Genomic DNA, 72089 nt, shown 5'->3' on the forward strand with positions numbered 1-72089 from the left:
TGATTGGTACCCCTTCCACCACCTTAGACATTCACTCCCTTCACCACTGACGCATACTGGCAGCAGTGTGTACCATCAACAAGGTGCACTGCAGAAACTCACCAATGCTCCTTTGACTGCAGCTTATAAACCTGTAATCTCCACCACCTAGAAGGACAAGGGCAGTACATGCATGGGAACACCAACCCCTGCAGGTTCCCTTCCAAGCCACACACCATCCTGACTTGGAACTATATTGCATTCCCTTCACTGTCACTGGGTCAAAGACCTGGAATTCCTTTCCTAACAGCACTGTGGATGTACCTGCACCATATTGACTGGGGATGGGCAATAAGTGCTGGCCCAGCCAGTGAAGCCCACATCCCATGAATGAGTAAAAAAAAAGTCAGCCTCACCACAGCTTCTCAAGGGCAATTAAGGATGGGCAACAAATGTTAGCCAAGCCAGCGACACTCACATCTTATGAGAGAATAAAAATGAAATGCATTGATCTGATTCACCAGAGAAGTAATAACTTAGACTGAGGGCTAGATTCCCAACCTGTCACCCAGGTTTAAAACTGATAGTGTGAATCAATCACCCTTTGGAAAACATCTGATTTCCATCTCTGTTGAAACCAATATAGAAAAGTCAAACTTTGTGTATAATGGACAACTGACCCGCAACTGAGAATTAACTGAAAATGAAACTCACCCCCTTTAATTTTCTTTGAAATATTATGGACTATTACTACATAATTGCCTCGATATATGTGGGTCTCTTTTATTTAGTGTAAGTCTAGTATCGCATCTCTATGACTCCCAGTGCTCTTTCTCAGGTTGCAATCCCTCATACAGTTCAACAAAAAAAATTGTTCAACTTTTGTCTTATATTTTCTACTTTTTCCGACGTGTCTTGACCGATGAGTAAGGTCATTCTCAGCTTTCCTAATGCTAATCTGAGATGCGATACTAGTGGATGCACAGTAAATGCCAGTGGCAACTTGCCTTCTGGTTTTCTTTACTTCCATGCAGTTAGGTACCTTTCCCTCACTCACCATCTGCTCTGACAATATAACAGATCAAGAAGGAAGGATTTCCCTGTTGGGAAACTGAGATCAACATCTTCATTCTATAGCTCTAATTCTGCGAGTTGTAGTGCCAAAGTACAGAAAATCACGATTGAAGCTAAAACGAATAGCTGCTGTAGGCCAGCCAGATTAAAGAAGACACCCTCTGAAATTTAGCAATCCACAGATGTTGCCTGACATTGCCTAACTCCTTTCAATTTCATTTAGAAATACATCACAGTTGTGCTATAAATACAAATTAATGTTCCATAAATTCCATCATTAAGGAGATTAAAGTGGGGCACTTAGAAAATCTCAGTGCAATCAAGCAGAGTCAGCATGGTTTTCTGAAAGGGAAATCGTGGTCTACTTATTTATTAGTGTTCTTTGAGGAAGGAAAAAGCAACTTGGATAACGGGAATCTGTGGATGTGCCTACATATCCAGAGGGCATTTGACAAGGTGCCACGTCAAAAGTGCAAAATAAGAGCTCATGATATAGGGGTTAAATTACCCTGGATAGAGGATTGATTAGCTAACAGGAAGCAGAGGGTAAGGATAAATAGGTTTTTTCTCATGTTGGCAAAATGTGATGAATGGAATGCCACAGGGATTAGTGCTGGGGCCTCGATTCATTTCAATTTATATCAATGCCTTGGATGAAGGGGCTGAATGTATGGTCGCTAAATTTCTTGATGACACAAATATAGGTAGGAAAGTAAGTTGTGAAGAGAACGTAAGGAGTCTGCAAAGGGACATAGATAGGTTAAGTGAGTGGGAAAAAATTTGCAGATAGAGTATAATGTGGGAAAATGTGAACTTGCCCACTTTAGCAGGAAGAATAGAAAAGCAGCATAGCATTTAAATGGAGAGAGATTGCAGAACTCAGAGGTACTGAGTGATTTGGGTGTCCTGGTATGTGAATCAGGAAAAGTTAATGGGCAGTTACTGTAAGTGATTAGGAAGGCAAATGGAATGTTGTCATTTATTGCAAAATGAATGGCATATAAAAGTAGGGATGTTTTGCTACAGTTGTACAGGACCTTGCTGAGACCACACATAGAGTTCTCTGTACAGTTTTAGTCTCCTTATTTAAGAAAAGGTATAAATGTATTAGAAGCAGATCAGGGAAGGTTCACTCAACTGAGACCTGAGGTGAGAAGGTTAGCATATGAGGAAAGGATGGACAGGGTTACCCTGTATCCATTGGAGCTTAGAAGAATGAGAGGTGGTCTTATTGAAACATATAAGGTCCTGAGGGGACTTGACAGGGTGAATGCTGAGAGGATATTTCCCTTGTGGGAAAGACTAGAACTAGGGGACACAGATAAAATAAGAGGCCTCTCATTTGAGGTGGAGACAAGGAGAAACTTTTTCTCTCAGAGGGCTGTGAATCTTTGGAGATCTCTTCCCCAGAGAATGGTAGAGGCAGGGTCATTGAATATTTTTAAGGCAGAGGTGGATAGATTCTTGAAGAGCAAGGTAGTCAAAGGTTACCGGGGGTGGGCAGAATGTGGGGTTGAGGCCACAATCAGATCAGCCACGATCTCATTAAATGGCAGAGCAGGCTCAAGGGGCCAAATGACCTATTCCTGCTCCTAACTCGTATAGTCATATGTCTGTATACATGTTTTGCTGAAAAGATCTGCTAATGCCTTTAATGAAAGCAATCTGTTTGTATTGTATTAAATGGCCATTGATTGGTTTGAATTGAAGGTGGACTCAAGAGATATTTCCTTTCTTTTCCTGGTTGTTGTACAGCATGGACAAATAGATATCCTGTATCATGCATAATAGTTCACAATGGAGTATAAACATATGCTTTAACTAAGAATGAGGACACCAGGTGTTCTTATGCTTGGATTTAACAGCAAAGGCATGTCTGAATTAATTTGTTTTGTGATATATATTTGTGTTTAAGCATCTATATAATAGATGTAACCACAGCAACTTTGTGCATCTTTGCTAAAAATAATTGTGAGAACCTGAAAAGGCCTGTGGTTTCCCTTGTGGTATTCTTGCACATCACATATCGTGCTAGTTACATACAATCTTGGCATTTGTTATCCAGTTGTGTGACATTCTTCAAAGACACAGATCCAGTGATTGTAGAAAACATTTGAAACAAACATTGGAATTGTAAGCTGTTTAATTATATTCTTTCTTTCTAAACTTTCTAAGCTGTTGCCCCCCCACAACTTGCTCAGCTCTTCATGAGGAGGATCAGAAGGGACATTAAAATGTCATAATGTTTTTCCACTTTCATATTTTCAAGATATTTTGCCTGATTAATGGCAAAGATATGATGCTGGTACCATTTTAGAGCAAGGTGAAGGGGTGGTGTATAATGATCATTCCCAATCAAATTTATCCATAACCAAAAAATCCACATATTTGGACACATATTTATTGAACTTTACCAATTATCCTGCACTTTGTGTTGTTAAGCTTATAATATTAGAAATAAACTTAGAAAGAAAGAACAGCAGAGCGACTACCTTGAAAAATATGCTATCCACGAAACTCCCAGCTTTTTGGCGATGCCACCTGCTCTTCAGGCTCCAAAACTCAGAGTACATGCTGCTCCACCTAACAATACTCCTTGCACATGTGCTTGTCCAGGACGCCTAGAAGGGAGCCAGCATAGATTCAACAGGCTGAATGGCTGCCTTCAGCGCCAGAAATGACTCTGGTCTTTTGTCTCTACTATGTTATATATCATGCTTTATTAACTATAGAATAGTAGGAGAATAAATGCATAGCTGGAGGAACAGTGGAGAGCAAAGACTTTAGATTCCTGGGATATTGGAGCCAATTCTTGGGGAGATGGGACCTGGACAGATCATCACTTTTGAAAGATTAATGAGAAGTCAAATGGCTTGCTGAACAGCTTTGAAGTTCATAGCCACACATTTTGCTTGTATAATGCCTATTTTTTTGGTGCTACAGGTGCCAATTTGCCTTCAAAATGGCATCCATGGGGCGTGCACATATAGCTGCTGGTGGCGCACTGCTTACCTTTTGGTGGGGGCGTTGGTAGTTCTACAGTGAGCTTCTTCTAGAAGTATACAGAAATGCTAGGCCAGCATTTATTGCCCATCCCTAGTTACCCTTCAGAAGGTGGTGCTAAGCTGCCTTCTGAAACTGCTGCAGTCTATCTGGGCCAGGATCTTTAGGTGGGCGAGCAGGGGGTGGGGCCCGCTTGCTGACATGTAAAATGATGCGGGATGACATTGGGTAGAAGTCCCGATGTCACCCTGCGTCATTTCAATTTTCAGGTCGGCGGGGGTGCAGCCGATTCAGCTGTGTACCCGCCGACCTGTCAACGGCCTATTGAGGTCATTTAAAAAGTAAATGACATAATTAATGGACCTGCCCATTCATCGTTGGGATGAGGGTTCATGAGGGTTTTTAAAAATTTAATAAATGTTTGATTTGAAGTGATGGACATGTCCCAACTCATGTGGCAGTGTCACATGAGGGGACATGTCAGGGAAGTTTTGTTTGTGCATCTTTATGATTTTTAAACTTGGCAGTGATCTCCCTGAGGCAGCACTTAGCCTCAGGGAGATGAGTGTGCACTTTCCTGAAAAAGCAGACTCTCGGCTGAGGGGTTCCCCCCATCCCCTGCCCACACAGGGAGCGCATCGTGCTTTCTGGCAGACATCACGCTAGGTGGGCCTTAATTGGCCCGCCCACATAAAATGGCGGCACATCCCCAATTGGGGGCACTGATTAGAGGTGCGCCTGCCCGTGCCCGCTCATACACTTCTCCCCCAATGGGGGAAAATTCTTCCCCTGGTGTAGGTATACCTACAGTGCTGTTAGGGACAGGGTTTCAGAATCTTGACTCAGTGACAGTGAAAGAAGGCAACATAATTTCAAATCAGGATAATGTGTGGCTTGAAGGGGAACTTAAGACCATAAGACCATAAGACATAGGAGCAGAAATTAGGCCATTCGGCCCATTGAGTCTGCTCTGCCATTCAATCATGGCTGATAAGTTTCTCAACCCCATTCTCCCGCATTCTCCCCTAACCTTTGATCCCCATACCAATCAAGAACCTATGTATCTTGGTCTTAAATATTCTCAATGACCTGGCCTCCACAGCCTTCTGTGGCAATGAATTCCATAGATTCACCACTCTCTGGCTAAAGAAGTTTCTCCTCATCTCTGTTCTAAAAGGTCTTCCCTTTACTCTGAGGCTGTGCCCTCGGGTCCCAGTCTCTCCTACTAATGGAAACATCTTCCCCGCGTCCACTCTCTCCAGGCCTTTCAGTATTCTATAAGTTTCAATCAGATCCCCCCTCATCCTTCTAAACTCCATCGAGTATAGACCCAGAGTCCTCAAACGTTTCTCATATGTTAAGCCTTTCATTCCTGGGATCATTCTTGTGAACCTCCTCTGGACCCTCTCCAGGGCCAGCACATCCTTCCTGAGATACGGGGCCCAAAATTGCTCACAATATTCTAAATGTGGTCTAACCAGAGCTTTATAAAGCCACAGCAGCACATCCCTGCTTTTATATTCTAGTCCTCTCAAAATAAATGCCAACATTGCATTTGCCTTCCTAACTACCGACTCAACCTACAAGTTAACCTTAAGAAAATCGTGGGTTAGGACTCCCAAATCCCTTTGCACTCCTGATTTCTGAATTCTCTCCCCATTTAGAAAATAGTCTATGCCTCTATTCTTCCTACCAAACTGCATGACCTCACACTTCCCCACGTTGTATTCCATCTGCCACTTCTTTGCCCATTCTCCTAACCTGCCTAAATCCATCTGCAGCCTCCCCACCTCCTCAATACTACCTGTCCCTCCACCTATCTTTGTATCATCTGCAAACTTAGCCAGAATGCCCTCAGTTCCTTCATCTAGATCATTAATATATAAAGTGAGAAGTTGTTGTCCCAACACTGACTCCTGTGGAACTCCACTAGTCACCGGCCGCCATCCTCAGAAGGACCCCCTTATCCTCACTCTCCGCCTCCTGCCAGACAGCCAATCTTCTATCCATGCTAGTACCTTGCCTCTAACACCATGGGCTCTTATCTTACTGAGCAGCCTCCTGTGTGGCACCTTGTCAAAGGCCTTCTGGAAGTCCAAGTAGATAACATCCATTGGCTCTCCTTTGTCTAACCTACTCATTACCTCCTCAAAGAATTCTAACAGATTTGTCAGGCATGACCTCCCCTTGATGAAACCATACTGACTTTGCCCGATTTTACCATGCACTTCCAAGTATTCTGAAATCTCATCCTTAATAATGGAGTCTAAAATCTTACCAACGACCGGGGTCAGGCTAATCGGCCTGTAATCTCCCGTCTTTTGCCTAACTCCCTTTTTAAACAGGGGGGTTACATTAGCGATTTTCCAGTCCTCTGGGACCCTCCCTGACTCCAGTGATTCCTGAAAGATCACCACTAATGAGTCCACTATCTCTTCAGCAGTCTCCTTCAGAACTCTGGGGTGTAATCCATCTAGTCCAGATGATTTATCCACCTTCAGACCTTTCAGTTTTCCTAGCACCTTCTCCTTGGTAATGGCCACCATACTCACCTCTGCCCCCTGACTCTCTTGAACTTTGGGGATGTCACTCGTGTCTTCCACTGTGAAGACTGTACCTATTCAGTTCCTCCGCCATTTCTTTGTTCCGCACTACTACTTCTCCAGTGTCATTTTCCAGCAGCCCAATGTCCACTTTTTCCTCTCTCTTACCCTTTATATATCTAAAAAAACTCTTGCAATCTTCTTTTATATTACTGGCTAGTTTACCCTCATATTTAATCTTCTCCCTTCTATTTCTTTTTTAGTTGTCCTCTGTTGGTCTTTGTAGGCTTCCCAATCCCCTGGTTTCCCACTGCTCTTCGCCGCATTGTATGCTTTCTCTTTAGCTTTTATGCTGTCCCTGACTTCCCTTGTCAGCCATGGTTGCCTCATCCTCCCTTTGGTACGCTTCTTCTTCCTAGGTATGAATTTTTGCTGTGTCTCCCAAATTACGTTCCCATGCATCACTTCTCTTGTCCTCCTAGGTGGTAGAGGCTGCAGGTTTGGAAGGAGCCTTAGCGAGTTGCTGTAATGCATCTTGTAGATGCTACACACTGCTTCCACTGGGTGTCAGTGGTGGAGAGAGTGGATGTCTAAGGTGGTGAAAGTGGTGCCAATCAACTGGGCTGCTTTGTTCTGGATGGTGTCAAGCTTCTTGAGTGTTGTTGAAGCTGCACTCATCCAGGCAAGTGGAGACTATTCCATCATTCTCCTTACTTGTGCCTTGTGGATGGTCAACAAGCTTTGGGGAGTCAGGAGATAAGTTACAGAATTCCTAGCCTCTTACTTGCTCTTACAGCCACAGTATTTATTTGGTTGGTCTAGCTCAGTTTCTGGTCAATGGTACAATGGTAACCCCCAGGATTATGATGGTGGGGGATTCAGTGATGGTAATGCAATGAGCTAGGGATTTTTAACTTACTATTATATTGCCATATAAGATGTCCACAGGGGGGTTTGGGGTGGGTGGCGGGGGTGGAATGGATACCTTTGAATTAATCTTGTATTGACAAACTGAGGGGGTCAAATTAAGAAGGGGAGCCAACCCATTCCTCCTCACCCATGAGCAAAACAAAATTGGGTTTCCATTCAGGAAGTTAACAAATTGGGTGACCTAGCCTGGGGACAGGTCATAACAATATTACTAAATTTGTAAACTGGATAAACTTATATGCGTGTAAGTTTTTAATATCTTTAGATATTTCTGTTAATGTTAATCATTCCAATAAATAAGGGCATGGCAGGATGCCTCAGTCCCATTCTGTTACACGTGGGAACACCAGGACACATTTTGTGTCCTGGACAATCACATGTGCAGGGAGTATTGTTAGGTGGAGCAGCTTGCAATCTGAGTTTTGTAGCTTGAAGAGCAGCTAGCATCGCCAAAAAGCTGGGAGTTTCGTGGATATCACATTTCCCTGCAACACAAAGTTGTGCAAGCAGAGAGGGAATGAATGACCACCGAGAAGTCAATGGGGACCAGGCAGGTAGTGCAGGAGTGCCCTAAGTGCATCTCACTCCCCAACTAAATACTGGTAAGGGTTATGGTTCATCTGTAGAGTGTTGCCAGGATTAATTCCATGGCGCCATGGGTGGCTTGGCTGCATGGTGCTGGGGGATGGGGGGAATAGGAGGAATATTGGGAAAGCAATAGTAGGCGATGTAGATTCTATAGTTAGGCGAACAAATAGGTATTTCTGTGGTAGCACATATGAATCCAGGATGATATGTTGCCTCCCTCGTGCCATGGTCAAGGATGACACTGAGTGGTGACAAAGCACTCTAAGGGGGGGAGGGTAAACAGCCAGAGTTCATGATCGATATCAGTACCAACAAGATAGGTAGAATGAGAGATGAAGTCTTACTGATGGATTTTAGGGAGCTAGGAAGAAGACTGGCAAGCAGAACTTCAAAGATAGTAATCTATGGAAGGGCCCTTGAAGGAAATAAACTTGCAGAACTACAGGAATCTAGCAGGGGAGTGGGACTGACTGGCTTGCTCCACAGGGAGCCAGCATAGATTCAACAGGCTGAATGGCCCCCTTCAGTGTCAGAGATGACTCTGCTCTTTTGCCTCTACTATGCTATATATCAGGTTTTAGTGAAAGTAGAAATAAGGGAATAAATCCATAGCTGGAGGAACAGTGGAGAGCAAAGACTTTAGATTCCTGGGGTATTGGGACCAATTCTTGGGACCTGAACAGATCACTCAGGTTGCTTTCAAAGAGCTGGGACCATTGTCCTAACATGCCAATTTGCTAGTGCTGATGGAGACAGCTTGATTTGGCAGGGGAATTGGATGGAGGATGTAGCATTAGCAAGGAAAAACAAGGTGCTCAAAGGATTGGGAGAGACAGAGAGTTAGAAATAGTAAAGTATTAGGTGTGGTCAAATTAAGAAGAATATAGTAAGAACTAATTCATGTTTACAGTGCATGTATGAAAATTCATGGAACATAGTTAATAATGTTGGTGAGCTACAGGTGCAAATATGAGGTTGTGGTGATTGTGGTCTAAGGGTGTTTGGGCAGAGCAAATGGTAATATGGGACTGGGAAAACCATACTGCCCACATCGTGATGTAGAGAGTAACATGATAGACTGTGTGGGAGAGTTTGGCAGAAGCCAGCATGGAGACAGCACCCATACAGGGTTGTACCTTGGAGATGTATATAGTTATTGGTTACCAATAAATGCTTTATGTTCAAACTTAAAAAGTGAAACACAAGCAACCTTACAACATGGTGAAGGGTGACACTGAAATCTCAAAAGCATGAAAAACTAAAGAAATTGAAACCTGACCTATGTAAAGTCCACATACATTGAAAACACAGTTGGAGATCACCTTAAAAGGTTCCATTGCCAGACCTGATCAATTGCAGAGGCAGAGTTAAGAGACCTAGCCAGATCACAAAAGGCTGAGCAAAATACAAAAAAAAGGGAAAATAAGGCAGAAAGGCAGCAGAGGAATCCACTGTGGAGATGAAAAGCCAAACCTCAATGAACATGGAGGCAGAATCTTAGGACGTAGACGGGTCACAAAAGGCTGAGCAAAATTCAAAAAAGGTAAAAAACTGAAACGCAGAAGAATCCACTGTGCAGGTAAAAAGAAGAACCTGAGTGAACGGAGAGTCATGAGTCCTGACCAAATCACAGGAAAGGTGAGAAAAATACAGTAAAAGGCAGAAATGACCTTTTAAAACTGGCAGCAATCAGAATCAGCATAAGCATATCAGAGAACAGCTGCAGCAATGGATCCACAGCCAGCATCATAACGCATGCCATCTGAGCTCCATTGAGAGAAAAACAAAATTCTTAAAACAGCAGCCAGAGCTAAAAAAATTGCCTTCGATTACATTCTCTAGGCTTAAAAGACCAAGAATCTGGCCCAAACAGATTGTTCGAGGCTTTCCTGGTTAATTAATTGCTTTGTAGAGTCAGGTCCACTAGCAATGCAGGAGCCCACCAAGGTTTGTTAGGCACGGGAAGAACAAAGAGAGAAGGAAACAAAATTATCTGCTGTGGAGCCATCTTAAAGAAAAAAAATTAAAGAGATGCTTACCTGTTGAAACCACTGGACCAATCTGAGCTCATACAAGGGCCAAATGAGATGCAAATTGGGCATCTTGGAGAATAAAATTTTTAGATTACAGGAGCACATCAGCATTAAGCAATAAATCAGAAGTCCAAGTTAATATGTTTGTATACTTTTTTGTTGCATGTTTAGATGAAGTAATCCTAAAACAAGGTATAGAATAACCCTCAACCACATTTGGTAAGCAATTAAAAGTCTTTGATCAGGATTTTAAATTCCATGCCGTAGAAAGCACAGACCTTCAAAGTAGGTCTAGAACACCAGCAAAGGACCAAAGAGGCAAGGATACCTCATGGTGAAGGAAATCAGAGATCCCAGACCAAGGGAGATAGGAGACTCCAGGCCAAGGGAGACAGGAGACCCCAGGCTGAGGGAGACAATACTTAAGCCAATTACAATAAGGACCATGTCAGTGCAATGGAGTGCACAAGCCAAAAAGTTTAGTGCAGGAGAAAAAAGAGTCTGAGAAGCAGCCAAAAGGCTTAAAAATAGAGCCTTTTGAAAAAGCTGACACAGTGCCCAAACTGCAACAGCAGGTGGTGGTGCAGAGTAAGCAGATGGTTATGAATGAAGGAAAGCTATCTGTTGTAATGTTGCAATCCAAAAGAAACAAAATATGAAAAAGAAAATGAAGCTATTCCATAGGAAAATGTTTGTATCAAAGTTGAGTTGGAAGAGCTCAGCTGGATGTACAGTCAGGCACTACAGCCAGCTGCTAAGGTACTGAAAGAAGTTGCTGTCCTGAAAGACTCTTTGATAAGTCAATACCTGGCCCTGGGATAAAATGAGGAGTTAAAAAAGATGTTGAATACTAGTTCAGCACAAATAAAGTTGGAACTATCCATAGCCACAAAGCAATGCACTGAAGTCCGGCATGAGTTGGCAAGAGATCAACAAGAAAATAAACAGTTTAAAGAATAGCTAATTGTCCTTCAAGATCAAATGAAAAAAGAATACATAAAACTTCAGCAGCATGAAGAAATGAAGACTGTCTTGAACAGCAGAATGGAAGAACAGCAGAACAAAGTCAAAGAGACGCTATTGAATTACAAGAAAACTCAAGACAAGGCAATTAAGATTCATGAAGAAAATCAAAACCCGTTGAAGGACCTTCACATGCTACCAGGATCCCTGAGGTCAAAGTTTGTTCTTCTGGAAGATTATGAAGAGAATAAAAATGAATTTAAAGTCAATGTGAATAAACTGAAGGATCAGTTGGCAGAGAAGACTCAGCAATGTTCAATATTCCAGAAAGAAACCATGAGCACAAGATCGGGACTAAAGAGCTGAAGAGCCAGCTGAATGGAAAAGGGGAGGCATTGAAAGGAAAAGCTGTAGAACTTTCAAAGCTGCGAGCAGATAATGAAGACGTGAATGGCACAGTTATAAAACTGAAAGAAGTTAAAACTTCACCAGAGACAGACCTGGTCAACAGTGAAAACAAAATGACGAACAAGGACAAAGTTCTGCTGCAGACAGTGAAAGTAAAAACAGAAATAAGATCAAAAAATGCAAACCCAATGCTGAAGCTCAAGGAACTTGAAGGAAATGCATTGCATGCCTCAAAATTACTGAGAACCATTCAGCAATTGCAAAATGAAATGGTTGAAATTAAAATCAAGAATGTAAAGAAAAAGTTGAACAGTTGCAAGAACAACTCACAGAAGTAAAATTAAAGAATATGAGCTTGAAGGATAGCACACAGGAATTATGCTCTGCTAAGGAAAAACTGTTTAGTGTAGAGAACCAACTTTCACATACAAAAGACGAGTTTGCTAACGAAAAATTAGAACTGGAGGAACTTCAAGCGTCAGAAGTATTTATTAAGTATCGTGAAAAAAGGCCTGAAGCAGGAAAAGGAATTGCTGATGAATCAGAACAGTCTGTTGAATGCAGAATTAACAGCCAAACCAGATGAAATTTTGGAAATTCATGATGAAAAGCACAATGAAATTCTTGAACTCTGATCCAATCCAAAGAGCATGAAAGATGTGATGTACAGTATGGAAGAGCAAATCCAGGCATTAAAAGCAGATAACTCTGAAACAAAGACAATTGAACTCACCAGGATAGTTGTTGAGTTGAATGAACAGATTCCTGAGCTTGAAAAAGGATTAGATAATAAGTAAGTGAACAAATATTTGGCTGAAATTGTGAAACAAGTGGAAATGAGGGTTCTATTTTTGTAACCTCAATGTCCAGCGGGATCATAGCTGACCCCACAGAAAAAGAAAACCCACATCGGCTCTCAAAATGAATGGAGTGAACATTCCCTTCAGAAAGAACAGGACAAATCAACAGTGTCCAAAACAAAGCAGATGGGTTACCAATAAAGAGGAACGCAAAGCAATAGAGTGCAAAAAGCAAATCAAATGGAGAAAACAAAGTGCCAGAAACACTGAACAGTATAATTTCACTGCCAAACCAATTTATCAGCTGAAAGCAACTGAGGCTACCATTCCTCCAAATATGAAAGGATGGGATCTGGATGAATTTCAAGCCACCAGACTGCCTGAATTTATAAAGTTCGGAGACTTGAGGGGGTGAAGGGGCAGCAAGTAAAGAAAATTGTATTGTAAATATGTTTGGGTAAGAACTTGGGAGTGTAGTATAAGGGTGGTTGGGCAAAGCAAGGCTTAATGTGGGACTGGGAAAACAGTACCACCCACATAGTAATGCAGACAGTCACATGATAGGCTGTGTGAAGAAGAGGCTGGCAGAAGCCAGCCTGGAGGCAGCACCCATGCAGAGATGTACCTTGGAGATGTATATAGTTATGGGTGACCAATAAAAGGTTTATGTTCACCCATACAAGCCTCCAGACCTCTTAGTGAGACACCAAACAACCTTACAACAGTAATAACAGAGACCTGAATCAAAAAGGGGAGGAATAAGTACTAAATATTCCTGGATACAAGGTGCTCATTAAAGATAGGGAAAGAAAGAAAGGAGGAAGGGTGGAAGTATTGATTAAGGAGAATATTACAACATTGGAGACAAAAGATGTCTTAGAGTGTTCAAGGACAGAATCTATTTGGTAAGAGTTGAGAAATAACAGGGATTCTATTACACTACTGGGTGTATTCTATAGACCACCAATACGTGGAAAAGATATTGAGGAGCAAATTTGCAGGGAAATTACAGAGAGGTGCAAAAACTATACTGTTGTGATAATGGGGGCCTTATTTATAGAGGGAGAAGAGTTTCTGAAGTGTCTTCAGGAGAATGTTCTTAATTAGTAGACCATTGAGGAAGGAGGCACTGCTGGATCTTGTTTTGGGGAACAAGGTGGGCCAAATAGGTTTAGTGTCAGTAAGAGAACATTTAGGGAGCAGCACTCAGAGTATAATGAGGCTTTAGGTTAGCTATGGAAAAAAGATAAAGAGCAATCCAGAGTAAAAATTCTTAATTTCAGTGGGTTGAGAATGGAGTTGTCCTGGGTAAATTAGAATGAAAGATTGTCAGGAAAAACTGTAACAGAATAAGAGGTGATGGTTTGTGTGCATTCAAGGTATATGCCCACGATAGGGAAAGAAGGAGCACCCAAAGCTAGAGCTGCCTGGATGACAAAAGAGGGAGTAGAATGAAGCAGAAAAAGCAGGTGACAGGTATCAGGTTGACAATACAAGTGAGAACCAGGATGACTATAGAAAATTTGGAGGGATAGTGAAAGAGAAAAAAGGAAAGACTATGAGAAAGACTATCAGCTAATGTAAAGGGGTATTCAAAAGTTTTCTATAGGGAAAATGAATAATAAAAGGCATAGGATTACCCAACAAACTAAAGGTAAAATGAAGAGGAGAATCTTTCACTCAGAAAGGAGAAAGGGCTCATTGGGATGAATGTAGGATCACTCAAAATAAGCTATAAGCAGAGAGACAAAGAGGAGAAGAAGAAAAAATTGAGGGAAAATATAACTTTAAAAAACCAGTGCTGCAATGGTGAGAGAATTGTGAGAGAAGTGGTAGGAATGTTAAATGATGAAATTGGCTTAAAACAGAGAACGACTAATACTTCGAATAATTATTACCTCCAGTATTCATAAGTCATGCATATCCTATCCTCCCACAAAAAAGTATGAAAATAAAATTTAGCACTCTGATAGAAATTAGATGGAAGTCTTAGACAAACTGAGAGGGCTTAAAACAAATCCCCTGAGATAGATAACATTTCCCCCAGAATGTTGAGAAATGCTGGTGTGATTTGTAAGGCACTCATAATTAGTGAGCACTGATGTCATATCCATATTCAAAAAGGTTGTCTTGCAGTCTCCAATTCTGTAAAAATAGTGAAATTGCTTATCGTCACATTAACCTGAGGCTTATCTCTACAACAATTTAGCAAACAGCAGTTAGGCCTTTAGGCAGGGGCTCTCTGACTAATCTTTGATTTCTTTGAAGATGTGATCACCCAAGTCATATATGGCAAAGAGTATTAAAATGCGCCCTTAGTCTTCCAAAATGCATTTGATAAAGTTCTGCATGAAAGATTGCTAATTATCTTCAGAACTGTGGGGATTCAGGACAAAACTTGGGATGGATGAGAAATTGGCTGACAGGTAGAAAAGACCAGGTTAAAATAGTAAGGTTGGGGTGGAACTGAGTGGAGAAGCCAAGGGCTCAGTTTTAGTTCTAATGAAGAGGCATACGGACTCGAAACGTTAACTCTGTCTTCCTCTCCACAGATGCTGTCAGGCCTACTGAGTTTGTCCAGCAATTTTTGTTTTTGTTTCAGATTTCCAGCATCCACAGTATTTTATTTTTAGCTCAGTTTTATTCCCACGATACTGTTTTAGTTTTACCTTGAGTCAGAAACTCAATGCAAATTGATCAAATTTGGTGTTGCAACTAAATCTGGAGGCAACCTATAAGTTATGGAACGAGTTAAACAGGTTAAGTGCAGGACATAAAATAAACTTAATGCAGGCAATTTAAAGTATTTCACATAGCCAAGAAAGGATGAGCTGCACAAATACTCCACGAGTAGTGGCGATATTGTTCGGGGTGAGGTTGAGAGACAAATGAATCCTAGTAAACTTTAATATTAAAAAAATTCAACAAAGGTAGCGCAGCAATCAGCAAAGTCGGTGCCGTTAGAGAGCTGTGTGAATTTGGATGCCCCATTATTGAAAATACATCACTGCCATAACGAGCACACAACAAAGATTCACCAGGATGATATCAGGGAAGGGAGACAATTTATAAGGAGAGACTTGAGATTTTGGGACTGTTTCCAATGAAAAGAAAAGTCTAAGTAGGGATTTAAGTAAGGTTTTTAAAAATATGATGATTTTTGACAGCGAGTAGGAGAAGATTATTTCCTCTCATTGGAGAGAAAATGACAGAGAGTCGTTAATTTAAAATTGTCATCAAGAGAGCAAGGATAAAATTGAAGATTTCTTTACAAAGAAGGTTGTTTTACTATGGAATGAATTCCCACAGGGTGAGGTTGAAAGAAAGGTGATTGTCTTTTTTAAGGGAAAAATTGAACAATGTCTGAAATAGGTAACAATCCAGAAATATGGGGAACACAAGGCATTGCAATTAGTTTAGAATTGCTCTAGCTAAATGCTGGCATAGATACAAATGGGCAAATACACTTCCACACTGTAAATTTATAAGGTTCAATTACTACAGAAGTGAGCATTTTGATTCTGTGTCTGGAAGTTGCATTTTCTAAATCTGTCACTCATTTAGCAAAAACAGTGAAGTCAGTTCAGAGAATTTAAATTTAAACCAGGTGTCTGCTGTAGACACTAGTTTCAACACATCTGTTACTTTAACAGGGAACAAAAAGATAATACAGACAATTTTAACTCAGGCAGAGAATGGGGGCATGTGGTGGATGGGGAATCCTAGGGCGGAATTTTCCCAGAACTGCACTAAGTGCGGAAGTAGGCGGGTAAAATGGAATCCTACCCACCGATGAAAATGGTGGGTTTTCACGCCATATCTTCCCAAGCCCACCTCATTATATATTCACTCCTGTGAAACACACCATCTCCATTGCGGGTGGGCTCTCATTCACCATTCACCCACTCATCATCACACCGCTGTTGAATCATGCCGGTTGCCATCTTTAAAAGGCAGCAGCCAGCAAAGCGCTCATCACCACCAGCTCACCACCGCTGCCCGGGAGACATGGCCTGCAAAGGTAAAAAGATTGCAGCCCGCACCCCCCCCCCCCCCGACCCCCGGCTTCAACAACGGGTCCCTCGAGCGATTGCTGGATGCCGTGGATGTGCTCTAACCCCCACTCTGGCCGCAGGATAGGTAGCAATGTCACCAACCCGGCTTGGGAGGTGGTGGCAGCGGTGGTCAGCACCAACGCCCTTCAGAAGAGACAGCCACCCAGTGCCGCAAAAAGGATGAATGATCTCCCCCATTCCACCAGGGTAAATCATTCTTTTCATCACTCCCAACTCACACACTCACAAACCCATCACACGCCCACAGGGCCCTCACTCACTGTCAGTGCAAGGGACATCGCCATTCACTCCTTCCCATACACCATCATTGTCCTCATGCCGTCCAAGACACCACTCACCACCCACACAGGCCAGACATACTTATCATCTGGCCTGGCAGGCGTCCTATACACTCTCCCCATCTCTATTCCAACAGGACAAACTGGCTCACAACAGGAGGGAAAGGTCACAGACAGGTGGAAGGAGGCCGGAATTCAAAGTTCTCACAGAATTCGAAAACAGAGCCATCCAGCTGGCCGGCGATGACCAGGACTGGTCCTGTGCTGACGGTGAGGTCGGCGCTGCTCTACCAAGTGAGGATCCAGCAGTGCAACATCCATCAGACAACCATGCTCTGAGTAATGTGTCCTCTTTCACAGGCCACTGCCATGCACCAATTTTCTCCCCTTGCTCTCACAGGCACATCCGGGAAGCAGCACATGGAGTCCGTGACCCAGGACCACCAATCAAGCTCCAAACAAACCTCTGAAGAAGAATCTGATGGCACCCTCCATGAAGTCTCGTCACAGCGCTCACCCACACCCTCCACCAGTGCAGACACACACCTCAGTGGAACCTAGCTTTAGAGTGGCCTCAGGACCATAATCTGGTGAGCACATCGCACTTTCTGATCCACAGCAGGCGGAGGCAGGGACTTCCCAGGTCTCCGGCACTCGGAGGACTGCTGGGTGCCAGAAAGGTGCTGAGTCCGAGTCAGATGACGAGCCTCTGGACTCGGTCATGTCACAGTTGCTGGTGCTGCAAAGGCAAGCTTGGGAACATCAGGAAGGGATGTCCACTGCACTCCTCAGATGGCAAGGCATGATGGAGGAGTCTGTCCGTCATTAGGCTGAGATGATAGCACCAGCATTGCAACATACTGAGGTCAACACTGGTAGGAGACCTTGGTCCAGGCCGCCACTCCTGCACTGCTGCGTGGGCTTAACTCCATCACTGATGCCATAATTGGCCTCCAACAGTGTGTAAGCGAGAGGGGTGCTGGGCAGCTTGATTTCACTCCAGCTACCGCTTCCGCTCACGAGGTCAAACAGGAGCCCTCAGGCACCCATAGGGAGGAGGATCAGCAGGTGCACACTCCAGGGCCATCCACCCAGGTGACTCTGGGAGTGTCTGGCCCATCTGACTCCCCTTTTCCTGTGCCCTCCACAGATCCAGCTTCACAGCAGGAATGATGCCACTGCCAGGCCGGGGACCTCCAAGTCTCGGCCCCCCAGAGAACGCCTGCCAAAGTCATCACAGACAGGTCGTCACAGTTAGCAGGCTGCCTCCACCTCCATTGTGGATGTACTGGGAGCACCAAGATGTAATGGCAGGGTTAGGATAGTTAAGGGGAATTAGTTGCACAGCCTGGGCACGAGTGTTAATCACTTGTACATAATGTTCACTATTGTCAATAAACCCCCAAGAATGCCTGCCTGCCTATGGTCCCTTGTTCTGATGAGTAGTGTTCTTGTTACTCAGATGTGAAACCTTTCCGTACAAGGTAACAGGCAGGTGTCTCAGTCCAGAGCCTCTTCCCTGTGCTCTGTGCAGCCTTCAGACCACAGTGATGGCCCAACCTCACACTCCCTGGAAACATTACTGATGGCTGCACCTCGGCAGTGCTGGTCATTGCTGCCAGAATGTAGTGGGCAGGCACCACAGGGTTCTCTCATACTCTCTGTGTGCTCTCAGCATCTTTAAAGCTGGGCTAGCCCCCATCACACCAGCACCTGTGACCAGTGATGCTGTGCACCAGCTCCTGAAAGGCTGAGGTGCTGGAGGCAGGAACAGCATCAGATGCATCTAAAGTTTCATGGCTGCGTCTCTTAAATTACTCTGATCATGGAGGACAAGTCTTCTGTCTTCGGCTAGACAGGTGTCAGACATTCTCAGAGGCTATGTGAAGATCTATGGAATGTCCTCACTGCATGTTGTCATCATCCTCCTGCGATCGAGTGACTATTAGGGCCTCCACTGCATCTCCATGACAGGAGCATTCTCACAGAAGGTATTGGCACTGAGATAAGCCAGACTGGAGTCAAACATTCACAACTGTGATGTGAGGATCTACAAGGACATCTCACTGCATGTTGTCATGTCCTCCACATATCTGGTAGCTATGAGGTCCTCCAGAGTGCGCCTGCCTTGTTTAGCCAGTGTGAGAACCTCATCCCCATTGCTGCCACCACTGAGGACCCCCTCACCCTCATCCTCGTCAGCCTCTTCGTCATCGGAGCAGACATGCAGCCCCTCTGCAGACTGTATTACAAGGCTCCAACCGACCGGCCCAGGCACTGGAACTGCATCTTCAGCATCCCAATGGCCTACTCTGCCAAGTTGTGAGCTGCTGCATAAGCCTCATTATAGTGTTGCTCTGCTGCAGTCTGAGGCCACCGCACAGGTGTCATCAGCCACAGCCTCTGCGGGTAGCCCTTGTCCCCAAGGGGCTATCCCTGCAGCCTCTGTGGACCTTTGAAGACTGCAGTGACTCAGGATGTAGGCATCATGCACAATCCCTGGAAACCGTGCGCACACCTGCAGGATGCGTTTCTGGTGGTTGCATACCAGCTGCACGTTCAGTGAATGGACGCCCTTGCGGAGGATGAAGTCCACCAAATGCAGCAATGGAGACCTGAGCGCCACATGAGTGCAGTCAATCATACCCTGTCCCTGTGGGAATCCCGAGAACAGGGCGAATCCAATGGCCCTTGCATCCTGGCTGTCCCTGTCCTGGGTGAAATGCACAAAGTTGTGTGCCATGGAGAAGATGGCATCCGTGACCTCATGGATGCGTTTGTGGGTGGCGGATTGTGAAATCCCACAGAGGTCACCTGTGGAGCCCTGAAAGGAGCCACTGGCACAGAAATTGAGCAGCGTGGTCACTTTCACAGCCACTGGAAGTGGATGCTCTCCATGTCCCCTTGGTGCCAAGTCCTGGAATAAGTGGCAGATGTAAGCCACCAGGTCTCTAGACATATGCAGTCGTCGGCGACACTGGTTTTCAGTCATCTGCAGGAATGGCAGGTGGCGTCAATAGACCCTGGGCGTCACTAGGTGCCGATCAGCCATGGCTCACTGTTGCTCCTGGGCAGCGTGTGTGGGAGCCCCTGTTACTCCTTCTTCATGAGGTTGCTGCTCCTGCCTTTGCACTGACAGGTGCCTCAGTCACTCTCTCCTCCATCTTCTATGGTCTCTTTAGGCCATCAGGCATACAGCCAGGTCACCAGATACATGATCCTGATGTGGTCCTCCTGCAGCATGAAAGCGAGAGAGACGTGGTTATCATGGCTGTACTTAGCACCTTTCCTGGCCCTCTGTACCGCCCCTTAATGCTTCCCGGATAGTGTTGGTCACCCCTCAGATGGCCAGAGATGACTGCGCTGCATGGCTGCCCTGTCAACCTGAAACATGGGGGACACTGGTCCAAACCAGGATGCTGAGATTGCAAGAGGCTGGGAGCGCCTCCAGCAGTGACTGCTACATGGCCAGCGTTGGTGAGGAGATTGTGCAATGTGTGCAGTCAAACTGCTCTGCGGCCCAATAAAGCAGTGCTGGACTTGAAGTCTGTGCCAGGGGAGCAGAGGGGGCAGGAAGTAGGTATGGAGCACTTGGTGGCTCTTTGGTACCTCCACGATGCTTGCATGGGCGGCCAGGCTAGAAGCCCGACCCCAATCATATCCACTGTGGCTGCGCCTGATCTGTCTTAGTTGCAGAGGCATGGTCAGTTTATACAGCTGTCCCGAATGCATGGCCATTTCCCTCACTTACCCTGATCCCCACCTCGATTGCCTGTGTGTGGGATGCAGTGCCAGGGCAGCATTTGACCTCAGCACCCCGTCCCTCAGCAGTCACCTCCAAGGCTGGCCAGCACTTGTCCCCAGACCCTTCAGCAGTCGTATGTGGGGCCAGGCATCAGTTGCTCCCAGTGCCCCTGAGGCCTGTAAACAACCAGTGAGCTGTGGAAAATGCTATTGCTCACCCAGCTCAGTTCCCCCAAAGTGAAGGCCGCCAAGTGCACATCGTCTGTGTGCTATTGTGAAACACGTCGGCGTGCTTTCCCGCTGATGTGGACGGATGATACAGCGGGGTTCCAAGAGCCTGGTGGGATGGCCTTTTAACTATATGCTAATGTATTACAATTAGCTCCCTGCCGACCGATGGCGGGAAACGTGGCCCGCTGTCAGTGGGCTGAGCCGAAGATCATGACCTGCCTGCATGCCGTCATGAAGTGGGTCTGCCATATTTTCCACGCATGGACCTATCATGACCGCTGCCAGCGGGTTCAGGGAATTCCACCCCAAGCCTATTCTGGTTGGCGTGAAGTCAACTTAAATGTACAATCATATATAAGGATTGGTGAAATAATAATGTGGGTTCTTTATTTGAGGATAAGATTGTGTACAGATAGAGTTAACTAGGAGGTTAGGTATGGTATATCTGACTTCTACTACTGCTGCTTGCAGACTGACTACAAGTCATGGGGTGAACATATCAGATGCTGTCGAGGTAGGTAATTATTGATAGTAGTTTAAGCCACCCTTAAAGGTGCATGCACGTCATATCACAAAACGACTCTTTTTTTCCAAACCAAAGGTTTACCTGTAAAGAATCAAACTGTTTACATGAAAGAAAAACAAAATTGCATTGGGAAAAATATCACCACCCGCTCCCCCCACCCCCCACCACCCCCAACCCCATCAAGGGAGTTGTGCGGAGGCGGGTTTGAACCCATCAGCACCCCCGACTGGGGCCGCGCCACCATTTTATGTGGGCGGGCCAATTAAGGCTGAGCGTTCCCTCTGTGGGGTGGGGGACATGCGCACAAAGGAGCGCAGAAATCTCCCTGAGGCACAGAGGTGCCTAAGGGAGATCAGTTTGATATTTAAAAACTGAAAAAAAGTAATTAAAAACTTTTAAAACATGTCCCCTCATGTGACACTATCACATGAGCTGGGACATGTCAAAGAATTCCTTAAAAAATTTTTATTGAATTTTAAAACACTTCACATCCCGCCCATGGATGAGGTTTCATGAAAAATGCGAAGGCCGCCTGGGCTCTTCGCCTGCCTGCCAACCTTATGGTTGGACGGCCAGTTCATTTAATTGCTTAAATTAGTTTTTAACAGGGCTTAATAGGCCTTTGACAGTTCAACAGGTGTGTAGCTGACTCAGCTGCACGCCCGCCGAACTGGAAATCTAAATGACGAGTGGTGACATCACGATACCCGCCCAACGTCACTGCGCACCCCCACTCGCCAACTGGAGAACTCAGCCCATTGTGTCTGAATGTGCTTTAAAGAGGAGCACTAAATTTACAGGTCTTTGAAACATATCAGTGGTTTGCTTCTCTCTCCAGCTTTAGCTATGGTGAACTTTGCTGGTGGCTACTTTACATTTTCAGAATGCTGGTTAGAGTTGCTTTGGTTGTGCTGCATATTAGCTTGTGTTCTGTTTGCAATCAGACTGCTTGGTTTTTCTGGCTGTGATATTGTTCCAATTTGAAATCTGTTTCATCACACTCTCATGCGATTTGGTGTTCGTACTTGATACAATTTTGATTCTGGGCATATGCTGATGATTTCTGCTGGATTCCATATGTCATCAGTTGGGTGTTAGACTCAAATTTTTGTCCAAACTTCAGGTTGAACAATTCATTACCTGCATGCCTGTCATGGGCACATTTCAATTATCCTTGTTTTTCAAGTAATGAATCTCGTACCCTGGAAGTATGGAGAGTGATGACTGCGGAGGTTTATCTGCACTGGTCTGCCTAACAGTATTCTATATTTGTTCCATATTATAATGAAGTATGCATGTCCCAAACGTGTGTACATATTCGGTTCCAATCGTACCATGTGCCCTGTTGACTGATGATCTGCATTGCAGAATTAGGTGATTTTCTCCCCGCATTAGCGTGGGGTTTCCAATGGTGCACCTCATGGTCTGTGGTCCTCATCATTGTTTTGATGATACTATGGATGTTGATCAAGGACAGTCCTTACACACCAGTAGGCCTGCAACCACTGGACCTGTGATGTCCACAATATAAAATATCTGGGGTGCCAGTGTGAGTTGTTGCAGCAACACTTGAATGTAATGGACTCCAGGGATGAGATCTCCAAGCTATTGTACATGGTGAGTTTGGCAGTTGTTGGTTGTATCATAACTTGCTACATCTGTGGGTACGTACATTTCAGTGTGCAAAGTGAAAGGAGGTTTGAACCTGCACTAGTGTCCAATTTTGCATATAAATTATGCTGACCCTGTATCTGTGGGCATATAATCTGGATGATGGCAGTACTGTGCCAGCACATTATTTGATGTTCACCATGCTGTATATTGGATCGCTTTATGTATCAATGGTCTGTTCATCATCATCTGAATGTGTAGTTTGGCTAGATTTCACAGATCTTGTTTTGATGCTGTTTGGCTTATGTTCTTGGTTGATTGAAATGCTGCACCTGCTTGGCCTGTGTTTGTGGTTTCTCTTGATGTTGAACCACTTGTTCCAGCCTTTGCTTTCTGCATTGGTGTTTCTAGGGCACTCTGGAGCCATATGCCTTGCATAGAGCATTAAAACCTGGACATTTTCTGGGTGCAAGTATGAGACTGCATTGTCTGCATTGCTTACTAGGCTTGCCTGCATTTGCTATCGTGCCAATAGTCGATGAATTACAAATATGCTGTAGGCTCTGTCTACCCATTAGAGTGGCTTTGTGCTTGCATCTGCTTTGTAGGAGCATTTCCGTGGTGTAACCTTTGGGTTGGTCCAAGAGATCTTGTTGGAACACTTCCCTTGGGGTTGATGCTGTTATGCGCTTGATTATTCTGTCAGCGAGCTCTGCTGCCATGAAGTCGTAATGATGCCCCTTGTCTGCCATCTACTTATGAATTGGTTAAAGATGTCTGACGGTTGTTGTCCAAAGGACATGAATTCCAGATGCACTATTCTGAAATTGAGCTAGACTTGTAATTGATCTTCAAGTATTGACCATATTTTATCTGGGTTTTTCAGAAAGTCGTTGGGCAGACCTGATGCGTTCAGTCTGTGGAGGCCTTTAATGCCTACATCAATTTTAAATTTAATAGCTGGTTTATCTAGTTCAGAAATATTAAGGTCCAGAAAACACAGATTGATGCATTGTCGGAACAAAAAAAAATTCAGATAGCAGATCAGTTGCCTTCCAATTGAGTTTTGGAAATTTTGTGGTCTTCTTTTAGCTTTTAGCAGAATTTTTGATATTATCTGGATCTTCTGACAGCTATGCAAGTTTCTTCCAGATCTTTTAGAGTTAATTTAGTTCTGAGTTGCTGTACCTTTGGCGGCCACTGCCTTAGGTGTTCATATGTTAAGATCACTCTATCTGAATGCACACAGCATTTGTAACAAGGTAGATGATGTGGAGGCACAAATAGAGGTGGATTTGTTTTTAATTGATTTAATTGCTGTTATGTGGTTTTGGGTGACTGAGGCTGGGAACTGGATATTCAAGGAAATTCATCATTTAGGAAAGATAGGAAACAAAGAAAAGAAGGTGGAGTAGTGCTGTTAATAAGGAAGAGGTTAATGCGTTCTTGAGAGAGGATCTTAGATCAAAGGATCAATATATAGAATCAGTTTGGGTGCGGCTAAGAAACAGAAAGAGGCAGCAAACATTGGTGGGAGTTGTTTATAGGCCACCAACTTGTAGTGGTAATTTTGAGCATTTTATAAAACAGGAAATTAGAGTTGCATGTAACAACAGTAACACAGTAATAATGGGTGATCTAAATTAACATATAAACTGGTTAGACCTATTTAGCACTAATACTGTGAACAATGAATTCCTGGAGCATGTATGAGATGGGCTTCTGGAGCAGTACATTGAAGAGCCAACTGAGGATCAGGTTATTTTGGATTTAGTATTAAGTAATAAGTAAGGGCTAATTAAAAAAACTTGCTTTTAAAGGAGCTTTTAGAAAATAGTGACCATAAATGATAGAATTTTGCATTAAGTTTGAAAGGATATAGTTCATTCTGAAACCAGGGTCTTAAATCTGAACAAAAGAAACTATGAAGGTATAAAGAGCGAATTGGCTATGGTGGATTGGAAAAATACGCTAAAACAATTGATGGTAGACAGGCAATGGCTAATACTTAAAGAAATATTACATGGTCTACAACAAATATACATTCCTCTCAGACACAAAATCCCAACAGGAAAGCTGAATCAACCATGGCTAACACAAGAAGTTAAAGATTCCATTAAGTTAAAGGAATTGGCTTATAAGGTTGCCAGAAAAAAGTGGTAAACCCAAAGATTGAAAGCAATTTAGAGTCTGAAAAAGAGGACTATGAAGCCATTAAAGAAAGGGAAAAGAGAATATGATGCAAGTTAGCAAGAAACATACAGGCGAACTGTAAAAGTTTTTTTAGGTACTTGAAAAGGAAAATATTAGCAAGGGCCAATGTCCATTACAGGTGGAAGCAGGAGAATTTAAAATGGAGAATAGAGAAATGGCAGAGAAACTAAACAATTACTTTGTGTCTGTGTTCATGGAAGAAGATACAGTAAATCTCCCAGAAATACTAGGGAACCAACAGGCTTGTGAAAATGAGGAACTGAAAGGGCAGCCCTGAGTTGAGGTGTCCTGGGCGGGGTGGGAAATGACAGGGGGTCGCTAGGGCTGCCCTGTGGTTGAATGTAGCGCATAGGCAATCAGTGCAGGAGTAGGATCGGTGAGGAAAGTGACCATGCATTAAGGAAACATGATATAAAGTGACCATTCCTTTGCAACTGAGACAGTTCAGGCACAGCTATTGATGTGATTGGAACCGGGCTTCTAGCGTATCTGCCCACTCAAGCAAGTCAGAGGCATCAAAATGCCACCAAATGCTCCAGAGCTTTTTATACCTCCCAGCACAGACAGCAAAGTCATGAGCATTTTAGTGGACTGCAGAACAGTTGAACAATTAGGCACATTGTACAATCTCCTCACTAAAGCTGACCTTGGAGCCATCAATGGCAGAGGTGTTCGCAGCTCCTTGTAATGTCATCACCCCAGTTTGGTCCAGTCTCCCCCATGGTTCAAGGTAACAGTGCAGCCTTGCAGCGCGGGTTAGGAGAATGCCTGTGCCTGGGCTGAGAGCACAGCATGCAGTGTTATGGGCAAAGCTGCCACCAATCAATCAGATGAAGTGGAACTTAGGTGGGTGGGGTTTCGGGCAGACATGTAGCATGCAAATCTCTGGCCATCCACATGATGGCTTGCACCCTACAGGATGAGTTAAGAGGCCTTCACATTTAACCAGGACAAGTTCTTAGTACATCCATGCTAACCCATGTGACTCTCTCTTTCCTCTTGCAGGAGGAGTACATCAGGATCAAGGAGACTGGTGAACTAGCTTAATGCCTTGTGGAAGACGACACAGGAGATTGACTGAGGCACCTTGCCGTGCAGAAGGAGGAGCAGCACCCTCAGGAATAAGGGGCAGCTGGGGGTCCTGCACATGGCGCTGAAGAGTCACAGCGAGCCATCACTGATCAGCACTTAGCAACATCCAGGGTCTATAGACATTGCCTTTCATTCCTGCAGATGACTGAGAACCAGTGCTGCTGAAGACTGCGCATGTCTAGGGAATGAATCTCTCACATCTGCCATTTACTGCAGGATTTGGCGCCACGGGGACATGGAGGGCATCCAATGATAGTGGCCATGAAAGTAACAGCAGTGCTCAATTTCTATGCCAGTGGCTCCTTGCAGGGGCTCCACAGGTAACCTCTGTGGGATATCGCAAGCCTCTACCCATAAATGCACCCATGAGGTCATGGATGCCACCTTTGTGAGGGCACACAACTTTGTGCATTTCGCCTGGGGCGAGGATAACCAGGATGCAAAAATGATTGGATTTGCCCAGATCTTGGGTTCCCCTCAGCTGTAGGGTGCCATCAACTGCACTCAGGTGGTGCTCAGGTCTCCGTCACAGCACATCAACCAAAAGGGCTTCCATGCGCTGAATGTGCAACCACCAGAAATGCACCCTGCACGGTGTGCACGGTTTCCAGGGGGCATGCACAACTCTTACAATTGTCAGTCAGTCACAGATCCCTGATGTATTCCAGGGTCCACAGAAACTGCAGGGATTGCTCCTTGGGGACAAGGGCTACCTGCAGAGGATGTGGCTGATGACACTTGTTTGGTGTAATGAGGCTCATGGTGCAACTTGCAACTTGGTGAAGCAAACCATCGGGATGTGGAAAATGAGGTTCCGGTAGTTAGACTAGGCTGGTGGAGCCCTGCAATATAGTCCACAGAGGATTCACGTATTGTCATCGCCTATTGCGCCCTTTACAACCTGGCGCTGCAGTGGGTAGAGGAGCTGGCTGAGGAGGAGATGCAGGAGCTGAAGGTCTCCCTGGATAAGGAGGACACTGATGGGGATGAGGGTGACGAGGTTCTCACAGGCAGCAATAAAGATGATGAGGCCCTTGCACATGCCAGACAAGGCAGGCACACTCAGAAGGACCTCTTGGCTGCTAGATTTGTGGAGGATGATAACAACCTGGAGTGTGGAGATCCCCATGGATCCAAACATTACAGCTGTGAATGTTTGACTCCAGTCTGGCTTATGGTAGCGTGAGTACCGTTTGTGATAATATTCCTGTCATGAAGATGCAGTGGAGGCCCTAATAGTCACTTGATTCCAGGAGGAGGATGACGACATGCAGTGTGAACACTCCATAGATCTTCACATAGCTTTTGAGAATGTCTGACTCCTGTCTGGCCAAGGGCAGCTCGCTTGTGCTCTGTGATCAGGGTCATATCATGGAGACACAGCCATAAAACTTTAAAAGCATCTAATCCTTTGTCCGCCTTCAGCACCTGACCCCTTCAGGAACACAGCAGCACCGGTCACGGATGCTGAAGAGATGGGGGCCAGACCTACCTTAAAGGTAAAAGCAAAGTACTGCGGTTGCTGGAAATCTGAAATAAAAACAGAAAATGCTGGAAAAACTCAGCAGGCCTGACAGCATCTGTGGAGAGAGAAACTGGATTAACGCTTTGAGTCTGTGACCCCTCTTCAGAGGGTCATACAGATTTGAAACGTTAACACTGTTTCTCTCTTCACAGATGCTGTCAGACCTGCTGAGTTTTCCCACCTTAAAGGTGCTGAGAACACACAGAGAGAATGACAGGACTATTTGGCATCTGCCCATGACATTCTGGCAGCAATGACGAGCATCATTGAGGTGCAGGCATCAGTAATGTGTCCAGGAAGGGTGAAACCAGACCATCAGTTTGGCTGAAGGTTGCACAAAGCAGGGAGAAGAGGCCCTGAACTGAGACACCAGCCTTTAACTTGTGTAGGAAGATTTCACATCTGAGTGATATGAACACTGCTCATCAGAACAAGGAACCACAGGCAGGGAGACATTCTTGGGAGTTTATTGACAATAGTGAACAATATGTACAAGTGATAACATCCGTGCCCAGGATGTGCAATTACATCTTCTTAACCTTCCTAACCTTGCCATCACATCTTGATGCTCCCTGGTCATTCACAGCAGAGGTGGAGGCAGCCTGCTGACTGCTATGCCCTGTCTGTGATGACCTTGATGGGCATCCTCTGGAGGACTGAGACCTGGAGGGCCCTGGCCTGCTTCTGGGGTCCTGCTGTGTGGCAGTGGGTGCCTCCTCGGCCTGTGGAGCTGAAGCTGCTGAGGTCACAGGAAGAGAGGGTTCAAATGGGCCAGACACTCCCAGAGCTACCTGGGTGGATGGCCCCGGGGGGAAACCTGCTGACCCTCCTCCCTCTGGGTGCCCAAGGGTCCCAGGCTGCCTCCTTGAAGAGAAGGAGTAGCTGGAGTGGGATCGAACTGCCCAGTACCCTTGGTGATGTCCCTTGAACTGGCAGTGAGTGAGATCCCTGTGAATGTGTGATGGGCTTGTGAGCGTGTGAGTTGAGAGTGATGAGAAGAATGACTTAACCTGGTGGAACAGAGGAGATCATTCATCCTCTTGCTGCACTGGGTGGCTGTCCTCTTTTGAAGGGGGTTGGCGCTGACCACATTTGCCACTGCCTTCCAAGCCTGGTTGGTCACGCCGCTGTCTATCCTGCGGCCAGAGCGAGGGTACAGGACATCACAGCAAGTTTCCATGGCATGCAAAAGGCATTGCAGTGACATGTTGCTAAACCTGGGGCTGCAGTCTTTTTACCTTTCGCTGCAGCAGTTGTGGGCTGGAAGCAATGAGAAGTGTGTGCACGGCTGGACTTTAAATATGGCGCCTGGCGTGCTGAAGCAGTGAGGTGATGGCAGGGTGGGCAAATGAGAGCCCATCAGCCATGGAAACTTCCTGTTTCCCGGGAATGCATAAGTAATGCGATGAGTTTGGAATGATAAGGCGTGAAAACCTGCCATTGCGGCCGGCGAATAAAACAACGTTTTACCCGCCCGCTACCTCACAAAGTGCAAATCTGGAACGATTCCACCCTGAGGCTCTGGGCTGAAAGCGAATCATTATCTCACACTGGCATCCTCAAAGCATAATTAATCGAGGGCTAAACCAAGCATACAGCCAACATTTAGTACGTATCTGAAATGCTTTCAATGCCAAGAGGCTATATAGATGGAGCTCTACAAACTTCCATGAACAGACCTAAATGATGGAAGGAAAGGACAGAGAATCATGGTTCAAGATCCTAATGGAAACTGTAGTTATTTATATTTGATATGAAGCATATTGTTTGACACATCACTTTTCTAATTATGTCATTACATCTTGCCCAAGTGAAAATTATGAAGAAATGTATTCACATGTAGGGTGGTCGGAACGTAGAGCTTGCTACCACATGGTGTGGTTGAGGCAAGGAGCATGGATGCACTTAGAGGAAATTCAATAAGTACAGGAGGGAGTAAGGAATTGTAGGATTTGTGATCTAGTTAGATGAAAGTAAGGTTGGAGGAGGCTCATGTTATGCATATTTAATGATCTGTTTCTATGCTGTCGTTTTTTTCCACCAATATCAGTTGATCCTGGCAGATGCTGCCTAAGTTACCTGGAGTACATCAGGAGTGTAAAACTGGAAAACTTGAAGCTGCTACACCACTGGTTCTCATTATAAGATATATTAATGAGCTCAGTTGAGACCTTGTGGGCAGATTGTCAGAGCTCATGGAACCATTTTTGTGGCACAAACTGGGCAGAAACAGTTTGTTATTGATTTTCCAGCCAGGAACAAATTCTGAGCAGATTTATACACTGCTAACATGCCAAAAATGGTGAAGAAATTCATCCACAGTAGCTCGAAGCCTGTACTTTGAATCTTTATTATCTGCAAATGCAGCATCCACACCAAGCTGAATTCCAAAGTAGCAAGGTTAAGAGAAGTGCAGAAAAAAAAAGCTAACTTCACTCCACTCTGGGATTGTGCCTCCACTGTGACAATGTAAATGATTATATTGTGGTATGCTCACAGCCTGAAGTAATACTTGTTGTGACTGATAACCCTCTCATTCTCTAGATCTTCATCTCCTCCTCATCTTCAACAATGATATGGTTGGCAAAGCTCATTACATAATGCTGGTCACCACTACTTTAAGTTATTTGCATTCATAATCCTTACTGAGATGAGGTCTGAATTACTATAAAATATTCACTTTTCAATCTACTTCCAGTAACTGTAGATGCTGCACTAATTGCCCATTTATGATCTTCAACAAGGCCCTAATGAATTCAATTGAAGTATTTTTCAACATTTTGCAAGTGTTTCTAACATCTGTTTTAGAGGGTAAGAATATTGAGAACTTGGATGATTAATCTATTGCTACTTTCTTCCATCATTCCACTATTGCTTTATATTTCCAGACAGTTTTCACTGTTTCTGTGAAATGTTTTTACAGCTACTGCTTCCCAATTATTCCCATTTTGCCATAATCAGCCTGCAGATGATATTTGGAATTCTCATATTAAGTACTTTGAAGTGTCCCAAAATGCCAGATTTGTCAGATGCACATTAAAAGCCTGTGTGATAGCTATTTATTTTTCTGGAATTAAAAATAAATAAATGAATAATGACCAGTTACTGTTTAAGCACAAATTTGAATTTATGTTCATAATCTTTTGTTACTGTAACTCTAGGAGCATGGGTAATATCAGCAGCAGTGCAAATACCATTCATATACATAGCATGTGTAAATGAATGGCTAAATGGAGACAGAATGATGTGAAATAATTCACCTTTGAAATTACCTGCATCAATGCTGCCTGGAGCAGCTCTCATCTGTTCACACTTCAAAGCAAAGTCAAAGTTGTTGTAATAGCTGACATCAGTGCCTTCAGGCACTCCATGTAATCTCAGCAATACATCAAACTCCTATGCATGCCTATGTCAAGTTATAATGGCCCCAACTTTCCTGGGGCTGGAGATGGCTGAAAGTCTGATGGAATCAGAATGGAACTCAATGGAATCAGGATTTAATTTTATTATTTGTTGGGTGTCGCTGGCTAGGCCAGCATTTATTGCCCATCCCTAATTACCCTTGTTCAAAGGGCATTTAAGGTCAATCACATTGCTGTGGGTCTGAAGTCACATGTAGAGCCAACCAGGTAAGGACGGCAGATTTCCTTCCCTAAAGGCCATTAGTGAACCAACTGGGTTTTTATGACAGTTGGCAATGGTTTCATAGTCGTCATCAGACTTTTAATTCCAGATTTTTATTGAATTCAAATTTCACCATCTACTGTGGTGGGATTCGAACCCAGGTCCCCAGGCATTACCCTAGGTTTCTGAAATACTAGTCCAATGACAATACCACTACCGCCTCCCCTTAAGATGGTATATCAAAATTTGGTGCCATTTCCTGAGAAAGTTCTGGTGGTTGAGAGGAGTGCAGGGTCAAAGGATGGGGCTGCAGGAGCTCCTGGTCTATGTGGATTTTGGCAGCTGTTTCTGGACAAAGAATCCACATTGCTGACCATATTTATAATGCCATTTGATCATTATTGTTTCAATAGATTACCATTTGGAATTGCGTCCACTCCTGAAATTTTCTAGAGAGTGATGCCTAAAACCTCAGGGGCATGGAAGGAGTAATATAACATATGGAAGACAAACGTGTACATGGCTTCATGAAAGAAGAGCATGATCACAGGATTAGAGCAGTCCTAAGTGTCTTACAGGGTGCAAGCCAAGCATTGAATGAAAAAAGTGAGTTCGCCAAACTTATGATCAAGTTTCTAGGTCACATAGTACAAGCCACTGGAATCAAAGTTGATCCATAAAAAATGAAAGTAACCAGAGAATTTCCACAACCCAGGAACATAACTGAGCTTCAAACAGGATGGTCAAACAGGTAGGCAAGTTCTTATCAAATTCAACAGAGGTCAAGGAGTCTTTGAGGCAGCTGTTGAAACATAGTCAACAGTGGTGATGGAACGTTGGCCAGCAAAATGCTTTTTAAAATATTAAACAACTTTTAATCTCCTCTGAAATTTTGGCACATTACGTCCCAGAACTACTGACTATAGTAGTAGCAGATATATCGTCAACAGAAACAAAATTACCTGGAAAAACTCAGCAGGTCTGGCAGCATCTGCGGAGAGGAACACAGTTAATGTTTCGAGTCTGTATGACTCTTCAAAAGAACTAAGTAAAAATAGAAAATAATTGAAATATAAACTGGTTTAAGGGGGATTGGGGACAGGTAGAGCTGGATAGAGGGCCAGTGAAAGGTGGAGATAGCCAAAAGATATCATAGACAAAAGGGCAAAGAGGTGTTGAAGGTGATGATATTATCTAAGGAATGTGCTAATTAAGGGTAGAAAGCAGGACAAGCAAGGTACAGATAGCCCTAGTTGGGGTGGGGTGGGGTGAAGGGAAGGGATCGAAATAGGCTAAAAGGTAGAGATAAAACAATGGATGGAAATACATTTAAAAATAATGTAAATAGGTGGGAAAAGCAAAATCTATATAAATTATTGGGGAAAAAAAGGGGGGATCAGAAAGGCGGTGGGGATGGAGGAGAGAGTTCATGATCTAAAATTGTTGAACTCAATATTCAGTCCAGAAAGCTGTAAAGTGCCTAGTTGGAAGATGAGATGCTGTTCCTCCAGTTTGCATTGAGCTTCACTGGAACAATGCAGCAGGCCAAGGACAGACATGTGGGCACGAGAGCAGGGTGGAGTGTTGAAATAGCATGCAACAGGGAGATCTGGGTCATGCTCGCGGACAGACTGAATATGTTCTGCAAAGCGGTCACCCAGTCTGTGTTTGGTCTCTCCAATGTAGAGGAAACCGCATTGGGAGCAACGAATGCAGTAGACTAAATTGAGGAAAGTGTAAGTGAAATGCTGCTTCACTTGAAAGGAGTGTTTGCGCCTTTGGACGGTGAGGAGAGGGGAAGTAAAGGGACAGGTGTTGCACCTTCTGCAGTTTCATGGGAAGGTGCCGTGGGAGGGGGTTGAGGTGTATGGGGTGATGGAGAAGTGGACCAGGCTGTCCCGGAGGGAAAGATCCCTGCGGAATGCCGCCGGGAGGGTGAAGGGAAGATGTGTTTGGTAGTGGCATCATGCTGGAGTTGGCGGAAATGGCGGAGGATGATCCTTTGAATGCGAAGGCTGGTGGAGTGATAAGTGAGGACGAGGGGGACCCTATCATGGTTCTGGGAGGGAGAGGAAGGTGTGAGGGTGGATGTGTGGGATATGGGCCGGACACAATTGAGGGCCCTGTCAACCACTGTGGGTGGAAAACCTCGGTTAAGGAAGAAGGAAGACATGTCAGAGGAACTGTTTTTGAAAGTGGCATCCAGTATCACTTGCCATTTCAACACCCCACCCTGCTCTCTTGCCCACATGTCCATCCTTGGTCTGCTGCATTATTCCAGTGAAGCTCAACGCAAACTGGAGGAAGAGCACCTCATCTTCTGACAAGGCACTTTACTGCTTTCTGGACTGAATATTGAGTTCAACAATTTTAGATCATGAACTCGCTCCTCCATTCCCACCCTCTTTCTGATCCCCTCCTTTTTTCCCCAATAATTTATATAGATTTTTCTTTTCCCACCTATTTCCATTATTTTTAAATGTATTTCCATCCATTGTTTTATCTCTACCTTTTAGCCTATTTCGATCCCTTCCCTGCCCCACACCCCACCCCCACCCCTACTAGGGCTATCTGTACCTTGCTTGTCCTGCTTTCTACCCTTAATTAGCACATTCCTTAGATAATATCACCACCTTCAACACCTCTTTGTCCTTTTGTCTATGACATCTTTTGGCTATCTCACCTATCATTGGACCTCTATCCAGCTCTACCTATCCCACCCCACCCCCCTGCCCTTAAACCAGCTTATATTTCACCTCTTTTCTGTTTTTACTTAGTTCTGTTGAAGAGTCATATGGACTTGAAACGTTAACTGTGCTCCTCTCCGCAGATGCTGCCAGACCTGCTGAGTTTTTCCAGGTATTTTTATTTTTGTTTTGGATTTCCAGCATTCGCAGTTTTTTGCTTATATCGTCCTCAGGCCTGGGGGCAGTATTATTTCAGGCACAGTGAGATAACTAATGCAGGCCAGTTTACCATGCCTCAAAGTCATTATCAGAAACAGAACAAAGATTCACCATGATTGAAAAAGGAGTGTTTGTATAAATGTGAGTATACAGAAAATTCTCAGACTACATCATGGGATCGCGGTTCAAAATTCAAGCAGACCATAAGCCACTAGCCGCTGTTCTGAACATAAAATAAATTGTGATGATACAACCCGAATCCAGTGGTTTATATTAAGATTAATGAGATATAACTCCATAGCAGAGTATGTTCAAGGGAAGTGTCAAATAACAGCAGACACATTGTCGAGGATAACATCAGAAGGAACCCAATAAGATGACTTACACTTCATCAAGGAGGTTGAAGCATATGCATCCTTAATTACTCAACACTTAGCAGATACTGCAAAAAAGTTGTAGGAAATCAAACAAGAACAGCTGCAAGGTGACAGATGTCTCCAGATAAAAGAATGTTGTCTGAAATGATGGCCAGACTATATCCCCAGTAATCCAAAACTACCTCAATACTTTGAACAGTGCAAGCAGCTCACAGTCATTGACTTATTCATCTGATGTACTAGTCTTCAATGAGAGAATAGTTATACCAAGAGCACTTCAACTTGATATTCTTCAACGACTTTACTTAGGTCACTTAGGGATTGCAAAATGGCATACGAGAGCCCAGTAATCAGCCTGGTGGCCAGGCATTACTCATTCTATAGAAGAAATGATTTCTAATTGTCTTACATGAGCAGTAAACAGCCAACAGCATAAAGAACCACTATCACCTTCTATTTTCCCATCTAAGCCATGGGAGCATCTGGGAATGGACTTATTGATTTTAAGGGGAGAACATTTCTTATTGTCATTGATTACTACTCAAGGTGGATTGAAGTAAACAGATTACGCAGCATCTTAGCAGAAGCAGTCATTCAATCACTGCAGGAAATTTATGCAACACGTGGCATTCTGGACATTGTAGTGTCAGACAATGGGCCACAATTTGCAAATGAGTTAATTTTGCAAAGGAAGACAGATTTGTTCACATCATCAGTTCACCTCATTATCCTCTGTCTGTTGGAGGGGCTGAGAGGGGTTTACAAAGCATCAAAGGTTTTCTGAAGAAGAATGAATCTAGCCCTTCTGAATTACTGAACCTCACCACGACAAAATGGTTTCCCACCATCTGAGTTATTGATGAGAAGGAGATTGAGAACACAACTTCCATCTCTGATACAGAAATTGAAACCCAATATCACCATAAATGACCACGAGAGGATAAAACAATGTGAGGAAGAACAGAGAAACAAATAAGCTCATATCTTTAACCACAGGTACAGAGCACATAAGTTACCAGTGCTGAAGCTCGGGGAGAGACTACAGGTCCGAGAACAACAGAGAAAATCCTTGAAATAACTCTACAACTGTGATTGTACAGGATTGAGGCAGACCAGGCTGCCATGAAGAAAAATCATAGCACATTAATATCCTTGGAAAGAAAGCCAATAGAAACGTGGGCTTACTGCTCAGATCCTGAAGAGAAAGAAGAAGAAATAAGATAAAGCTCTACAGCCACCCAGGAGAAGAACAATCACACTGACAGGAAGGAGAGCACAGAATATCTTTGACCTCAGAAAGAGATCAGAACAAGACCAGGGAGATTGATCAAGACACCTGAGAGACTAATTCTGTGAAGTCTGAGACTTTGGGGGGTGATGTAGCAAGATATGAGGATAAGACTGGTGGGAAAATGTAGAGTAAAAGGTTAACATCAGAAGCAACATGATGCTGTTGTAATAATGATGTAATATCACATGATTGTGCAACAGAAATGTGGAGGGAGAAGTTCCAACCTCGTGCACAATTCCCAATATGTACAATGTAGTTGTAAATAAAGAGTAATGGTTTTAACTAACTACAGTCTCAAGCAGCTTATTTCAGGAGAATAGACAAGCCCCAAGGAACCCTGTCTAGGCCCCAAACACACTGCCATGTCACCAGTATCCTCACTGTTGCTATTCAAAAATGCCAGCCCAGTCTGCTGTCACTCATGTCAAGGTGATGCGGTTTGAAGCCAGGCCTTTTAGACCCAGAACTGAGCAGGGTCATCCTACAATTCCATCTGCAGTCCCTCCACTGTTAGTCAGCAGCCTTCGTGCAGCCATAGGGGCACTAGGACAAGCGAAGACACGTGGAAGAATTGGGGATGTTTGCTGATAATTGATCAGTGTTCAGAATCATTTACAACTCCTCAGATACTGATGCAATCCATGCTACATTCAGCAAGTCCTGGGCAACATTCAGACTTGGGTTGATAATTACTTAAGTACCATGGGCAAGTAACATTCTTGCCACACAAGTGCCAGGCAATGATTATCTCCAACAAGCGAGAACATGGCGAATCTCCCTTTAACATTCAATGGCATTGCCATCACTGAATCCGCTACCATCAACGTCTTTGGAGAGGGCGGGAGTGTGGGGTATCATTAACCAGAATTTTAACTGGACTAGCTATATAAATACTGTCTATAAGACATAAGGCTACAAGAGCAGGTGAGAGGCTGGGAATTCTGCAGTGAGTAACTCAGCTCCTGACCCCTCAATGACTGTCCACCATCTATGGGGCACAAGTCAGGAGTGTAATGGAATAACTGCCCCTGCCTTTGATGAGTGCAGCTCCAAGAACACTCAAAAAGCTCAACACTATCCAGCACAAAGCAGTACACTAGATCAATACCCCATCCATCACCTTAACATTATCTCTCCATAACCAGCACCCAGTTGCAGAAGTGTGTGTCATTTACAAGACACACTGTAGCAAATCACCAAGGGTCCTAGGACAGCATCTTCCATCCCTGCAACTTTACCACCTAGAAGAAAGGGAAGCAGTTGCATGAGAACACTACCATCTGCAAGTTCCATTCCAAGTCACTCGCCTTTCTGACTTGGAACTAATTCACCATTCCTTCACTGTCACTAGATCGAAATCCTGGAACTCCCTCCTTAGCAACACTGTGGGTGTACTTACACTGCATAGGAAGCAATCAAGAAAGCAAATCACCACTACCTTCTAAGGGGCAATTAGGAATTGGCAATAAATGCTGGCTTTGCTGGTGCTACTCACATCCCATCAATGAACTTTTAAAAAGCCTTGCTGGTAAATCAGAAGAAATTGTGGGATGAGGATGAAGTGGGAAGTGACAAGGAAGATTAAGTATGAACATACCATCATCTTCAATGGTTTCAGCCCTGTTGCTGGCCATGGTCCTAGTTATAGCTGCTGCATTAATGGTGAACACTGTCTCCTCCATGGGAGCAAAAACATGCAGCCATGTCTGTTCCCACAAGTTAGGTTCTACTGCTTCCAGTTATTTGCCATTTCATCTTGCAGGGAGAGAGAAGTGTATCAGGGAGTGGGGTGCAGTATGTTTGGGTGTTGTGACTGTCATGGTTGAACAGCTAGCAACGTGGGCAAGCTGATAGATATCAATGTGCAACTTGCAGCAGTGCTAAATGTCTGAGGGTGACATAAAGCTATAAATTCCATGCTAAGATCAGTGTCAATTTTTTAAAATTAATGTTCCTGTGAAGTTCCTAAGGATGTTTTCAAGCTTAAAGACGATATATAAAACCAAATTGTTGTTGTTGATTATACATTGCTGTTCATCAAATAGACAATAGTACTTGAGTCTTCTGCACCGGGGATTTTAATGCAGGAAGTTCTGCAGTTGTTACTTGCTCCATGGGTTTCTCAAACTCTTTCATGTGCCATGGTATTGTCAAGATTCCCAAAGGATGCAAGAAAAGTTTCTGCTGATTAAGCAGTGCAGCTCAGAATACCAACCTTTGCTTTTCCTTATTGCTGCAGCTGATTTTTCTTTTATTTATTCACAGGATGTGGACTTCGCTGGCTAGGCCAGCATTTATTGCCTATCCCTAATTGCCCTTGAGAAGGTGGTGGTGAGCTGTCTTCTTGCACTGCTGCAGTCCATGTGGTATAGGTACACCCACATCACTGTTAGAGAGGGCGTTCCAGGATTTTGACCCAGCAACAGTGAATGAATGGTGATATATTTCCAAGTCAGGATGATGAGTGGCTTGGAGGGGAGCTTCCAGATGGTGGTGTTCCCATGTGCGTGCTACCCTTATCTTTCTAGACGGTAGCGGTCGTGGGTTTGGAAGGTGCTGTTGAAGGAGCCTTGGTGAGTTCCTGCAATGCATCTTGTAGGTAGTACGTACTGCTGCTATTGTGCTTCGGTGGTGGAGGGAGTGAATGTTTGATGGTGGGGTGTCAATCAAGCAGGTTGTTTTGTCCTGGATGGTGTCAAGCACCTTGAGTGTTGTTGGAGCTGCACTCATCCAGGCAAGTGGATTTTTCATCTTCCATCACACTCCTGACTTGTGCCTTGTAGATGGTGGACAGGCTTTGGAGAGTCAAGAATGGTGCTAAGCACTGCAATCATCAGCAAACATCCTCACTTTTGACCTTATGATGGAAGGAAGGTCATTGATGAAGCAGCTTAAGATGGTTGGGCCAAGGACACTGCTCTGAGGAACTTCTGCAGTGGTGTTCTAGAACTGAGATGACTGACCTCAAAACCACAACCATCTTCCTTTGTGCCAGGTATGTTTTCAACCAACAGAGAGTTTTCCCCCTGATTCCCACTGACTCCAGTTTTCCTAGGGCTCCTTGATACCACACTTGGTCAAATGCTGCCTTGATATCAAGGGCAGTCACTGTCACCTCACCTCGGGAGTTCAGTTATTTTATCCATGTGTGAACCAAGGCAGTAACGAGGTCAGGAGCTGAGTGACTCTGGCGGAACCAAAACTGAGCTTCAGTTAGCAAGTTATTGCTAAGCAAGTGCTGCTTGATAGCACTGTTAATGGCCCCTTCTATCACTTTACTGATGAATGAGAGTAGACTGACGGGGTAGTAATTGGCCAAGTTGGGTTTGTCCTGCTTTCTGTGTATAGGACATAACTGGACAATTTTCAACATTGCTGGGTAGATGCCAGTGTTGTAGTTGTATGGGAACAGCTTGGCTAGGGGCATGCAAATTCTGGAGAACATGTCTTCAGTAGTATTGCCGGAATATTGTCAGGGCCCATAGCTCTTTTTTCTCTTTTTGGCCAGCACAGACATGATGGCCTCCTTCTGCAACATACCTTTTCTATGGTTTCTTGCTATCACATTGAGTGAATCAAATTGGCTGAAGACTGGCATGTGTGATGCTGGGGACCTCCAGAAGAGTCCAAGATGGGTCATCCACTTGGCAGTTCTGGCTGAAGATTGTTGCAAATGCTTCAGCCTTATCTTTTGCACTGATGTGCTGTGCTCCCACATCAGTGAGGAAGGGAAAACAAAAACAGAATTACCTGGAAAAACTCAGCAGGTCTGGTAGCATCTGCGGAGAAGAAAAGAGTTAACGTCTTGAGTCCTCATGACCCTTCGACAGAACTGTTGAAGGATCATGAGGACTCGAAACGTCAACTCTTTTCTTCTCCGCCGATGCTGCCAGACCTGCTGAGTTTTTCCAGGTAATTCTGTTTTTGTTTTGGATTTCCAGCATCCGCAGTTTTTTTGTTTTTATCTCAGTGAGGAAGGGACTATTTGTGGAGTCTTCTCTTCCGTTCATGACTGGATATGGGTGGATTGCAGAGCTTAGATCTATTTGTTGGTTGTGGATTCACTTAACTCTGTCTACGGCTTGCTGCTTCTGCTGTTTGGCGTGCAAGTAGTCCTGTGTTGTATCTTCACCAGGTTGACAGCCCATTTTTAGATATGCCTGATGCTGCTCCTGGCATACTCTCCTGCACTCTTCATTGAACCAGGGTTGACTCCCTGGCTTGGTGGTAATGTTAAAGTGGGAGATATGCCAGTCCATGAGGTTACAGATTGTGGTTGAGTACAATTCTGCTGCTGCTGATGGCCCACAGCAACTCATGGGTGCCAAGTCTTGAGTTGCTAGATCTGTTTGAAATCTATTCCATTTAGCGCAGTGGTAGTTCCAGGCAACACAATGGATGGGCTCCTCAATGTGAAGGAAGGACTTAGTCTCCACAAGGACTGTGCGATGGCCAATCCTACCAATACTGTAATGGACAGATGCATCTGTGGCAGGCAGGTTGGTGAGGATGAAGTAACGTACACTTTTCCCTCTTGTTGATTCCCTCACCACATGTTGCTAACCCGGTCTAGCAGCTATGTCATTTAGGACTTGGCCAGCTTGGTCTGTGATGCTACCAAGCCACTCTAGATGATGGGCATTTAAGCCTGCCCCACCTAGAGTACATTCTAAGCCCTTGCCACCTTTGATGGTTCCTCTGAGTGGTTTTCAACATGGAGGAGTACTGATCAGCAGGAGGTTCCCTTGCCCATGTTTGATGTGATGCCATGAGACTTCAGGTGGTCCAGAGTTGATGTTGAGGACTCTCTGGGCAATTCCCTCCCAACTGTATATCACTGTGCCGCCACCTCTACTGGGTCTGTCCTGATATGATTCCATGAGTATGACTATGTCAGGCTGTTGCTTGACTAGTCTGCAAGATAGCTGTAATTTTGGTACAAGCCCCCAGATGTTAGTAAGGAAGGCTGGTCCAGGGTTGATTTTGCCATTGTTATTTCCAGTGCCTAGGTTGATTCTGGGTGGTCCAACAGGTTTCATTCCTTTTAGGCTTCGTAGCAGTTTGATACAATTGAATGGGTTGTTTGGCCATTGCAGAGGGCATTTAACAGGTCTAGAACCAGAGGACAGGGGTTTCCTTCCCTAAAGGGGTAGGGGCATTAGTGAACTAGATGCGTTTTACAACAATCGGTTCATGGCCAACATTAATTTCAGATTTTTAATGAATTCAATTTCACCATTTGCTCTGGGGTTTGAACCCAGGTCCTCAGAGAATTACCCTGGGTCTTTAGATAGCTAGTCTGGTGACAGGACCACTGCGCCACCACCTCCCCTGTGCTCCCTTATTGGATGCTCCATGCTCCACTACCCATATGGAGATCTGTCTCCCTCAAAGGAATGTTCCATGGATGGTGTTTTGAGAGCCTAGAGTGCTTAAAGGATGTTGTTGTCAAGGGGCTGCTTCCTACTTCTCCTTATTGTGCTGACATTTTTATTTTGGTTGAGCCATCGCAAATCAAATGAAACATCTTAGAATAACTGATATTACTAATAACTGTGAGCACAGTAGCAAGGTGTAAGTGGTTGTTTTTAACTGTGGGGCCAATATTCCACTCTCTTAGCTACTAAATGAGTGCAAAATGCTTGCAAGGAGGTTGATGTGAGGCTGTACCTCTATGGATTCCTCCAATCTTTTCCTTTATCAATTGGTGGTCACTACGCAAAATTGTATACTATCACTGTAACTGCAGAAACCCTTTAAGAATGAGATTTAAAGTTTTTCATTCTCCATGTGCTCTGTGCTTCCTGTGCACATTGGAAAAAGAAACATGCAAATTAGGTAAATTTTTTAAATTAGCTCGCCCCCACATAATCTGGTCTGGTTGACTGATCACACAAATAGCATTTTTGACCTGATCCCTGAATCTAGCCCATTGTGTGAAACTTTGCGCACTGTTCCTTCAATGTCAGAGACAGATTTCATATTTTTCAACTGCTCTATTTTAATTGGTCTTTCAAAAAGCTACATTAATTTATAAGAATGCCAAGATGGAAAGATTCACTGAATTGCCAGATCTACTTCATCTATTATGTATGTCATGCATTGTGTTATCCTGGCGCCCTGCCACATTGCCTAAAGTGTTCAAGTCAAAGTTTAATTGGCATTTTTTTACACTGACTCCCATTGTTGGGGTTTTGGGTGCTGCATGTGATGAGCAGAATTAAATCACAGATTTCCGTTATTCTTATGTGTACTAAAACCAATATGACTCATTCTTATAGGAGATGTATTGGATTAGCAGCCATATTACTGCTCAAATACAAAAACTAACATCATGGGCAGAATTTTCTGCCTGCCGGGCGGATGGGCCTGACCCAACCTCCAGCGGGTGGGGAGCTGATCCCCGCCGGAGAATCGGGCCCTGCTGCCATTTCACGTGGGCGGGCCAATTAAGGCCCACGCAGCATGACGACCTCCGGGAAGCGCTTTGCGCTTCCTGTGTGGGCAGGGGGATTCCCCAAAAGCGAGAGTGCTAGGTGCTGCCTCAGAGAGATCGCTGACACTTTTAAGAATGTTAGAAATGGAAAAAAAAAACCTTAACTTGTCTCCCCCCTGTGACAATGTCACATGAGGTGGGACATGTTCATTAATTACACTAAAACTTTATTAAACTATTTAAATCCCAACATGAAACCTCATCCCGCCAGTGGATGAGGTTTCATGATTTTTCTATTCCCAGCCGGGGATCCTGGCCTGCCTGCCAGCCTTAAGGTTGGACGGGCAGGCCCTTTAATTGTTTCAATGATCCTGTCAATGGCCTCAATTGGCCATTGACAGGTTGGCAGGCCTGCAGCTGATTTGGCTGCGCCCCCACCTTCCTGAAAATTTAAATGGGGCAGGCTGACGTCAGGGGTTCCGCCCGACATCATCCCGCATCATTTTACACGTCGGCAAGCGGGCCCCGCCCCCTGCTCGCCGATGGCAAAATTCAGCCCCATGTGTCTAAGAAGAGCGCTATTTCTAGATAGATGTCTGTGTGCCCTGCTTGTTCAGAGAAACCTATGGTAGAGGGGAAACTATTCTAGGTTTCATGTCTTCATGTCTTATAGTTGTATGTTATTAGCACAGTGGTGTACTGTCTCCATAGGTCACAGCTGTGCATGTAATGTATGTGCATGGTACCCTTTGCAGGAATGCACAAAATACACTTGTATGTTAATAATTATGCAAAATAATTGATTTAATTGTATTGTACAACAGAGCTATCCGAAAATAAATTCAATAAAACTAGTCTTTCATTTGTATATCCTTTAATCAACAGACATTTCAGTATAGGCAATCATTGTTCCTGAATCCTTTATTAATAGTGAAGTACTCTGTACATAAAGTGATTATTAATATTTTTTCAATAGTTCATGGATATCATCCTAAAGAAAGTTGGTTGTATGAGAATTATGAATGACAACATATTGATGGCAATGAGGTTTATGCACAATTAATATAGACAACACAAATTGAGGCTTAATTGAGCTATTTGAGGTGAGCTCAGTCAGGAAATAAAGTAAATGTTGATGAGGCAGTATTCCTGAATTGCTCTACATGGCCACCATTTAATTCAATAATACTGTTATTTGCTCTATATATTTTCCTACATTATTACAGTGAAGACTCTTCAAAAGAACTTAATTGGCTGTAAAGTGGTTTTGAATGTTCTAATGTTTGTGAAGAACATTATACTCATGCAAATCTTTCTTTCTTTTATATAGCTTGCATCACAGATAAATACCATCCTGTTGAGATGCTGCTACTCAGCGAACACTAATTTATACAAGTGCTCAGAAGAATGTTTTGTATTTTTTTACAGCAATGCAATACATTTCTGAAATTTTAGTGGATTAGCAGATACAGTTTTTTTCTGTTATTAAAATAATTGTTCTAATTTTAGGGTAACAATAAGAACTATCTTGACATTGGGGAGAATTTTCTATTCGGCGTGCGGGGATGGGCCCCGCACACCAATGGGTAAAATGATACGCGGTGACATCAGTCCTGACGTCACCATGCATCATTCCAATCTTCTGTTCGGCAGGCACGCACCGGAGTCGGCTGCGTGCTCGCCGAACTGTCAATGACCTGTTAAGGCCATTAATAAACCAATTAAAGATATTGACAGGGCTGCCCATCCACCCTTAAGGTTGGCGGGCAGGCAAAGAGCCCAAGATCCTTAGCATTTGTCATGAAACCTCATCCACGGGTGGGATGAGGTTTCATGAAGGGTTTACTACATTAATAAATATTTTTCGAACATTTCAAAAACATATTACAGCTCATGTGACACTGTCACATCTGGGGACATGTGTAAATGATATCTTAGCTCCTTTGTTTAAAATTCACATTGTGAAATTAATCTCCCTGAGACAGCTCTGTGCCTCAGGGAGATTTCTGCGCTCTTGCGGCTCTGCGCCCACCCGCGCCAACTCCCAACCAGCCCGCCAACAGGGAGAAAATTCTCCCCATTCCGTAAGACAAGTTGTTTCCTAATGCCAGGAATTAGATGCAGAAGAGATTTTCCTTTACAGGTGCCCAAGGTGTGATGTAACAAATTGCTACTGTCGCTTTGCCCCCACTGGGCCATTCATGTGGTCAAAGGAAACTCCAGGCATATACACTTGAAAAGCCGAAAGGACAGTTGGATATAACTACAAGCTATTCAAAGAGCAGAAGCCAAAAGATGCCAGATACTTTAAAACGTCTTAGGGGTAAGCTGTCAAAATAAAAATCTCATGCCTGTGTGCAGTGTTTGCAGTCTGCTCCCAAGGCCACTGACCAATGATCAGTAACTTGCACCAGCTTTTTTACAGATGCCCCTTTATGGGGCACCCAACAAATGTGATTCTAGTAAATGAAGCAGAGACCTAATTATCATAGTAACACTAGGCCTTTGCCTACTACTACAGATGCAGATCCATTGATGGGTGCTGGGAAAATCCCAGCAAATCTAAGGATAATGCAGGTGGGACAGAAACTTAACAGGCCTCCATCAATTTCTCTCTGCACTATGCCCAAAGAATGCTGGTTTTCCAGGTATAAGGAAGAGAAAAATGTCTCCTTATACTCATTATATTAATTTCTTTAGTGCTTTGGGAGATAATAATGGTTCCTACACTAAGGAATTGCAATGGATATGACAACAAGGAAATTATCTCAGATCTACAACAGATATGTTATTATCATGTATCTATGTTGGTGCAAGGTTTGCTTGATAATTCACTATGTCTAGCCTTGTACCAAGTAGAGAAGGCATGAAGGTTTCTTGTCTTCTTACACGATTCACTTTGTGCAATGAATAACAGTCAGATTATTGCTAACTTATCATTCTAATACAGGTACAGACTTTTGATGGCCTTCGTCCTCCAAGACGTGGGTTCTTTCCAATTTAAGTTTGAGATGGAGAGTTCTTTGAATGGCCAGGCTATGCAGTATACCAAGAAGACTGTTCATCTTGCTTATTCTGCAAAAAACTGGGTACTAAAATGAAGATGCTGAACAATGCCTCGTATTTCTGGTTGTATATGTATTATGTTGGAGTTTGTAGATTTTACAGTGGTTCATGAGCTGCATTTTTAGCCTACTGTCCAACACGCCCTTGCAGTTGAAATGCCACAGGAAAAGTTAAAGATTAGGATGAAGGAGTAATTTGTTGAATCTCTCAGCATAACTTTGGCACAATCAGTAGAAACCTCAAGAGAAAATGCGTAAATGGAAGGACCTTGGGAGAACTTCTATCTCATCGTATTTTTTGAGCTTTGGTGGTGTTCTTAATATTAAGGAAAAGAAGCACATGCCGTTGTTGTTCAATTGATTGTTAGTAGCTTTCGCCCCAAAAGTAATCAATCACATCCATGACCCTAAGGAACTGCTGCTGTTGTTTCAACTGTTTATTTGTGCATGATTGAAGATGGAAAAGAACACCTTGGGAATAATGCATCAGTCACTTCTTCAATAACATGGCTTTTTGGTCTGAGAAATTCATCCACCTCTATCCCCAGTGGTTGAAATGGCCAAGAAGTTAAATACAAACACTTGTCATCTTCATAGCCATTTCACAAACATTTGGAAATGTTTTCTTGCAGCACTGGCAGGTTTTCATGCACCACCCCTGTGTTTGATCCATGTAGGTCATTCTGCACCTGTTAATTCTCTTTCCAAGATATGGTCATCTATGAATAATTCACCATTTAAATGTCCAAAACCTCTTGTTTGACTTTTCCCCCTCCAAAATGCTATATTGCTCTACTGTATTGTATTCATTTCAGGACTATTGCCTTATGAATCCTGCTGAGGGTTATTTTGAGTGTGACTTACATCATCATGTGGATATGCCATGCAATTAGGGGAACTGAAGCATCCATCCACTCAACAGTAGCTTTAATTACCTTTTTCAACTCACTCATTGAAAAAATCTTACTGTCATTGTAAAGGAATGTTGACAGAAATGATCAAGCATCAACTGCATCTAAATGGGATTTTTATACCAAGAATTTCAATTTTCTATTAGCAGTAGGTTACTGTTAAAATTAATAATAGGTAAGAATGGCCATGTATTCAGCAAAAGAAGTGGAATGAATATTCTGTTTGTTATAATCAATAAAATGCATGAAGCGTTTCTCATCAAAGTAATCGCAAATTGAAATATAAATTTCTTCCCATCATAGATTATTGCAAGATATTACCTTAGTAACTATTTATACAGCAGTGTAATTCACACTTCAAAACTCCATAGTGGTGCAGCTAATCAATAAAGACATTTCTTTGTAGGGTTTAATTGGTTCTTTAAAATCAATTAAATCTGAGCAGACTGTTACACTTTCTCAAAATGAAAAGCAATTATTTAGAGTTTGCTGAAAATCAATGATTCTAGGACTGAACTAATACTAATTGAACAGACTGTTTGTTTTCAAATCATACTGTTTATTAAACATGAAAACCAAGATCACTTTTGTTATATGCTAGACTTCAGTCATCCATTCACAGCTATAATAAGAACCAATAGTAATCTACCAAAACTGTTTGATTAATTATGGTCAGGATAGAGCAATTTTTGGCCATTTACCTTTTTTTCCTGCTTTTCCTGCTACTTGTTATCAGCTTCTTTATGTTAACATCTTAATGTTTCATTTTCCTCAGAAGGAGTGTGGTTCTGATGCAGTGTCTTGCTTGATGCAATCTTTCAATGTGCTTGTCAAATATAGCTGACGCATTCATTTTCTTGTGCATCTTTCTGCCACTTACTAAATCCTTAATTGGTTCATGTGGAAGATCCATTTGTGAGGATTTTGTCTCCATTCAAACTGAAAGACAAATAAAAAATGTGTGGAACTCTGTGATCTAATAGATTTCATTATTTGCTTTGTTACAAGTTAGATTAAAAGATGACTGTCTATTGCTTGTGTGTAAATTCTTAATTTATTATCCATGAATGCTTTACACAAACCAATTAAGACAGGCAAGGCTCAGAGAATTGGTCAGAAAATGGCTGTAATTTTTAAAAAATCATGAAATGGAATTTTATTGATTCAAAGTGCATTTACTTTCATATAATTTTAAGTACGGTAATCTAAAACTATTACCAACTTAAACAGATTAAGTTTGATATTTGGAAAACAATTTAAAATTTATTGTACAATTACATTCTAATGTTACTTCAAACAGTTGGCTATTTGCACTTAAATGACAGGAATTCATCTTTTGAGTGACAGTTCATTCATTGTAGCAGGTGAACATGGTGCCCATTATGTTGCATATAGGGAAATACTTTTTTTATCTTGTCTCCACATCATATCCAACTGTTAACTGAAAGGTAACAGTTGATCTTAGTTGTATCACATATTAGTGTTTTCCTTTGTGCCGTTTTTATTCCCTAAACGACTACTGGCTTATGTCCCAAATTCAGAACTCACGCCTCGACTCAAGACACTTGTGTACTTTTATAGCCCTATTTAAAACTGGCAAATTATATAAAACATGCAAAAAAGTTGAGACATGTAGGCATAGTTCATGAATAGTTCAAAACACATTGGACTGTTGCCACTCTATGTGTCATAATCCTAAATCTGGCAAATTTCACACCAAGAATCAAAAAGTAATATAAAGATCCTATAGGTACACCCTAGATCTGGCAGGAACTACAACTATAATGGTTAAGTGGCACCTGGTCTGCCCTACATGTGACTCCAGATTCCAACATATGATCTTAAATGAAAGAGTTGGAACAACATTAAACAACTTACAAGTGAGCTTGGATCCATAATTTCCCAAAATAGATGATGTTACTTGGAGAAGTCAGTAAAATGGCTGGCATGGGAAACATATAAATTATTAATTCTGATGTTGTAGATATACTTTGCCATGATTGGTACTACACTAAGATGAATGGCTGGAGAAGTACTTTACTGGACAAATGGATGAGCTATACCTGACCTCAGAGCATGACAGTAACATTAAGAACTTTACATGTACTTGAGTCAAACTTATTTTTATTTATTCTCTCATGGGATGTGGGTATCTCTGGTAAGGCCAGCATTTGTAGCCCATCTCTAAATGCTCTTTAATTGAGTGGCTTGCTGGGCCTTTTCAGAAGTAAGTTAAGAGTCAACCACATTGCTGTGAATCTGGTGTCACATGTAGGCCAGACCAAGTAAGGATGGTAGGTTTCTTTCCCTAAAGGATATTAAAGATTGGTTATTCTCCAGGGAAAATGAATTAAGTACAAAGCTGTCGAGGTGGGGGAAAAGCAGAACTGTCAATCAACTTACCCTCTGTTAACTATTGAGCTATTGAGAATAACAACATTGAGCAGCAGAGCTGCAGCATTGCAAAAGCAGTAAGACAGATGTGCTGATAAACGATTGATCGAAGACATCTAAGCAGCCAGCAATGGTAGGCCGAATCATCCAGTGTTCTGGGTGGCCATTTAACATACACTGAGGAAACAGAGGCTCAGCAACTGAAGCAAAACTGCCATTAAACTGAAGGGACTCAAAAGCAGAGCAAGCCCCAGAAATGGAACCCATGCTCCTTATGAGGATACTGTTACCCTCCTAGCAACAATTATAGGTGCAATACCATCTGAGTGCTCCAATCTTACTCTTCTTTTATGTATGATTTTGAATAAGATAAATAATATCTAATTCATGCATAGATTTAAGCTAAGTAAACTTGCACTGACAGTTTATCTGGTCATCTTTGACACTTAGGTCATTAGTAGCAAATATATATAACTGTTTTATAGACCTCTGGCAATATTTTAGCAATAAATCACCTTTGTGAATGCAATGATTTCTTATTAATAATGCCAAAATATTTACTTACATGTCTATGGTGCACATTTTATGGTGCCTGATAGCTTTAGGTTCACTAAATAAGTGTGGCTTTCATCAGTCTTTATTTCTCTATACAGTTTAGGGAATATTCTTCTCTCAGATCCTTTGGTCCTTCCTTGTCTTGGGCCATCAGTCAACTGAGAAATAGTTTGTTAGTAATAACATAAGAACATAAGAAATAGAAACAGGAGTAGACCATTTGGCCCCTGGAGCCTGTTCCGCCATTCAATAAGATCATGGCTGATCTAAGTCTTGGTAAATGTTTTTCTGAATGATTTCCCGGATGGTATAGAAGAGTAAAGCGGATTGACTTGAGGTTTTTGGTCCTTATTCTGGAAAAATACCTTGCCAATGCTGACAGCCTGTTCACAGAGTCCAAATGGAACCAAGACTTGCCCTGTAGGAAACAGTGTATTTTCTATGAGGCTGCTTCTTAAAAGTTCAATGAATAATAAACAGTCAAAGCTGACAAAGTTGGGAAGAATTTCCATGTAATTTTTGAGGCTTTTGCTGTGCAGGTTTAATTTTGGCAGAACTATTGGGTAGAAGGCATTTCTACCATGAAAGTATGAATGCCACCAAATTGGGGGCTATGGCTAACACGAAGACTTCTGCCAAATACTAGAAGACATTAAAAGCTTTCAGAATGAACAAGTAATTGGCAAATGGAATTTCAAGAGTTAAGTGTGAGATGATGCAATTTGGTAAGAAGAATAATGAGGTCACCTACTCCTTGGAAGTATCTGAATGGAAAAAGATTTAGGTATACAAATACACAAATCACCAGAGGTAGTGGCGGATTAATAAGGTCATACAAATAAACCAAGCCCTGGGATTGATTTCTAGAGGGATAGGGATGGTTGAGGTGTCCACCAGAAACATGTGAGGAAGAAAGGAATAGAGAGTTATGCTATAATGCTTAGATGAACAGGGGTGGGTGGAGGCTCATATAGACATTAAATGTTAGCATGGATCAGCTGGATCAAATGGACTGTTTCATTGCAGCACATTCCCTGTAAATCTACGCAAATCCCTTTCTCATGTTTCCTTGCACTTACTGAACTGAGTGATTTAGTCCTCTTTTTTAAAATTCATTCATGGGATGTGGGCTTCGCTGGTTGGACCAGCATTTATTGCTCATCCCTAGTTGCCCTTTCACGTTAAAATGAAACCCAGTGATGTGGCCGCTCTGAGTTTCCTGGATTTATGCCGCTAATGTACCCTGGATGACTTAAACTCAGATTTATGAAGAGCAGCACCTGGCAGAATTAGTTGAGTTCAGTTACAAGTGAGGAGTTGCTGCCACAGAAGAGTCTGGAGGATCGGAAAAGTGATTTCTGTAACTGGGTAATGCTTTTTGCAGTGATTTTGTGTCTATATATATACCATCTTGGCTTGTCACTGCTTGCAATAGAATCAGACCACCAGCAGGTTTTTGGAAGCAAACTATCAGCCCGCAGCTATTGCATGCCTCTGACTTTTTATTTGATTGCCATTATCAAGCACTTCTTTCAATTTAGTAGACTGTTTTCACTGCTGACTATGCGTTCTCCTCTATATTTCTGACAGCAAAAGCAGATTGGGTGATGACTTTGCTGAAAGCCTCTGCTCAGTCCGCAAGCATGACTCTGAGCTTCCAATCACTTGTCGTTTTAATTTTCTATCCCACTTCCACTCTGACCTCTTTGTCCTTGATCCTCTGCACTGTTCCAATGAAGTTCAATAAAAGTTCAAGAAATCTTTTGATTAGCACTTTACAATCTTCCAGATTCAGCACTGAGTTCAGCAATTTTAGATCATAACCGCTGCTCCCAATTTTTTAAAATAGATAATTTACAGCTCCTCTAAACCAAAATTAGTTTCTTTATTTGTCCCTTTTCACCAGCATCCTTTCTGTCATTTAATCACTTTCGCCTTCCACCCTATCACAGACTTTCCCTTTCATTCTTTCCTCTCCTCCCTCCATTTCTCTGTCTCTGTACATGCTTAAAACTTCTATTTCTAACCTTTGCCAGTCTGATGAATAATCAATGACCTAAAATGTTTTTCTGTCCAAATAAGCTGACTGACCTGTTGAGTATTTTCCACATTTTCTGTTGATATAATACAATGTTAATCTTTGGATTACCATTGAAATTGATGGGTTTACTGTCCCACTTCCAAAGGGCAATAAATGCATCTACATGTAAACCTCATATAGGAAATTCGACTACTGTCTTCCTTGCCATTTGACCAGATCAAGTATTGGGTACAAAGGCTGTAGGGTCCAGGATTCAAAAGTTAAAGAGGGAGGTTCAAGAGCCTAATCACAAACTGATTTTATACAAATGCTCCTAGAGGATACTCATTTACATAGAATCATAGAAAGGCACAGGATAGAAAGATGGCATTCGCTCCATCATTGCTCTATTGGTTCTTTGAAACACCCAACCAATTAGTCTATTCCCCTGCTCCTACCTTGCAAATCTTCCACTTTCAGTATTTGTCTTATTGCCTTTTGAAAGTTATTTCATCCTTTCAGGCAGTGCATTCCAGATCATCATAACTCACAGAAGCATCAAAGCCCTTCTCATCTTGACTCAGGTTCTTTTGCTGACAATTTTAAATGTGTGTCCTTCGATTACCACCCCCCCCTTCTGCCACTCCAAGCAAACACTTCACGATTTTAAACAACTCTATTTAATCTCCTCTTATCCTTCCCTGCTCCAAGGGAACAACCTCAGCTTTTCCACATAACTGAAGTCCCACAGTCTTGGTACAATTCCAGTAAATCTCCTCTCTGCCCTCTTCTTCCTAAAATGAGGTCCCAGGATTGAACACAATTTCAGCTATGGTCTACTCAGGGTTTTATACTTTGGCATAATTTCCTTGCTTTTGCACTCCATGGGCCAGAATTTTACCAGCCCCTGAGTTGCTGGCTGGGAGGTGGGGGCATGGGAAAATAGCAGGGAGCTGCCTTGGGTTTTTCTCCCTGATGCAATCCCACTGCTGGGGAACTTATCCATCAACAGGTTGTGAGACAGATTGGCTATCTGCTGCAAGGAGGCAGAAAGACCATTTGCACAATTAAAGGCACTATCCAGGCCCATTTTCCAGAGATGCTGGCAGTTTGCAGGCAGTTGGACAGCTCACCACAACACATGGAGGCAGCCAGCTTTATAGAGGCAGCTGCACTCCGGCAGCCCAGGGCACCTTAAGAGCCAGAGGCTCCATGGCCCAAAGCGAACAGGAAAGGCTGTTCCCCTGGCTCCAACAATACCCTTGCAGGGGTTTCTGTTCCAACACTTGGTCCCTGAATTTTTAATTTACTTAGCTAGTGGTGCTTGCCTCAGCAGGAGACTCCTGATGGCACTGCTGGGGTTTCAGAGCTGCCAGCCCTCTCATTGGGCTGGCAGCATCAGAAGGCCATGCTTAACTGGACAGCAGGCCTGCAGGTAATAAATTAGGAAGCTACCTGGGTTAAAATCACTGAGTCGGTCCCACTGCTGACATGTTTAGGCTCAGGCCACTTTTCACCCTGACATCAGGGTCCCAAATGCTATGGTAAAATTCAGCCCTCGATCTCTTTAGAAAGTCAAAAATCCCAAGTTTTTTTTAACAGCCTTTCCAACACATCCTGGCACTTTGAAGGATGTGTGTATGTACGTTCCCAGGTTTCTCTGTTCCTGCATGCCCTTTAATATTACACCATATTAAATATATTGCCTTTCCTAGGGGTGGGGGGGATATTCAGGAGTGGGCGTATGGAGGCGTGCTTCCGATCGGCACCCCAAGTCATGGGCCCGCCGCCATTTTAAGTGAGCGGGCCAATTAAGGCCCGCCCAGCGTGACATCCGCAAGGAAGCGCTATGTGCTCGCTGTGCAGGTGGGGGGGGTGGGGGGGGGGATGGTTTCCTGAGCCGATAGTGTGCTCTTTCGTGCATGCGCACTCATCTCCCTGAGGCTAAGTGCTGCCTCAGGGAGATTGGCTCTACAGTAAAAATGTGGAAAATAGGGAGAAAATATTCCCTGTCTTGTCTCCTCATGTGGCTTTGTCACATGAGTTGGGACATGTCCAGCAGTTTTAAAAACACTTTTATTAAATTTTTAAAAACCTACATGAAACCTCATCCCACCCATGGATGAGGTTTCATGCTTTTTCTGAAGCCCTCCAGGGCTCCCGGCCTGCATGCCAACCTTAAGGGTGGATGGGCAGGTCCACTAAACAACTTAATTACTTTGTCAATGGCCTCAGTTGGCCATTGACAGGTCGGTGGGCGCACAGCTGATTCGGCCGAGTCCCCGCCGACCTGAAAATTGAAATGAGGCAGGGCGACGTCGGGAGCTCTGCCCGACATCATCCCGCGTCATTTTACGCATTGGCTTGCGGGCCCCACCCCCCACTCACCAACCAGGGAATCCTGGCCCTAATATTTCCTGTCAAATTCTGTTGTTTTACGGTTCTCTGCTTTAAATTACAACTACCATGTGTCTGCCCATTTTACCAATCTGTCCCTCTGAAGTATATTACTATCCTCTTCACTATTTACTACATTTTCAAGTTTTCTGTCATCTGAAATCTTTGAAATGATGCCTTGTGTACTAATGTCCAGGTCATGAAGATACATCAAAAGGGTCAGTGATCATCATACCCCTGCCCCAAGAAGCAAGATGTTGGAATTTAAAAAATAATTTTCTTCAAGCAGCTACCCAGTATCGACCATTGACTGAACTGAATATGGCCAATTTTAACCCGATTACTTCCAATTCTGACCCAATGAGACCATACTGCGGGAGAAAATCAATTTTTGAATTCTTGCAGTAATTGGTAGCAGCTAAAAGATGCACTTAGTGCAAAAACTGAGATTAGGAGTAGACTTTTCTGATTAATATTCAGTTAATACCCATTTAAAAAATGGCCATTAGGAGCTTAAGCCAATTAATAGTCAATCAATTAACCATTCTTTGCATTCAGTCATTTGGACTATCCTGTCAGATATAATTATTCAACAGCAGTCAAATACCCCATAGACCTACTGCTAAAATCTTCAGCTGCCTGCTGTGAGATGTTACCAGATTTAAGCTGCAATGTATCATGTCTAAAGAAAGACAACTCATAGTTCGAATATTCTGCAATGATTATACCAGATGGTAAAAGAAACCTTGCTTATTTTGGATACTCCTCATATAATAAATGTCCCATTATGGTTAATTAGCTAGTTTTGCATGGTGGCCAGAACAGATATTGCTTGTTAAGTACTCCCTGAAGTGGAGCTTTATGTGCTTTTCTTATTGTATTAATATTGAATCAAAATGTTCTAATTTCCTAGTTCAGGTTTCGAAGCACCTTATTTCCTCTCATGTTTACACACGGCTAGACTTCCCAGAGTAACACACAATGCCAATGATTGGAAGTTTGTAATTTGATTAAACATTGTTTTTTGGTCAGCAGCTAGATTAGTATTATTAAGTTGTAGAAAAAAGTGAAAGCTATCTTCAAAAGCCTGCAGTCTAGCAGTTTGATATGGCAAGAGTGACTATTTGACAAAGATCCACTTACAAACATAATTTGTGCCTTTTGTCAGTATCTCAATTTTAATGGTCCAATATATGCTTCTTCATACACACAACCAGCTATGTATTTGAAACTGGTAATGTGATGTCAAGCACGTGATATAATTGAACTATTAATATTTCAGAAATGGCATAAAAATGAGAAGTGTTATGCTTTGTATATCTTGCTAAAATTTAGGGCTTCATTGCTGAAATTTTGACTGGTTGACATTTTGTTCAGAGGAGGATAGAGCTGGACAGAAGGAAAGAATTAACTCTCATTGCCTTTATAAATAGGTTGAAGCCTGAATATTGATATAAGTTCACCCCCAGTGATTGTCTTTTCACAAGGAAGATGAAATTATGTTTAGAAGTCTGTGCATTTTACCTCAAATGCAGACATATAAATTACCTTTGTGTAACTAGCTATGATTAAATGTATTTTCATAGTGCCAAGGTTTTACAGAATTCAAATTCCTTGGAACATTCTTTGGCAATAGGTCCTACTCTACTTAATATGGACAAGATGTAATAATGATTCATTATTCCTCTTATGCACTTTTAAATCAGATCTATTTGAAGAACCATTGGGAAAAATGTGGCCATTGTTGTAATCTCGGTAGTTTTTGTTCACGTGACCCTGTTCGTATTTGGGAACAAAGGAATTTAGTAATTGTTTGAGCCAGTAAAAATGAGGATTAGCTAGCCTGGACAAATGTGGTCGAACAAGGTAACAGGTTTTTGTTCAGCAGAAAGATTGTTTCAAAAATATCAGTGGTGCTAAGGAATTCACTTTACTTTCTTTCCTGCAAAGTCTGGCTTTTTAAGACATCATGAAATATTTTTTTTCCAATTAAAACACAGGTGCTCATATTTGCCAATGTTATAATTCTCTCAACTCTTGTACCCACATATTGATATTCCATTAGTTCAAATTGCAGCTGTGACCAAAGCAAGCAAGGTGAACAAATCAATTGTACTTAAACAAAAACTATTTGCCTTTTATATTTCAATTTTAATGCAATTAAATATCCCAAGGTGTTTCACAGTAGCATTATAGAACAGAATTTCCTAGCAAGCCAACAAGGGGATAATAGACCGGATGAATGAAAGCTGGCTTAAAAAAGTCAGTTTTAAGGAGTGTCCTAAAGAAGAAAATAGAGTTAGAGAAGCAGAGGTGTACTGGGATACAATTCCTGATCTTAGAACCTGGGCAACTGAAGGCATGGCTACCTCTGAAGTGATTAATATTGTGAGCATTCAAAATTCTAGAATTGGTGGAATGCAGAGATTTAGGGAAGGTAAAAGAGATTGGAGGTAGGGATCGGGACATGAGGGATTTGAAAACAAAGATGAGAATAATAAAATAGAGGTGTCACTTGACTGGGAGTCAATGTAAAACAAAAACAGAATTACCTGGAAAAACTCAGCAGGTCTGGCAGCATCGGCGGAGAAGAAAAGAGTTGACGTTTCGAGTCCTCATGACCCTTCGACAGAACTTGAGTTCGAGTCCAGGAAAGAGCTGAAATATAAGCTGGTTTAAGGTGTGTGTGTGGGGGGCGGAGAGATAGAGAGACAGAGAGGTGGAGGGGGTTGGTGTGGTTGTAGCGACAAACAAGCAGTGATAGAAGCAGAATATCAAAAGATGTCAACAACAATAGTACAATAGAACACATAGGTGTTAAAGATAAAGTTGGTGATATTATCTAAACGAATGTGCTAATTAAGAATGGATGGTAGGGCACTCAAGGTATAGCTCTAGTGGGTTTTTTTTTATTTTATATAATGGAAATAGGTGGGAAAAGGAAAATCTTTATAATTTATTGGGAAAAAAAAGAGAAGGGGGAAACAGAAAGGGGGTGAGGATGGGGGAGGGGACTCACGACCTAAAGTTGTTGAATTCAATATTCAGTCCGGAAGGCTGTAAAGTCCCTAGTCGGAAGATGAGGTGTTGTTCCTCCAGTTTGCGTTGGGCTTCACTGGAACAATGCAGCAAGCCAAGGACAGACATGTGGGCAAGAGAGCAGGGTGGAGTGTTAAAATGGCAAGCGACAGGGAGGTTTGGGTCATTCTTGCGGACAATCCGTGATTCCTCTGACACCTTACGTCACATCAACAATTTCCAGTTCCCTGGCCCCTACCGCTTCCTCTTCACCATGGACGTCCAATCCCTCTACACCTCCATCCCCCACCAGGATGGTCTGAGGGCCCTTAGCTTCTTCCTCGAACAGAGGCCCGAACAATCCCCATCCACCACTACTCTCCTCCGTCTGGCTGAACTTGTTCTCACGCTGAACAATTTCTCCTTCAACTCCTCTCACTTCCTCCAAATAAAAGGTGTGGCTATGGGTACCCGCATGGGCCCCAGCTATGCCTGTCTCTTTATGGGGTATGTGGAACATTCCTTGTTGCAGTCCTACTCCGGCCCCCTTCCACAACTCTTTCTCCGGTACATCGATGATTATTTCGGTGCTGCTTCATGCTCTCGTCAGGACTTGGAAAAATTTATTAATTTTGCTTCCAATCTCCACCCCTCCATCATTTTCACGTGGTCCATCTCTGACACTTCCCTTCCCTTCCTTGACCTCTCTGTCTCAATCTCTGGTGATAGACTGTCCACCAATATCCATTACAAACCCACCGACACCCACAGCTATCTCGACTACAGCTCCTCACACCCCACTTCCTGTAAGGACTCCATCCCATTCTCTCAGTTCCTTCGCCTCCGTCGCATCTGTTCCGATGATGCTACATTCAAAAACAGTTCCTCTGACATGTCCTCCTTCTTCCTTAACCGAGGTTTTCCACCCACGGTCGTTGACAGGGCCCTCAACCGTGTCCGGCCCATCTCCCGCGCATCCGCCCTCACTCCTTCTCCTCCCTCCCAGAAACATGATAGGGTCCCCCTTGTCCTCACTTATCACCCCACCAGCCTCCGCATTCAAAGGATCATCCTCCGCCATTTCCGCCAACTCCAGCATGATGCCACTACCAAACACATCTTCCCTTCACCCCCCTTATCGGCATTCCGTAGGGATCGCTCCCTCCGGGACACCCTGGTCCACTCCTCCATCACCCCCTACTCCTCAACCCCCTCCTATGGCACAACCCCTTGCCCACGCAAAAGATGCAACACCTGCCCCTTCACTTCCTCTCTCCTCACCGTCCAAGGACCCAAACACTCCTTTCAAGTGAAGCAGCATTTCACTTGCATTTCCCCCAACTTAGTCTACTGCATTCGTTGCTCCCAATGTGGTCTCCTCTACATTGGAGAGACCAAACGTAAACTGGGCGACCGCTTTGCAGAACACCTGCGGTCTGTCCGCAAGAATGACCCAAACCTCCCTGTCGCTTGCCATTTTAACACTCCACCCTGCTCTCTTGCCCACATGTCTGTCCTTGGCTTGCTGCATTGTTCCAGTGAAGCCCAACGCAAACTGGAGGAACAACACCTCATCTTCCGACTAGGGACTTTACAGCCTTCCGGACTGAATATTGAATTCAACAACTTTAGGTCGTGAGTCCCCTCCCCCATCCTCACCCCCTTTCTGTTTCCCCCTTCTCTTTTTTTTCCCAATAAATTATAAAGATTTTCCTTTTCCCACCTATTTCCATTATATAAAATAAAAAAAAACCCACTAGAGCTATACCTTGAGTGCCCTACCATCCATTCTTAATTAGCACATTCGTTTAGATAATATCACCAACTTTATCTTTAACACCTATGTGTTCTATTGTACTATTGTTGTTGACATCTTTTGATATTCTGCTTCTATCACTGCTTGTTTGTCGCTACAACCACACCAACCCCCTCCACCTCTCTGTCTCTCTATCTCTCCGCCCCCCACACACACACCTTAAACCAGCTTATATTTCAGCTCTTTCCTGGACTCGAACTCAAGTTCTGTCGAAGGGTCATGAGGACTCGAAACGTCAACTCTTTTCTTCTCCGCCGATGCTGCCAGACCTGCTGAGTTTTTCCAGGTAATTCTGTTTTTGTTTTGGATTTCCAGCATCCGCAGTTTTTTTGTTTTTATCTATGGGAGTCAATGTAGATCAGTAAGCACAGGGCAGATAGGTGAGAAGGACTTGGTGTAAGTTAGGAGATGGGCAGCAGAGTTTCAAAAACCCTCCAGTTTACAAAGGGTAGAAAGTGGAAGGCCAGCCAGGACTATGTTGGAACAATCAACTATTGACCTTAATGGATACATCATACCTTTGCTACATGTATTAACTGATTACAAAGTAAACAAGTAAAATGAAGTGGAATGATTATTTAAGCATTTGCTTAATAAATATAAAACAAAATCCCATTCATGAATCTATGAATTTTTACAACTTTCATGATACCTGTAGGAATTTGGAGGTTTTAATATAATTTCTGTTCTTAATTGCCTAGCAATAGTTTCTATAAACTGACTTATTCCCCACCATCTTGAAAACTTTATCTTACTTTCATAGAGACATAACCTTGATATCAGCTATTGGCTCAGTGGTAACAATCTGGTGTCAGAATTAGAAGATAATGGATTCAAATCCCACTCCGGAGATTTGAGTACATTGTATGGATTGACATAAGTGTGGTGCAGTACTGAGGGAATACTGTGCGATAGTAGTACAATTGCATGCCAAACACATTTGCCCTCTACTTTCCTCAATGAACAATTATTTGTTCTATGCTCCGATTCATATTATGGAATACAAACATACATGAGATTCTACCCTGTGAAGTTATTCCTCCAGCAGGAATTGAAATTGAGACACAAGCTCTGATCAAACACCAACCGTTGAATAAACTATCATGCTGTTTCAATCTCTGCTGTTTCTAAACCTGATTTTAATTTTAACCAACATCCCTATCAACTCCTTTATATGCAATTAACAACAGAAACTAAATGTCATAAAAATTGTGCTGAATATTCCCTTTTTGCCAGTCTGCAACAAATAAACAAATTCCCACAATGAAACGAGTTAGCTATTTTTGCTCAAAGTAATAATGCTGCTAATTAAATAAAGGGAACAAACCAATTTAATGGTTTGATCAAAGACAATTGGAGTAATAAAACAAGCAATTCTAACTTTATTACAGAACCACTGATATAATCTTACCTTCCCTCAATCTGTTTTAAAGGTTTTACATTTATTAAATGGAATTAATCACTTCTAGCAGGAATAGACTAACCAATGCAGTGGCTGCAGTTATTAACTGTGTGGAAGAGCTATTTGAACATCTGCAATAGGATAGAGAAATGCTGAACAAGGGTTGTAAAAGCAGATTTGATAACCAGGCATGAGAAATACTCTTCCAGGAAGTTAGTTCAAGTCAGAATGGATAGACACCTTCCCAAAAATACTTAGTGCAGCAGGCTTGGGAACAGATTGCAGATATGTTCAATGCTGTATAAAAGACCAGTAAGCTTGAAGAAGTGGGAGTAAACTGATAAACTGTAGGTAAGGCAAGTTTAAGGTACTGTTCCCCACAAGCAGGCATGCCACAACTTTAATTTTCAGACTTAAATAATTTTATGAACTGTGCTAACCAGGCTGTGAGACAAAAGACACTTTCATTTTTGCAAGATAGGGCTTAATAGAAAGGAGAACAGGAGATCAAGAGAAGGTAAGAATCCAGAGGGAGGGGTCCAGGTGGAGGGAGAATATTGGAGATGGGTAAAAGGATCCGTTGAACTGGGAGAGGACTCCTGCCCAAAGAAGTGAGCCCGGAGACGTCACTGACCTCATCTCTTCTGGGATCTCCCTCCCACAGCTTCCAACCTGATAGTCGCCCAACCTCGGACGGCCCGCTTCTATCTCCTGCCCAAAATCCACAAACAGAAATGCCCCAGTAGACCGATCGTCTCAGCTTGCTCCTGCCCCACAGAACTCATTTCTCGTTATCTTGACTCCCTTCTCTCTCCCCTTGTCCAGTCCCTTCCCACCTACATCCGTGATTCCTCTGACACCGTACGTCACATCAACAATTTCCAGTTCCCTGGCCCCAACCGCTTCCTCTTCACCATGGACGTCCAATCCCTCTACACCTCCATCCCCCACCAGGATGGTCTGAGAGCCCTTAGCTTCTTCCTCGAACAGAGGCCCGAACAATCCCCATCCACCACTACTCTCCTCCGTCTGGCTGAACTTGTTCTCACGCTGAAAAATTTCTCCTTCAACTCCTCTCACTTCCTCCAAATAAAAGGTGTGGCTATGGGTACCCGCATGGGCCCCAGCTATGCCTGTCTCTTTATGGGGTATGTGGAACATTCCTTGTTGCAGTCCTACTCCGGCCCCCTTCCACAACTCTTTCTCCGGTACATCGATGATTACTTCGGTGCCGCTTCATGCTCTCGTCGGGACTTGGAAAAATTTATTAATTTTGCTTCCAAACTCCACCCCTCCATCATTTTCACGTGGTCCATCTCTGACACTTCCCTTCCCTTCCTTGACCTCTCTGTCTCAATCTCTGGTGATAGACTGTCCACCAATATCCATTACAAACCCACCGACTCCCACAGCTATCTCGACTACAGCTCCTCACACCCCACTTCCTGTAAGGACTCCATCCGATTCTCTCAGTTCCTTCGCCTCCGTCGCATCTGTTCCGATGATGCTACCTTCAAAAACAGTTCCTCTGACATGTCCTCCTTCTTCCTTAACCGAGGTTTTCCACCCACGGTCGTTGACAGGGCCCTCAACCGTGTCCGGCCCATCTCCCGCGCAGCCACCCTCACGCCTTCTCCTCCCTCCCAGAAACATGATAGAGTTCCCCTTGTCCTCACTTATCACCCCACCAGCCTCCGCATTCAAAGGATCATCCTCCGCCATTTCCGCCAACTCCAGCATGATGCCACCACCAAACACATCTTCCCTTCACCCCCCCTATCGGCATTCCGTAGGGATCGCTCCCTCCGGGACACCCTGGTCCACTCCTCCATCACCCCCTACTCCTCAACCCCCTCCTATGGCACCACCCCATGCCCACGCAAAAGATGCAATATCTGCCCCTTCACTTCCTCTCTCCTCACCGTCCAAGGACCCAAACACTCCTTTCAAGTGAAGCAGCATTTCACTTGCACTTCCCCCAACTTAGTCTACTGCATTCATTGCTCCCAATGTGGTCTCCTCTACATTGGAGAGACCAAATGTAAACTGGGCGACCGCTTTGCAGAACACCTGCGGTCTGTCCGCAAGAATGACCCAAACCTCCCTGTCGCTTGCCATTTTAACACTCCACCCTGCTCTCTTGCCCACATGTCTGTCCTTGGCTTGCTGCATTGTTCCAGTGAAGCCCAACGCAAACTGGAGGAACAACACCTCATCTTCCGACTAGGCACTTTACAGCCATCCGGACTGAATATTGAATTCAACAACTTTAGGTCATGAGCTCCCTCCCCCATCCCCACCCACTTTCTGTTTCCCCCTTCCTTTTCTTTTTTTTCCAATAAATTATATAGATTTTCATTTTCCCACCTTTTTCCATTATAAAAAGAGAAAAAGGAAAAAAAAAAAATTATTTATTTATTTATTTTTTAAATTTTTTTTTACATCTTTTATGCTCTCCCCACCCCCACTAGAGCTATACCTTGAGTGCCCTACCATCCATTCTTAATTAGCACATTCGTTTAGATAATATCACCAACTTTAACTTTAACACCTATGTGTTCTTTTGTATTATTGTTGTTGACATCTTTTGATGATCTGCTTCTATCACTGCTTGTTTGTCCCTACAACCACACCCCCACCCCACCTCTCTCTCTGTCTCTCTCTCCGCCCCCCACACACACACCTTAAACCAACTTATATTTCAACTCTTTCTTGGACTCGAACTCAAGTTCTGTCGAAGGGTCATGAGGACTCGAAACGTCAACTCTTTTCTTCTCCGCCGATGCTGCCAGACCTGCTGAGTTTTTCCAGGTAATTCTGTTTTTGTTTTTGTTTTGGATTTCCAGCATCCGCAGTTTTTTTGTTTTTATCTTAATAGAAAGGAGCAGACAGGAACTGGAGATTTTAGACGGTGCAAGCGCTTTTTGAGGAGGATACTTTGGAGGTCCTCCCCAGAGATATACTCTGGAGGCAGTTGAAAGAAATACAGGTCAATACCAGGAGTGTAGCTCCAAGAACGTGATTGCATTGCAAATGTACCAGTGTCTCATCTACTGCTCAATTGATTATACCCCCATCACCCACCTTCCAATAATTTCTCTCAATGAGTACTCAACACTTTAATTCATATATTTTACCTCATCCTAACAGACTTTGTATTGTTAGAAGCCTAACAATTCAATCATGACATCCATGTCATCCAAACATATTGTAGAACACTCACTGATGTACTTCCCTTTTTCTCAGAGAAGCAGGTGCTGCATAACAGGAGGCAGCGGGAAAGAACCAGAAGAGGGGAAGTTCACCTACGTGTTCTAACCCTCCTGGAGGAGCCAGTGCTGGCCATCATGGGAAGGAGCATCACTAAGGCCCTGTGGCATTGGATGGATTGATGATGAGAGCATCTACAAGCCTAATCCCACTAACCTCTCTATTCCCACTTAAACCTACAATTCTTACTTTCTCCTCTCCTCTCATCACGAGCCAATCCTTCTCCTGTTTTCATTTCAGATACTCAAGAGCTGCAACCTTCACAGTCAGAGGTAAAGGAAGACTGAAGATGAAGAGACTCCTTCAGTCTATTTTATACTTGCAGCTTCCAGTTTAGAGACTGACACTATGCATATATGGAGGCTAGCGTAGAGCAGGGATCAGCATGCAAAGGGACATTAGGCACAAATGCACGGGAGCCATGTTGGGTTGAGGATAGTGTAGATGCCAGCTTGCTAGATGGGGAGGTCACACACTTGATCTCCTGAAGAGCAGTCAGATAAGGTTGATGTTTCTATATAACCAAATACTTGAAAGCCTGTGCAGATTATTAAGGAGCCATGGAGTCCAGCTTCAACATGGCACAGGACTTTCTGCAGAGCTTGGAGTCTGCCCTTTCCAACATAGAATTGTTGTCACCTCCATCACACCTGTGGAATCCAGGTCTTTAGTGCAGCAGAAGGTGCCACAGGTTCCATTGCATGGCAGGCAGGTCCTACCAAAGATCTGGCTACTGCAGTGGAAACTCAGACCGCTGCCAGCATGGCTCCAATACTGCTGTACAAAGAGCATTCCAACCCCTCCCAACCAATCAGGAGGATTGCTGAGGCCTGAATCTTCTGTCACCACTAGCATTGGGTGTGTTGGGTAGCGTGGGTGGACAATATGGCGTGATTGGTTTCATGGCAGTGTGAAATCAGTTTGTGATCATCTGCTCAGACCGCCAACGGCGGGCCATGTTTTCTGCCATTGGACATCGGGAACCTCATTGTAATACATTCTCATATCTTTATTAGGCAAGTCTGACAGAATCATACCCCAACACCACCACCCCCTCCCCCACAGCTGAACCATCTGCCCACGTCGGCATGTGTTTCACAACAGCATATATATAAGGCGTGCACTTGGCAGGTGACACTTTGCTTGGTACTCCAAGATTTGTTTGCCTATGTTGCTTCAGTCGGCACTTGGAGTCATCAGCCCCAGGCTTCACAGACAGCACCATATCACTTTTAGGGGGGGCTCAGGGTAGGTCTCCACCTACCAGATCAGCCAAAAGTGGGTGGCTTTTCAAAGGCTGCAGGGCTTGGGGAAGGGGGAAAAGTGACCTCAGGCAAGGGAAGAGTCTGCTTGACGAGTGCTTTACTGGAGAAGGCAGGCATCCCAGGGTGTGTGTGGGGGCTCATGTTGATCTGTGCAAGTGGTCTCAAGATGGTGACGGCTGAGGAGGCATTCTCCAGAGGAGATAAGGCCAGATGGACATGTGAGGGTATGTGAGAATGTGTAGTGATGTCCCTTGAGCTAGCAGTGAGTGAGATGCCAATGAATGTGTGATAGGCTTGAATGTGTGAGTTTAGAGTGATGAGATGGTTGTCATACCCTGGCTGCATGGATGAGATCATTCATCCTCTATCTGCATTGGATGGCCAACCTCTTCTGTGCAGCATTGGCTCTGATCACCACTGCCATTGCCTACCAAGCTGGAGTGGCAATGTAGCTGCCCTTCCTGGGGCCGGAGCGGGGATAGAAGACATTAGAGCGGGCCTCCATGGTGTCCAAAAGGTGCTTGAGGGCTGTAGTCTTGCCTTTCAGAGCCATGTTTTCTTTGCTGCAGTCCTGGGCTGGAATCTCTCAGCCTGGCTGTACTTTAAATGTGGCTCCTGTTGTGATGAAGCGCCGAGGTGATGGTGTGGCAAGTGATTCAGAGCCCGCCCACCATTGAAATTGTGTGTATCCTGGGAATGCATAATTAATTCAACAGGTTTGGGATGATACTGTGTGAAAAGCTGCCATTGCGGCCAGTGGGTAAAATGTAGTTTTTCCTGCCCACTGCCGCACTTAGTACAAATCTGGGACAATTCCGCCCAAAGCTTTTATCCTCTTGCAGGATGATAGCATTCCTGCTCCCACTACCACCAGATCCCACCTGTTGCTTGTCAGTCAGCCAGCCCAGACTGTTGCTGCCTATGTCAAGATGGTGCAGTCTGAAACTAGCTTTTCTAAACACTGTTCTGTCACACAAAAGCTGTCTTCCAAATCCATCTACACTCTTTTCAACTGAAGATCAACTCCCACCCACCACCATGATGCAACCATTGGGGACGCACCTCGTTTTGCTACTAGAAGAGAAAAAAATATGGAAGACACTAAGGGAATGTACGAGTGTCATGAAGCTATTAATGTATATAATATTTTGGAAAATATTTTTCTTTTAAAATGGAGGTTTAGCCTGTGGTGTGCCTTAATTTGCTTAAAGCCAGCTAGTCTGGGTGCATTGTGTACTAGTTTTGTAAGAGAGATAGCACGTATTTGCATTTTTTGAAAGAGCATTCAAGAAGTAGGGTGAAAATGGACACCTATTTAGCAGTTACCGGGCAATATGTTTATATTATTAATAAAATTGGTACTATAAAAGGGGTTTTATTGTTGGAGGTTTAGTTCAGAGGTTGCAGATACAATGAGAATTAACATTCAGTGGGCAATGGTAGGTATACCAAGACAACTGCTTTGGGTATGCAGAGCAGAGGCAATATGAGATCAAAAGGCAGCTGCAAGCCTCCAACTGGCTCCACAGGAACCAAAGTGAAAAGAACCTCATCTTGAATTCGTACGGTGAAAATGCTTTGCCTGGTATCTGGTTAAGTCTATGGGTTGCTGTTGCCTTAATGGAGATTAGTTTGGGAATTTGTTAAGTTATGATAGTAATGTGTGTATATATATTTTAAGCTGTGTAAATTAATAAAATGTTTCATTTAGTTTAATGTAAAATCTCGAACTGGTGGTCTAATTCCTGAATTTAGAGTTGTATCTCAAACGTAGCACTTAAAATTATAGGTTATGACAGTAGTTTAAAGATTCCCTCTGGGATTTTAAAATAACTTTGCTTTACCAATTGCATCAGTCATAACAACGAGTGATTACTTTAATTTTGTATCTATTACCCAATGAGAGAATTGTTAAGATTAGAATGGAAGGAGAACCTTCGAATAGTTTTTATTTTTGAGTTGCCAGAATGAGGACAAAGTGATGGTCAGTGATAGGGGAAAGGTTAGGAGGTATGGAAATGTTGGCGACTGGGGAGATATGGTCGAAGCAACTACATATATAGTGACTCTGTACAGCCTAGACAAAAAGTGCCCATCTATGTTGTTTACCCCTCCTCCACTTCATGTTCCTCCTAGTACCCTTCCTCCTCCTCTTCCTTGTGCTCCTGTTCCTCATCTCCTTATCTGATAGATGAAGCAGTAATATAATGGACAGTATGCAGCATATAACTTAAATCTTGGTCTCATTCCTGACTGTAATCATGAGTCATTTCATGACGAGGTACCATTTTCAGCCAGAAGGCAGCAGTTTGCTTTACTGTGGTGGTTCAAATCCTGGTGCAACAGTGGAGTTGCTGCAGAATGAAGGAATCATGACCACTGCCAGGATAATGATCATTTACCTGCATGATGTGCTACCTATGGTCACACACCAGCTACACACTGAGGAAGTAGAATCCCATTCAGTTCATGAAAATGGCAAGGTCATATGCAAAACTATATGTCCTTAATGGCACCTGCAGCATGGAGAGGCTTGCAATCCATGCAAATTCTTTTGTTGACTCCATCTTCTTGCCTCTGGCAAGATGAAATGAATGCAAGTGCTTCCTTTTGTACAGAGTCTCAGTGACCACCCTTATAGAGCAGTGCAATGCAAAATGTTGCTGATATCTCCAGCAGCTTCCTGAAAGGGACTATACATATAAATGTGAAAAGCCACAGACTGCCTGTGGCTGTCAGGCTATGCTGTACTAGTCTTGCTTTATGGTTGCACAAATGGCAGATTTCAGTCAAGATCTCTTTGGTGAAGCAAAGAAGTTTCATGCATTAGTCCTCACAGAGATTGATGTCAGTGAATTGTATCCTAAAGACCCGTCAGTGGATATGGCCTGCTACTGACAGTCCTCCCTCTTCCAGCCTCTTCTAGCAGCTTGTCCTGCATTTTATTCGCTCAGTCAGGCTCAATTCCCAGAGGGAGACTCATCAGGCCAACTATGTCTGGAATCAACTTGATTCAGCACAATGACAAAAAGAGTACTTCAAGGCCAGCCAGACCACTCCCAGTGGAAAATGCAAACTTTGGCCAAATTTAGCAAAGCTCTAAAAATGCTTATGAATGCAGCAACAGCCAAAAGAAATAATACAGCAAATAATTTGTATGTATTTCATAGGGCAGAATTTTAAAGACCCCTGCTGATGGATTTTGCTCAGCTGGCTTTCCTTCTGTCCTCACACACCCCCCTGATCTGTCAGCAATTTCCAGGGCATCCTCCCTTCCCTTGCTCCAATTGAAGCCCTTAAGTGACCAATTATCAGCCATTTTAGGGTGAATTCCTACCCAGCCTCAATTTTGAGGCTAGTAAGAGGAGTTCAGGGACAGGGGGTGCCTAGCAGGTCACCCTGTTTGAACTTTGGGCAAGAAGGTATGGAGCTCCCTCAAGGGCCCATTTTCCACATTGGTTCCTCCCCCCACCTCTCTGTAGGTGTTCCCTGCCCCTTTCCACTGGCCTCTCCATCAAGATCCCCATCCGTTTTCCCCCACTGCCGGAACTCACCTTCCCAACCTGCTGCAGGGTGACCAACTCTTGAGGCGGGGGGTGGAACTTAAGAGACACTTTGGCATGGGGGACAGTATGAGTGGACAGGGGGTGCTGGCGGACCTGTCTGATTAGGCAGCTGGGAACAGTGCAAATGCACATATGCCTACTGCACATGCATGAATTTAATTCCTGAAATATGTGATAAACAATGTCCCCGCAAACTTCAACCTGGGACATAGGACAATAGCGTTGATTACAGGACAAGCCCCTAAAATGTGGTACAGTTGGTCACCCTGCCCTGCCATGAGATCCCCCTGCACTTATCTGGTCCTGGAGTCCGGGATATAGAGCCTGTGAACTGAATATAGTCCCAGTCCTACCCACTGCTGCCACTGGTGCTGATGAGACTACAGAGCTACTGGCCACTCTTTGAGGTGGGAATTCCACCCAAGTGAGGAGCAGAGGTTCCACCTCCAGACAAGTAAAACTCCATGGAGCGTTAAATTGCTGTGGTGTTGCAGTGATTGGCAGGGATGCAGTCCCTGCTAGTGTTAGCAGGGGATCCTTCATTCCATTTAAACATTGTGTTCAACTGTACAAGCTTATGGCAGGGGTGTGTGGAGTTTGAAAATGTTGTGACTTTAAAATGACATTACAACAAAGTCACATCATTATCTCACTGCTCTGCCTGTCGTTGATGGTTGTTAGGCATATGCATGCAGGCCCGTTTGCTGATGTCTTGAGCACTTCTCACAGCTGTGTGCAACTCAAATCAGACCCCATTTTTGAGAATTATGTGGCCAACCTAAAATATGAGTGCTAAGCAGCCTCATTCAGCTCCTATTGACACCACAGCTTGTATCCTTGAACAACTCAGCATCTCACAGCACTCTTACCTTTGCTAAGCCTCAGCATAGATACACATGTCTGGAAGTTATTGGTAATGAACCTGAGCAGCAGGTGGGTCACAGTGCAAGGGGATGAACAGAAAGTGGGGAAAGTGTTGAAGAACAGGTGGGAAGGGTGCCATTTGTCCTCTAATATATCTTTCACCTTTCCTTGACATGCTAGATGAGTGCAACATTAATCATTGCTCAAAGGCCCTGCTATATATTTAAAAAAATACTTTCTTAGTTAGATATGCTATGTGATTTGTGCATCCAAGATATGTTGGTGAGGATTATGGAGGCACCCACAAGCTTTTCTGAATCAGTGGCATCGGTCATACCAAAGTGGATCCCACGTCCTTTACATTCTGGATTGGTGTACGATGCTCAATATTTACTTCTGGGATACCATTTCTCACATGGTGTAACAATCTGCCCTGTAAGGAATATAAATAGAATACTATACCTTTGAATGTGGTCTTGTGTGTTTTTTCCAATATTTCAGTAGGTGCACTGTTTACACTTTACTGAGATATAGCTAGGAGGAAGCATTAAGATACTTTATTTCTCACTTAGCATGTGAACATGCAGATCAATAGTTATTCAGATTCAATTCAATTTATACTTTTCAAAATATGACAACGTCATACACTACATTCCCCTATTGGTTGGGCATATCTTTTGGCTTAAATGAAATAAGTGCAACTTCTGAGATCGAACAAAAGCTTTCCCTATCCACTTTCTGTTTAAAAATCTACCTATAGGCGGCTGTTAGTATTATCTCTGTATGATCACGAGTGCAGGTGTTGGGGACAGTGGGATGTCAGGGGTGCTGTGCCAGGAAGCTCCTGATAAGAATCATGGACAAGAGACTTCCCAAAATAATAGATGTGAAGGGTTTAATTAATTACTAATATTGGGTAACAAATTGCTTATTATTATTGGTCTCTGAGGAAATAGCACATAGCACATAATAGTCTATTATTAAGGAAGAAATAGTAGGACATTTAGAAAAGCTTAATGCAATCAAACCGAGTCAACATGGTTTTGTGAAAGGGAAATCTTGTTTGACAAATTTGCTTGCATTCTTTGAGGATATAACAAGCAGAATTGATAAAGGGGAACCTGTAGATGTAGTGTATTTCAATTTCCAGAAGGCATTCGATAAGGTGCCACATAAAAGGTTATTGCACAAGATAGGAACTCACAGTATTAAGGGTAATGCATTAGCATGGATTGAGGATTGGTTAAGAAGCAGAAGACAGAGTCAGGGTTAAATGGTCTTTTTCGGGTTGGAAAGACATAACTAATTGAGTGCACAAGGATCAGTCTGAGGGCCTCAATTATTTACTATCTATATTAATGACTTGGAGGAGGGGGCAGATTGCAATATATCCAAATTTGCTGATGATACAAAAATAGGCAGGATAAGGACATAAGGAATCTGCAAGGGAATATAAATAGGTTGAATGAGTAGGTAAAAACTTGGCAGATGGAGTTTAACGTAAGAAAGTGTGAGGCCATGCACATTGGTAGGAAGAATGAAAAGGCAGATTATTATGTAAATGCAGAGAGACTCCAAAAAAGTGCAGCACAGAGGGTTCTGGTATTCTTCAGCATGAATCACAGAAAGTTAGCATGCAGGTGCCGCAAGTAATTAAGAAAGCCAATAGAATGCTGGCCCATATTGCTAGGGGGCTGGAGTTTAAAAATTGGAAAGTCTTGTTACATCTGTACAGTGTGTTGATGAGGCCGCACCTGGAGTATTGTGTACAGTTTTGGTCCCTGTATTTAAGAAAGGATATACTGGCATTGAAGGCAGTTCAAAAGAGATTCAGTAGGCTAATTCTTGGGATGAAAGGTTGACTTATCAAGATCGGCTAAACAGGTTAAGCCTTTATTCATTAGAGTTTAGAAGAATGAGGGGTGATCTTATTGAAACATATAAAATTCTGAGGGGGCTTGGCAGGGTCGATGTGAGAAGATGTTTCCAAAGTGGGGGAAATCTCGAATTAGAGGACATAGTTACAGAATAAGGGGACACTCATTTAAAATTGAGATGTGAAGGAATTTCTTCTCTCAGAGGGTAGTGAATGTCTGGAATTCTCTACCTCAGAGAGTTGTGGAAGCTAGATCACTGAAAGTATTTAAAGAAGAGGTAGATAGGTTTTTGAAATATCAGGGAGTTGAGGGCTAGGGGGAACTAGCATGAAAGAGGAGTTGAGGCCTGGGGCAATTAGGCCATGATCTTATTCAGTGACGGGGCAGGCTTGAGGGCTGAATGACCTACTCTTGCTCCTATTTCCTATGTTCTTATTTGTATTTTAAGCACTTTTCATCTTAGGATTTCCTTCAAAACTTGTGTTATGGGGATACATTTTGCTTTTAACTCCTAGATTTCTTTTCCAAATACTTTCTCTGGAAAATAAGGCAGAATTGGTGTTGTAAATACTTTGCTCTCAGGTTTAAAAAAAAAATTCTCTGTCTCCCACATGTTGGATGTTTAAATTGAGAGAACGTTGAGGCAGGGATTAATTGAATCAATTGAATGAGTTGATCCCAGGTTTGCTCTCATTCTCATCAGAGCTGGCAGAGACCAGGTTTCTGTCTTTCAAGTTAATACCATTTCCAAACCAATGAACAATCTTGAGCATCTGATACTAGATGTTCCAAAATTAGCCGGGGCTAGAAAGTCAGAACAAACATGATGACTCCAATGAAGGGCCTTGAGATGAAACTCATAAACATTGGTTAACTAAAGAAGTTAAGGAAAGCATCAAACTTAAGGAAAAAGCATATAACTGCGCAAGGATGAGTGGCAGGTCAGATGATTCATCAGAATATAAAGAATGGCAGAGAATGACTAAAAGGTTAATCAGGAGAAAGAAATTATAGTATGAGAGGAAGCTAACTAGAAATGTAAAAATGGATAGCAAGAGTTTCCACATGTATTTGAAAAGGAAAAGAATAAGGGCAGAATTTTGCCGTTGGCGAGCAGGGGGCATGACCTGCTCGCCGATGTGTAAAATGACACGAGATGACGTCGGGCGGAACCCCCAATGTCATCCTGCCCCATTTAAATTTTCAGGAAGGTGGGGGCACAGCAAAATCAGCTACGGGCCCGCCGACATGTCAATGGCCAATTGAGGCCATTGACAGGATCATTTAAACAATTAAAGGACCTACCCGTCCAACTTTAAGGTTGGTGGGCAGGCCAGGAGCCCTGGCGGCAGCTAGAAAAAACGTGAAATCTCATCCTCTGGCGGGATGAGGTTTAATGCAGGGTTTTAAAAAGTTT

This window comes from Carcharodon carcharias, chromosome 2 (genome assembly GCF_017639515.1).
Source record: "Carcharodon carcharias isolate sCarCar2 chromosome 2, sCarCar2.pri, whole genome shotgun sequence".
NCBI classification, from domain to species: Eukaryota; Metazoa; Chordata; class Chondrichthyes; order Lamniformes; family Lamnidae; genus Carcharodon; species Carcharodon carcharias.